The sequence below is a fragment of the Gymnodraco acuticeps genome, unplaced genomic scaffold (assembly GCF_902827175.1).
Source record: "Gymnodraco acuticeps unplaced genomic scaffold, fGymAcu1.1, whole genome shotgun sequence".
NCBI lineage: Eukaryota > Metazoa > Chordata > Actinopteri > Perciformes > Bathydraconidae > Gymnodraco > Gymnodraco acuticeps.
This window is the reverse complement of record NW_022991285.1, coordinates 281,375-353,463: the sequence shown is the minus strand read 5'-3', so window position 1 is coordinate 353,463 and position 72,089 is coordinate 281,375. Positions and strand designations below refer to the sequence as shown.

Sequence of the window (72,089 nt, the reverse complement as noted above, 5' to 3'; positions counted from 1 at the left end):
TCCTGGTGAATTTGTTATGTAAATGTGTATACGTTGTGTGTGTATGCAAATGAGCTGTGCCTTCCGATGCTGTGAGTGGCCGTCCCGACCTCGCAACATTCGCGGGGATTGGACAGACGTCACTCAAGCCCTGCCCGCTGCTGCCACGTCATCCGGGGGAGGAGGATAAAGGCTGGGCACGAACATCCGTCTGGAGGCCCTGTATTTTGTGACAGATGCCTCAACCCTCTACTTGTGACAAAGCCCTCATCCTGTGATTCTGTTAGACTGCGTAGCAGTGTATTTTCCGTGCCTCGTTAGACTGCTTAGCAGTATATTCTGTAGGGTTCTGTGCGATCTCACTGGTTAGCAGTGTGTCGTGGTATTCTGTGTTTAGTGTAGGGTTTGTGTGTGTGTGTTGCGTAGATCCAGGTTGCTTAGCCTGTAGACCCGCATTTAGATTAGTGACATTGTGAAACAGCTTAGACCCAGGTTAGCTTAGCGCCTGTAGATCAGCATTTGTGAAACTACTGCTTAGACCGGTGATTGACGCTCTTACCCGGTTTAAAACCAGCAACAGCTGTGTATCCACACAGTCTCCTTTTGTTTAGTGTTTTGTTCCACTTTAGAAGTGAGGTACGTTCTTTCTTTGTAGCCTACTGTGCAACTCTCTTTTGGAGTCCTGTGTTGTTAACCCGTAACAGTTTGGTCCGTTGTTGGTCCAGGCTGTTTGTGTGTTTATCATTGTTTTGTTCAGTTGCCGTCATAAATAAACCCACCGGTAACCAAATACCAATTACAAACTGGTCGTGTCGTTTCCCTTTTTTACCCATAGCAAAGAGGGAACGTAACAGTGGATGTCATTAAAGACCTTTACAAGAGCAGTCTCAGTGCTGTGGTTTGGACGAAAGCCTGACTGGAACACATCGAAACAGTTATTTAAATGCAAGAAATTACTCAACTGTTGAAAAACAACTTTTTCAATGATTTTACCTAGAAATGGGAGGTTTGATATGGGCCTGTAATTGTTCATTACTGAAGCATCTAGATTATTCTTTTTTAAGAGCGGTTTAATGACTGCAGTTTTCAGGGCCTGTGGAAAAATACCTGAGTGAAGAGATTTGTTTACTATATGAAGTAGATCTGAGGCCATGCAAGGCAAAACATCTTTAAAAAATCCTGTTGGAATAATATCAAGGCAGCAAGAGGAGGATTTCAGAAGTTGAATAATGTCCTCTAGGTTTTTATCATTAATCTGATGGAATTGTGTCATGGTGTTTGAATTGATGTTAAGTGGACACAGAGACAACACATTTGCTGCTCCTGATGCAGAGGCACTGACTGCTTGTTGTGGACGGGTGGCGCAGTGGTCTGTGCATCCGATGATCAGATCAAGGGGGAGTGCTGGGGAACTCCAGTTCGAAACCCGCTCCTGCCGCCACTGCGTCAGGCCGTTGTGTCCTTGGGCAAGACACTTCACCCGGATTTGCTCCTGTGGGTATTGTCCACAGTACATGTATAATACCAATGTGTACTTGTAAAAGCGCCTCGATGACCTCGAGGCGTGAAGATGGATGGTGTGGCGCAGTGCGCTGTGCAATGATCATCAGATCAAGGGGTGAAACCCGCCGCTGCTGCGTCTGTAAAGCCGGTGTGTCCTTGGGCAAGACACTTCACCTGAACTTGCTCCTGTGGGTATTGTCCACAGTATCTGATGTATCATGTATCATATATGTGTAATGTGTGTATATGTAAAGCGCTTTGAGTCATTGATAAAGCGCTATAATAAATGTAAGGTATTATTATAGTCTGATTTTCTGAATTTTGTCAGTGAAAAAGGCAAAATCATTGCACGCCCTGGTGGATAGAAATTCAGAGGCTACTGACACTGGGGGGTTAGTTAGTCTGTCGACGGTAGCAAACAAGGCACGTGCGTTGTTTTTGGTAGTGATGTCAGAGAAGAACGATTGTCGTGCGTTTTTCAATTCCAAATTATAAAGGCCAAGTCTCTCTTTATAGATTTCAAAGTGAACCTGGAGATTTGTTTTTCGCCACCTGCGTTCAGCTTTTCGACATTCTCTTTTTTCTGTTTTCACGCTCATGGCCTTTCTCCATGGAGATATTTTCTTGCCAGACACTTCCTTTACCTTAGTTGGAGCAAAGGCATCTATAACATTTTTAATTTTTGAATTAAAATGATCTACTAGCTCATTTACTGAGATGTTGGCAGGGGCAAGTGTGGAAGAGAAATTCTGAGTAAACATTTCCCTAGTATTTTCAGTTAAATATCGCTTTGTGGTTATCTCTTTTTGAACATTTTTGTGAACAGAAATAGAGCTCTCAAAGAAAACACAGGAATGGTCAGAGAGTGCAACATCAGTCACCACAACCTTAGAGATATTCAGACCCTTTGAGATAATTAAGTCCAGAGTGTGCCCCTTATTGTGCGTGGGCTCCGTCACATGCTGAGTCAGTCCATAGCTATCAAGAACACAAAACAGTTCTTTAGCCCCTCTGTCCTGGGGGTTGTCAACATGGATGTTAAAATTACCAACAATGACTAGACGGTCAAAGTCAATACACACTATAGACAGCAGTTCAGTAAAGTCATCAAAAAAGCTTGCACAGTATTTGGGTGGTCTATAGATATTTAGGAACAGAGCTCGAGAGGAGCATTTCAGCTGAAGGGCCACATATTCAAAAGAATCAAAGTTTCCATACGATGTCTTCCTGCATTGAAGGGAATCATTGAACAGAATAGCAACTCCACCCCCTTTCTTATGCATTCTTTCCTGACTCATAAAACTAAAGTTGGGAGTGGTTGATTCGATAAGAACAGCTGCACTGTGATTTTGTTCAATCCAAGTTTCTGTTAAAAACATAAAATCGAGATTGTGCTCAGTGATAAAATCATTGATTAAAAATGTTTTTCCTGCCAAAGACCTGACATTTAATAAAGCTAGTTTAAGTTTGTTAAACACACTATCAGTCATGTTTTTTGTAACAAGCTGTGGCTGACATGGAATCACTGCTAAATTAGATAAACTTACACAAACGTTTGAGCGCTTCCTGTTTCTAAGATGATTCACCGCTCTTAATCTATTACCTATCAACACAGATATCGGCAAAGCTATAGGCAGGCAGGGCCCCGGCATGTCCTGGAAAGAGTTGAGAGTGCCATACGCCCTTGAGCCTGGACCCAGCAAATATCAGTTTGCAGCGTTTAGTACACACACATCCTTATCAGGCTTCGGAGACTGCAGATGCCCTCTCGAAGGGAGGGGAGGTGGCCGACGCAGGCACGGTGATGGAGACGTGGGAGATGGTGCGGGGGTAGAGGACATGCTGCCAGGGGGGGAGGTGGTTGACGTAGGCGCGGTGATGAAGACGGGGGAGATGGTGCGCGTCTCTGCTGTGATTTTGGTGAGCGTCGTTGAGGAGCGGGGGTAAAGGACATGGTGCCAGCCCTGCGTATCGCCTTAGTTTGGTCTTTGAACTCCAGGAAGGAATCGGTGCCAACCCTCTGTATCTCCTTCATGTGTTCAACGATCCCCAGGAGGGTGGGCGAGGGTGAAAGGGTGAACGGAGTATCCTCAAAGGCGTTGACAGGGGGGGGGTGACGGGCAGTGGAGACTCCTCCATGTGTCTCTAGGTCTCCCATAATCAGAACATTCCTCAGGCGGGTGCAGTGATAATTCTTCAGGGTTTTCTGCGCGATATGTTGTGTCTTTCTCCTGTTTTGATTCCTCTTGCCGCATGTCCTTGGCAGAGGGAACAGATTGATAACGCAGGCAGTTGAATGTGTTAAAGATAAACAATTTCACTCCTGACTTGTTCAGGCAAACTCCATTTGCCTTGAAAAGATGTCTGCGATCCCAGAAAAAGTTAAAATTGTCAATAAAATGGACAGAATGGTCAGTACAGACAGTTGAAAGCCAGGTATTCAGTGCAAACAATCTGCTGAATCTCTCCTCTCCTCTTCTGACTGGCGGTAGAGGGCCACTGATGAACACCTCTGCATTTAGAGAGCTGGCAGTTTCCAACAAACATTTTAAGTCTTCTTTCAGCACTTCTGACTGTTGTTTCACAACATCATTTGTTCCAATGTGCAGTACCACATTCTTCACAGTCGGATGTTCAGCCCCAATATGCAGGATCTTCTCAGCCAAGTCAGAGACCACATCCTTGGGAAAACAGAGTACTTTGGTGTTGTTCTTATTACACAGACCTTTTACATCTCTTACAGCAGAGTCACCCACAATCAGAGTTTCAGGCCCAGTCGTTAGTTTTCCCTCTAGCCTTTTACTTTTGGAGTAGCTATTGGTCCTTACCCTGCTGTGTGAAGAGGACAGGTTATCCAGGTCATCAGATCTCCGGTTCTCGGTCAGCGGAGCGTATCTGTTCTGGATTAGCACACTTGGTGGTTTAGGAGGATTGTTTGTAATTCTCCCTTTAGCAGCTGTCCACTGCTGTTTCCTAGTATGAATAGGGGTTGAAGAGGCGCTCTTCCTGGGTGATAACAATGCAGGCCAGCCGGTCGCATCACAGATTTCAGAGCGCCTGTTATCCGTCCTCCCAAATCCCATGGAAATGATTTACTCTTCGGCCTTGCACCCAGAGAGTTCCAGGGAGGACTACCACTTGTAGATTTATTACCCGGTACACAGCCCTCCTGTTCCTTGGAATCCTTGTAGCTGCTAACTAGCTGTGAGTTAGCATACCCTTCTCCATTATTTTGCAACACTGGTAAAGTGGTGTCATTCCCATGACATAGTCCATTCACTTCCACGTTAACTTCCAACCGTTGCATTTTCATTTCCAACACAGCTATCTTCTGTATAAGTTTGTGGAAGTCATCTGTAGAGAACGGAGGCATTTTGCTACCAACTAGCTTAAGCTAAATAGCATGCAGTAGCCTACCAGGCTTTAGCTGTTGCTAGGCCACGCTACTGTAAGACTGAGGTCGTCGTACATTTTTTGAAATATGGCTGAAACCCTCCGTCTATTTACGAAGATGAACTGTCCCAGTGATAAGTTAATGTCCAGGAGCCGCTGCTCGAAGTTTTCAGAGAATAAGAATAGGAAAATCAGCATAAAAAGTAAGCAGAGGCAAGAGCAAGCAGAAAAGCGTCTGCACTGTAAGAAAGAAAGATAAGAGATGTTTATTTAGTAAATATTTGAATTTCAAGCACCTGTATACTGCCCCATAATAAGAACATTTGAGAAAATAACAGATCATGAAAAGAAAATCTTTCTAATAAATTAAGGTCTGTTTTGTTTGTTTAGATCTACTGTTAAAGGTGGGGTTAAGTTTGAGAAACCGGCTCGAGATACTCTTTTTGTTATCATTCCATGGAATGATCTTAACATCCCGATAGCAATGAATATCTGAAGGGCTTTGACAATAAATACATTAAAATAAAGCATGGACCGTAGTTCTGTAAAAAGCTACGACCAATCATCTGAGCCGGCTAAGTAACTGGATGGCCTACCTGCCTGTCAGCCTTCCATCTGGGCACAAACTTATCTCGTGCCCTCATTGGTCATGTGCGCGTTTCGTGTGTGTTGGAGGAGGGGCTCTGTGAGGAAGTGGCAGATTGTTTCTAATTCTAGCGCACTCGAGCTGGTTTTCTTCCAAAATTACCTACCCCACCTTTAACACAGAGGGAAATCACGATACCAATACTTGTTACAAACAAACAGTTTAATCATCAAACAAGTGCAAATAACAAAGCAACTATAAACATAAATACAACCGTTCCTGCTGGGCCCGGTTTTCAGCTCCTGCTGGGCCAGATCTGCACTGTGCATCTCCCTCAGGACTGTGAGGTGCTCCTCTCCTTGTTTTCCTCTTGCCTGGAAGACAATAAGATAAGCTTTTTTTCTTTTTAAATCACCGTAGAGATATTCAGGTGTCATAGCAGCTGCAGCAATAAGAATGAACACACAGGACAGGTACAGGTCACGTAAGGACCATAAGAATAAAATATATAAGTATAAACAGAACAACGGTAAGGATGAACAAAAGACGGTTCTGGCTCTAGATGTTTACAATGATTGTGAAAGTGAATTACATTATGTCCAGCCTGTTGATAATGAATATAAATATATGTATGTACAAATATCCAGTCATGAAGTAAATGGATAATTACAAATGAATATAAGTATGAATAATTATGAGACCAGTTTAAAGTGCAAAAATACTTAACAATGAAGAATATACAAGAATATATTAGGATGTCACACAATTTTACTAGCTAAAACATTAATAGTGATTCTTACTACTTTTACTTTTGGTACGTTACTTTACTTGTAACAGAGCATTTCCACACATTGGTATTGCTTATTTTACTTACTGACGATGATCTAAAGTTTAAAAAAAGTCACAATTCCAGTCGTTTTGCCATTTCTTACTTAACTCTAGAAAACTGGACGTAAACAATGGTACATATGGTGTTAGCAAACAATAGCTCTTGCTAATGCTATCTGTGCTAACCGTAGCTCTTCGGGGCTCCATAAAAGCAGGGGTTGTCGAACATAAATGTAAGAATAAAATAGGCATGTTTGTTAGAAATGAGCTTTACAATATTATTTGAACCAGCTCATGGTTTGAAATGGCAAACATTGAAAAGCAAAAGTATTAAAACCATGTACTAAATCATCACCTTGGTCCCATCATATGCTCTGGGAAGAGAATATTTACTGTGCTTGAAAACTGGATCACATCATCATGTGAGGTTGACTTTGTGACCTGGAGAACATTTCAGCTGCAACATTTGCTCGTTGATAAGCTTGGGATATGAGATAGTTTTGTAGCCATTCGTGGCGAAGGCATCTGTGCTATTGTATGGATTATGTTTGACCCAACATTTCTACAGGCATGATCCCTGTTGCTGAAACTGTAATTTAAGATTAAATATGGCACTAAGTATTTTTACATGAATATTCTTGCCATTGTCTATTTTTATACCACAAGCTGCAAAATGACCGCCTAACCCCACTGTACAGGCGGGTACTTGTTTAGATATTCCTGGGCAGGCTCTGTTTTGCCGTGGTATCCTGGCACCCGCGGGCCGCAGAAGGGCGGCGTAGTTTCGGGCGACGAAGACTGCTGCTCCGGGGGCGAGGGCGGAGAGTCAGGCGGGAGTAAGCTAGTGTCCACAACGGAGGGTAACGTGATGTCCCCATCTGACCCGTTGCTACTGTCTGCAGTAGATGTAGTGTTGCTGGCGTTTAGTGATGGTTGCTTTAACCATTTTCGTATAAATGATTATCCACAGATGTGCGTCACTGCTGTGGAAGCACTTTGGAAATGATGCACGCGCAGCGGAGCAGGTCACGCGCACCTGACACAATTTGTTGTTTGTATTTTTCGCTCCGTTCTCTTTTTTGAATAGAGGGTGCATAACATTCAACTGGGGGTGCAATGCATGCCTATGCACCCCTGAAGATCCCGACGCGAAGCCTGAAGGGTAAACACCAGGTTTACTAATCTACCCGCACAATTTGTCTCTGGTGTCGGAATGTCTCACTATGTTAGTACATTCTTAAAAAAAAACAAAACACCATTTAATTGTCGGGTTAAAATGTGTTGGTAACTGCGTTACTAAGCATTGTAACAGGTAATATATTACCCAAAATGCATTAGTAATGCGTACAATTACTACTTCGTTACAGCAAAAAGTAATATATTACTGTAACTCCGTTACTTTTGTAACGCGTTACACCCAACACTGATCGTAAAGACACAGAATCTAACGGTGCCCCACCTCAACACTGAAAGATACAAACTCGCGACGTTATCAACAAAAACGTACATCAAAACATGTGGCGCTAGGTAGCCTACAAACGCTAACATGGCTTACCTTGGTTTGTGTCTGGTCAAAACTGGTCTTCAATGGCATTAAAACGATAACAACGATGCTGTAGTTAATCCATAGGTTAATATCCAATGTGGCTGTGTCCCCTTTGAAATGTTCTGATAATCTATAAGCAATAAAACTGCAATTTCCGTTTTCAAATAGTTGAGCAGGCCATTATACGCTCTGTAGAAAGATTGAATGCGGGAAGACGCATTCCTTTTTTTTTAAAAACATGAGTGTGGTGCGGGACGATTTCCCTTCAATTTCATTGGCTCTAACGGTCAGAAAGGATGATGTCACATGTCAAAATCGAAGAAGGGGGGCCAGAGATAAGGAAAATCCACCCAAATGGCCCAGAAGAGGTGTTTTGCTAAATCTGTCTAAAAAGGTCAAATATCACTTGTTTTGCATCAATCTCGATACAGGGTACTTATTATATGTTGTACTTTGGATTCCTAAAAGCTTTTAGTCCACTAACCCATCATCCAAGGTAGTTTTCACTATAAGTGCAAATATCTTTTGGACAGACATAATAATTTACAGTTTTTTTACCATGTTCAATCTGAATTTCTTTAAAAATAAAAAACATCTATAATGATTCTGACTTTCTTCTACATCCAACTCACAGGTTTATCATTACTTTGAGAAAAAAGATTATTAATGTAACCCTTTTAGAAGGGAAGATATGGACATCTGTTCTGGGAATGTCATTTTCGAGCCTGAAACCTGAAAAACAGGCTGAGGACACTCCCTGAGTTACATGAGAGGAGACAGCGTTCAGCAGAGGAGGCGTGACAGAGCTCCTCCCTCACCTGACTCACCTGAGATAAACCAGTTAACAGTTTGTTATTCTCCCTCACTGCAGAGAGACAGACCGACTGAAAAACAGACGATCAGATTCACCTTCAGACCAAACTCACAACTTCCTCTGAGTTCAGCTACAGGAGAGAAAAGTGGAAACTACAACACTGCTGCTTCAACCTGCGGACCCTCCACCCCCTGAAGGTGAGTCTGACTCCAAACAATACTCAAATGGCGCTTTTCCACTGCAGGACCTAGCACGGCTTAGCAGGGTTTAGTTTGGCCTTGGTAGGCCATGCTCACTTTAAAGGTCCCGTGTCATGGCCATTTCTACTGATCATGATTCCATTGTTGAGGTCTACTAGAACAGATTTACATTGTTCAATGTTCCAAACTCACATTGGTTTCTCATTCAGCATCTCTGTATAGTATGTGTATTCACTCTCTGTCCTAAACGGCTTGTTGGAGCTCCTGCCCCCCCCCCCCCTCCCTATGAGCCCAGTGTGCTCTGATTGGTCAGCTCGCCCACTCTGTTCTGATGAGTCCACCACCGTTACAGCGGAACATCAGTGATTATGTGTTACAATGGCGTTAGCAGACAGGAAATGACACCAGTAATGACAAATAGATGAGAATGCTGCGTTGGGTCTGGGTGCCGTGTTGGCGGGACGTTGCGGGGCTCGCTGCTCCGCCCTTTGAGGCTCGAGGAGCGGACAGTGTGAGTTGGATTACTGGTCTCGTTTCCTGGTTGCTGCTTGGGGTCTGCGAGACAGCGAGACACTGTAAAACTCACAGCCTGGCTGTTCGTCAAACACTCACAGCCTGAGAAAAGATAAGGCAGTCAGTGTATGTGCCGGCGAAACTCCGCGCAGTAGTGCGGCTGAGAAAAGACAAGGCTGAGTGAGTGTTTCTCTGCGATCCCAACTCGTCTATGACCAACGTTCAGGTAGCTCTATGCTCGACGCTAAAGGTCCCCCCACTGCGTTTGATAGTGTTGCAAGGGATCCTGGTGTGTGAGGAGCTCCACGGATTGGTCCATTTGGATATGGTGACGTCACTGTGTGTGTGTACTCGCTACAGGGTGTACTTGGAGGGTTTGTGACTTTGCAGACCGTTTACATGCAGAAAAAGCTACATCACACCCAAGGGGATGGGTAATAACCAGAAAAGCATGACATGGGACCTTTAAGCTGCGTTTCCATTACAGTTAGTAACATTCCGGGTATTCACAACTCCGGACCAAAGAGTATGTCACAACATTCCAGGAGGCAAACTTTGTTTCGGAAAAGGCTGCGTATAGCAAGACAAAATACAGAAGAAACTAACAGGAGAGTTTGGGCAATCATACAACATGTATATACATGTGTTTGTCAAATGATTTTTTTTTAAAAAGTTATCAGAATTGACTATTAAGTAAATATTTGAATTTCAAGCACCTGTATACTGCCCCATAATAAGAACATTTGAGAAAATAACAGATCATGAAAAGAAACTCTTTCTAATAAATTAAGGTCTGTTTTGTTTGTTTAGATCTACTGTTAAAGATGGGGTAAGTTTGAGAAACCGGCTCGAGATACACTTTTTGTTATATTCCATGGAATGATCTTAACATCCCGAAAGCAATGAATATCTGAAGTGCTTTGACAATAAATACATAAAAGAAGCCGTAGTTCTGTAAAAAGCACGACCAATCATCTGAGCCGGCTAAAGTAACTGGATGGCCTACCTGCCTGTCAGCCTTCCATCTGGGCACAAACTTATCTCGTGCCCTCATTGGTCATGTGCGCGTTCGTGTGTGTTGGAGGAGGGGCTCTGTGAGGAAGTGGCAGATTGTTTCTAATTCTAGCGCACTCGAGCTGGTTTCTCCAAAATGACCTACCCCACCTTTAACACAGAGGAAATCACGATAACAATACTTGTTACAAACAAACAGTTTAATCATCAAACAAGTGCAAATAACAAAGCAAACTATAAACATAAATACAACCGTTCCTGCTGGGCCCGGTTCAGCTCCTGCTGGGCCAGATCTGCACTGTGCATCTCCCTCAGGACTGTGAGGTGCTCCTCTCCTTGTTTCCTCTTGCCTGGAAGACAATAAGATAAAGCTTTTTTCTTTTTAAATCACCGTAGAGAGATTCAGGTGCCATAGCAGCTGCAGCAATAAGAATGAAACACACAGGACAGGTACAGGTCACGTAAGGACATAAGAATAAAATATATAAGTATAAACAGAACAACGGTAAGGATGAACAAAAGACGGTTCTGGCTCTAGATGTTTACAATGATTGTGAAAGTGAATTACATTATGTCCAGCCTGTTGATAATGAATATAAATATATGTATGTACAAATATACAGTCATGAAGTAAATGGATAATTACAAATGAATATAAGTATGAATAATTATGAGACCAGTTTAAAGTGCAAAAATACTTAACAATGAAGAATATACAAGAATATATTAGGATGTCACACAATTTTACTAGCTAAAACATTAATAGTGATTCTTACTACTTTTACTTTTGGTACGTTACTTTACTTGTAACAGAGCATTTCCACACATTGGTATTGCTTATTTTACTTACTGACGATGATCTAAAGTTTAAAAAAAGTCACAATTCCAGTCGTTTTGCCATTTCTTACTTAACTCTAGAAAACTGGACGTAAACAATGGTACATATGGTGTTAGCAAACAATAGCTCTTGCTAATGCTATCTGTGCTAACCGTAGCTCTTCGGGGCTCCATAAAAGCAGGGGTTGTCGAACATAAATGTAAGAATAAAATAGGCATGTTTGTTAGAAATTAGCTTTACAATATTATTTGAACCAGCTCATGGTTTGAAATGGCAAACATTGAAAAGCAAAAGTATTAAAACCATGTACTAAATCATCACCTTGGTCCCATCATATGCTCTGGGAAGAGAATATTTACTGTGCTTGAAAACTGGATCACATCATCATGTGAGGTTGACGTTGTGACCTGGAGAACATTTCAGCTGCAACATTTGCTCGTTGATAAACTTGGGATATGAGATAGTTTTGTAGCCATTCGTGGCGAAGGCATCTGTGCTATTGTATGGATTATGTTTGACCCAACATTTCTACAGGCATGATCCCTGTTGCTGAAACTGTAATTTAAGATTAAATATGGCACTAAGTATTTTTACATGAATATTCTTGCCATTGTCTATTTTTATACCACAAGCTGCAAAATGACCGCCTAACCCCACTGTACAGGCAGGTACTTGTTTAGATATTCCTGGGCAGGCTCTGTTTTGCCGTGGTATCCTGGCACCCGCGGGCCGCAGAAGGGCGGCGTAGTTTCGGGCGACGAAGACTGCTGCTCCGGGGGCGAGGGCGGAGAGTCAGGCGGGAGTAAGCTAGTGTCCACAACGGAGGGTAACGTGATGTCCCCATCTGACCCGTTGCTACTGTCTGCAGTAGATGTTGCTGGCGTTTAGTGATGGTTGCTTTAACCATTTTCGTATAAATGATTATCCACAGATGTGCGTCACTGCTGTGGAAGCACTTTGGAAATGATGCACGCGCAGCGGAGCAGGTCACGCGCACCTGACACAATTTGTTGTTTGTATTTTTCGCTCCGTTCTCTTTTTTGAATAGAGGGTGCATAACATTCAACTGGGGGTGCAATGCATGCCTATGCACCCCTGAAGATCCCGACGCGAAGCCTGAAGGGTAAACACCAGGTTTACTAATCTACCCGCACAATTTGTCTCTGGTGTCGGAATGTCTCACTATGTTAGTACATTCTTAAAAAACAAAACACCATTTAATGTCGGGTTAAAATGTGTTGTAACTGCGTTACTAAGCATTGTAACAGGTAATATATTACCCAAAATGCATTAGTAATGCGTTACATTACTTCGTTACAGCAAAAAGTAATATATTACTGTAACTCCGTTACTTTTGTAACGCGTTACACCCAACACTGATCGTAAAGACACAGAATCTAACGGTGCCCACCACCTCAACACTGAAAGATACAAACTCGCGACGTTATCAACAAAAACGTACATCAAAACATGTGGCGCTAGGTAGCCTACAACGCTAACATGGTTTACCTTGGTTTTGTCTGGTCAAAACTGGTCTTCAATGGCATTAAAACGATAACAACGATGCTGTAGTTAATCCATAGGTTAATATCCAATGTGGCTGTGTCCCCTTTGAAATGTTCTGATAATCTATAAGCAATAAAACTGCAATTCCGTTTTCAAATAGTTGAGCAGGCCAGTATACGCTCTGTAGAAAGATTGAATGCGGGAAGACGCATTCCTTTTTTTTTAAAACATGAGTGTGTGCGGGACGATTTCCCTTCAATTTCATTGGCTCTAAAGGTGTGTCCACACAGCAGCTTTGACCAAATCTTGAAAATCCTGGAGCTGGGCGTGTCTGACAGCTTGGGGATTTCGCGACCAACAACCAATCACATGAATATCCCGCCCCCGACATACAAAGCAAAAAAACCCGGTTCTTCTACACTATTGTCAAATAGGAAGGGCTATGATGAACATTTATTTTTTTAACATTTTGAACATTTATGAGATTAATGTCTATGGTGCTATTTTATGCTACATTCCATGCTGGCTAATGATACTGTCTATGCTTGCTAGCAACGAAGTAAACTAGCAACGAAGTAAACTGGATATAAAATCCCCAAACGAGCGAAAACCTACCAGTTTCCCCCACAGCCTCTGCCACCTCCCCCCATGCCTGGTTCCTCCGGTTTGTATCCCGGTAAGTAAATAGGGACTGGTCATAAAGAACCGGGTGATTTGCTACCGCAATAACTAAGTTCTCCTCCATTTTTGTGGAATATAGAAATGAACTGCGGGTCTCGTTCTCCCAGCTTGCACGCGGTTTGATTGGCTAGCGCTTGAACTGTCAGATTTGCATAAACGGATCTGATTGGCTGTCGCTTCCAGCTCAGCCTCAAAGTTGAACAATGTTCAACTTTGGAATCCTGAACATCCTGGAAATCCTGGAAATCTTCGCCTCGCCCCCCCACAATGCAGTTCGGCGACAAGCGAGGGAAAGTGACGTCATCCCCATTCAAAGTCAATGGGCGGAGACGCGCTGGAAGCGGTGGACAAATCGCCAAAAGCTGCTGTGTGGACGGGCCGTAACGGTCAGAAAGAGATGTCACATGTCAAAATCGAAGAAGGGGGGCCAGAGATAAGGAAAATCCACCCAAATGGCCCCAGAAGAGGTGTTTTGCTAAATCTGTCTAAAAAGGTCAAATATCACTTGTTTTGCATCAATCTCGATACAGGGTACTTATTATATGTTGTACTTTGGATTCCTAAAGCTTTTAGTCCACTAACCCATCATCCAAGGTTAGTTTTCACTATAAGTGCAAAATATCTTTTGGACAGACATATAATTTACAGTTTTTTACCATGTTCAATCTGAATTTTCTTTAAAATAAAAAACATCTATAATGATTCTGACTTTTCTACATCCAACTCACAGGTTTATCATTACTTTGAGAAAAAAGATTATTAATGTAACCTTTTTAGAAGGGAAGATATGGACATCTGTTCTGGGAATGTCATTTTCGAGCCTGAAACCTGAAAAACAGGCTGAGACACTCCCTGAGTTACATGAGAGGAGACAGCGTTCAGCAGAGGAGGCGTGACAGAGCTCCTCCCTCACCTGACTCACCTGAGATAAACCAGTTAACAGTTTGTTATTCTCCCTCACTGCAGAGAGACAGACCGACTGAAAAACAGACGATCAGATTCACCTTCAGACCAAACTCACAACTTCCTCTGAGTTCAGCTACAGGAGAGAAAAGTGGAAACTACAACACTGCTGCTTCAACCTGCGGACCCTCCACCCCCTGAAGGTGAGTCTGACTCCAAACAATACTCAAATGGCGCTTTTCCACTGCAGGACCTAGCACGGCTTAGCAGGGTTTAGTTTGGCCTTGGTAGGCCATGCTCACTTTAAAGGTCCCGTGTCATGGCCATTTCTACTGATCATGATTCCATTGTTGAGATCTACTAGAACAGATTTACATTGTTCAATGTTCCAAACTCACATTGGTTTCTCATTCAGCATCTCTGTATAGTATGTGTATTCACTCTCTGTCCTAAACGGCTTCTTGGAGCTCCTGCCCCCCCCCCCCTCCCTATGAGCCCAGTGTGCTCTGATTGGTCAGCTCGCCCACTCTGTTCTGATGAGTCCACCACCGTTACAGCGGAACATCAGTGATTATGTGTGACAATGGCGTTAGCAGACAGGAAATGACACCAGTAATGGCAAACAGATGAGAATGCTGCGTGGGGTCTGGGTGCCGTGTTGGCGGGACGTTGCGGGGCTCGCTGCTCCGCCCTTTGAGGCTCGAGGAGTGGACAGTGTGAGTTGGATTACTGGTCTCGTTTCCTGGTTGCTGCTTGGGGTCTGCGAGACAGCGAGACACCGTAAAACTCACAGCCTGGCTGTTCGCCAAACACTCACAGCCTGAGAAAAGATAAGGCAGTCAGTGTATGTGCCGGCGAAACTCCGCGCAGTAGTGCGGCTGAGAAAAGACAAGGCTGAGTGAGTGTTTCTCCGCGATCCCAACTCGTCTATGACCAACGTTCAGGTAGCTCTATGCTCGACGCTAAAGGTCCCCCCCACTGCGTTTGATAGTGTTGCAAGGGATCCTGGTGTGTGAGGAGCTCCACGGATTGGTCCATTTGGATATGGTGACGTCACTGTGTGTGTGTACTCGCTACAGGGTGTACTTGGAGGGTTTGTGACTTTGCAGACCGTTTACATGCAGAAAAAGCTACATCACACCCAAGGGGATGGGTAATAACCAGAAAAGCATGACATGGGACCTTTAAGCTGCGTTTCCATTACAGTTAGTAACATTCCGGGTATTCACAACTCCGGACCAAAGAGTATGTCACAACATTCCAGGAGGCAAACTTTGTTTCGGAAAAGGCTGCGTATAGCAAGACGAAATACAGAAGAAACTAACAGGAGAGTTTGGGCAATCATACAACATGTATATACATGTGTTTGTCAAATGATTTAAAAAAAAAAAGTTATCAGAATTGACTATTTAGTAAATATTTGAATTTCAAGCACCTGTATACTGCCCCATAATAAGAACATTTGAGAAAATAACAGATCATGAAAAGAAACTCTTTCTAATAAATTAAGGTCTGTTTTGTTTGTTTAGATCTACTGTTAAAGGTGGGGTAAGTTTGAGAAACCGGCTCGAGATACACTTTTTATTATATTCCATGGAATGATCTTAACATCCCGATAGCAATGAATATCTGAAGTGCTTTGACAATAAATACATAAAAGAAGCCGTAGTTCTGTAAAAAGCACGACCAATCATCTGAGCCGGCTAAAGTAACTGGATGGCCTACCTGCCTGTCAGCCTTCCATCTGGGCACAAACTTATCTCGTGCCCTCATTGGTCATGTGCGCGTTCGTGTGTGTTGGAGGAGGGGCTCTGTGAGGAAGTGGCAGATTGTTTCTAATTCTAGCGCACTCGAGCTGGTTTCTCCAAAATGACCTACCCCACCTTTAACACAGAGGAAATCACGATAACAATACTTGTTACAAACAAACAGTTTAATCATCAAACAAGTGTAAATAACAAAGCAAACTATAATCATAAATACAACCGTTCCTGCTGGGCCCGGTTCAGCTCCTGCTGGGCCAGATCTGCACTGTGCATCTCCCTCAGGACTGTGAGTGCTCCTCTCCTTGTTTCCTCTTGCCTGGAAGACAATAAGATCAAGCTTTTTTCTTTTTAAATCACCATAGGGAAATGCAGGTGTCATAGCAGCTGCAGCAATAAGAATGAAACACACAGGACAGGTACAGGTCACGTAAGGACATAAGAATAAAAATATATAAGTATAAACAGAACAACGGTAAGGATGAACTAAAGACGGTTCTGGCTCTAGATGTTTACAATGATTGTGAAAGTGAATTACATTATGTCCAGCCTGTTGATAATGAATATAAATATATGTATGAGTATGTACAAATATCAGGGTTCGTACGGGTGCTTGAAATCCTTGAAAATGCTTGAAATTTGACGTGGTGTTTTCAAGGTTGGGAAAGTGCTTGAATTTTGGGAATGGTGCTTGAAATTGAGATAAAGTGCTTGAAAATGTAAATGCTTTACTTTTACAATAAATTGCTGTCTGACTGAATAGTTCGCTTTTTAGATTAAAAGAAAAATTGCTTCACTTCTACATAAAACATCCCCGCTCCGGCCTTCCCGCGCTATGCGCGCGACCTGCAAGTGTTTGTGTGACCTGGGCATTCTGATGAGAGATATAGAGATGACAGTATGCCAGGAGGTTGCTGTTTTAATGAGCGTTGACTATCCGAAGAAAAATACAAGCCATGACTAAAACCATGCAAAGGTTGCCAAAAAGAAATGCAGTTGTTCTCGATGGGAGAGTTTGCGCTGACGAGCCACATGAAAGGTAAGCCGTAGTAGAGCATTTTGGCTTAGGCTAACGTTGCATGTTACGTTTGTTTAAGCTAGTAACGTTAGCGAACTCAATGTGGGATAATTGCTTATGCAGGTGACAATAATTTCAGAGGAGCGTACCTATGTCAGTCGCCATTCTGAGGTGTTTCATGTCACACAGAATGATTTTAAAAGCAATATATTTCTACTGGTAGTTCGTGCCTAAACTTGCTCCATCGAAATCAGTCGCATTAACCCGGAAACACATTTTGAGTTATATACACTGTTGGAAAGAGGATATTCCTAGCTTTCTAACGGAGGAAACACATTTTCGTTTGAACTGGTCTGGGGGAAGCTCGCGAGAATGTGTGTGTTTGTGTATTTTTGCGTTTGTGTGTATTGTGTTTGTTTCCCGGGGAAAACACTCACGAGAAACACCGGCTGTAGTTATGCCTGCTGTGACGTCATGTTACTCCGTTCTCCGCTTGTAATTATGCCGAAGCTTCAAAGCTGTATTTATCATCTGAATTTGCCGAAACAAGTTTAATATTCTGAAAGCTAAGACTTTGTTTATTTGAAATCAGATGAAAACAAACTGTAACGGACCCTGCCGTGTTATCTGATTACTATACGCCATATATTCATAATGTCAGCCGGAGGGAGGGGGAGCAGCGCTACGGAACAGCAGAGTGGCGAACTTTAGTGGAGTAGAAGTGTACACAGTTGCATAACATGAAAGTACAAGTATTTTAAAATTGTATTTAACCCTCTATCTATGGCATAGTGTTGCCCTCAGGCAACAAACCACTTTTTTCGATCTCACACTGGCCCTCTACATATATATATATATATATATATATATATATTTAAATATACAAAATGTCACCTGACATGCTGGTGTCCAATACAATTAGGGAATTATATGGGTGTGGTATTTTGTCTGGGGGTGGAGCAGTCCTTTCTGCAAGCAAAGCTGCAGGGGACTCAGGGCCACCACTTGGTAAGATATATTTCACTTTTTAACATATTAGAAATGTACACAACTTAAAATAAACACACACAGACACACACACACACACCACACACATACACAAAGACATACACACACACACACACACACAGACACACACAGACACACACACACACACACACACACCACACACACACACACACACAGAGACACACACACATACACAAAGACATACACACACACATACACACACACACACACACACAGACAGACACACACACAGAGACACATACACAAAGACAGACACACTCACACACACACGACAGACACATACACAAAGACAGACACACACACAGAGACAGACACACACACTCACACAGACACACACAAACAATGAGCCTCATTTTCTGATTTAAAAAGTGGTTGTACATTTGATCTTATGATAAATCAATATTTTAAAAACCAAAACTCTTACACAGAAACTGACCTCATGCTGTTACTTAGATTAAAGTTCTATTTTTATTAGATAGAGAAATACCGTGCGTTTTATGGGGAGTTTGTCTATAATTTATATACATATATCTTTGTATGATGTAGAAAGTGTGTGCTCTGTGGCCTCGCTCTCTTCACACTGTGCTCGGTTGGTCACATTGTATCAAAAGAAAACGTTTGTCCTAACCTTGGAGAGCCGTATGTTTACTGCCAACCTAAAAGGACCTCAAAAATGTTAATAAAGAATGTATTGAAAAGTTATTTGGCTGATTGCTTTATATTGGCTCAGCCAGGTTATATGGGATGCCCAGTCTACTTACATATGGGTCACTCGTTTTAAAATATTAAACTTTTATTTTTCTTTAATTTGTCATCCTCGTGTAGAAGGCTATTACGAAACACACATTTGGTTGTTTATAGCATAAAGAACATCTGATTTAATGTGAGGTAGGGAAATAATCATTTGAGTATAAGTATGTGCATATAAATATGTAATTTACAAGTGCCGCTGTAAGCTGCTTGAAAAGCTTGAAAATGCTTGAAAAGTGCTTGAATCTGACTTTGGAAAAGGTGTAAGAACCCTGAAATATGTTTACGTCACTAGTTTAGCATATTCCGCTCGGTTGTTGGCTCGGTAGGAACCTCGATTTTCGAGGACCAGAAAAAAAGTTTAAAAGTACCCGTGAGCCGGAACTACCCCTCGTGGAAAAGCAAAAAACAGCGGGCCGGGCCAAACTAAGCCGTGCTAAGCTGTGCTAGGTCCTGCAGTGGAAAAGTGCCAAAAGTGAATTTCAGTGAAGTCATTAGAGGAGGGGGAGGGGAGCCATGACTGACTGTATACTCCTGTCTGCTGTGTTTCAGCTTCACTCAGAGACAACATGGCTTCCAGGTTAGAGGAAGATCTCTGCTGTCCGGTCTGTCAGGAAGTCTTTAGAGATCCTGTCATCCTGTCCTGCTGCCACAGCTTCTGTAAAGCCTGTCTGCAGACCTGGTGGGATGGGAAAGAAGTAAAGGAGTGTCCAGTCTGTAAGGGAAAACATTCAAAGGACTTCGTTCCTCCCAACTTTGCTTTAAAGAACCTGTGTGAGACCTTCTTACTGGAGAGAGATCAGAGATCTCCAGAGGCTCTCTGCAGTCTGCACTCTGAGAAACTCAAACTCTTCTGTCTGGACCATCAGCAGCCAGTGTGTCTCGTCTGCAGAGATTCAAAAACACACAAAAACCACAGAATCACACCCATGGATGAAGCTGCTCAGGATCTCAGAGAGGAGCTCCAGAAATCTCTGCAGCCCTTTCAGGAGAAACTGAAGCTCTTTGAAGAAGTTAAAGTGAAGTTTGATCAAACAGCAGAACACATGAAGGTCCAGGCTCAACACACAGAGACGCAGATTAAGGAGCAGTTTAAGAAGCTTCACCAGTTTCTAGAAGAGGAAGAGGAGGCCAGGATGGCTGCACTGAGGGAGGAAGAGGAGCAGAAGAGGAGGGTGATGGAGGAGAAGATGGAGGCTGTGAGCAGAGAGATAGCAGCTCTTTCACACACAGTCAGAGCCACAGAGGAGGAGCTGAGAGCTGAAGACGTCTCCTTCCTGCACAGCTACAAGGCTGCAGTGGAGAGGATGCAGCGCCCCCTGCTGGAGGCTCCACAGCTGCCCTCAGGAGCTCTGATAGACCAGGCCAAACACCTGGGCAACCTCAGCTTCAACATCTGGAGCAAGATGAAGGACATGGTGTCCTACTCTCCTCTCATCCTGGACCCAAACACTGCTCATCCATTCCTCTTCCTGTCTGAAGATCTGACCAGTGTGAGACTAGGAGGAGAGAGACAGAAACTTCCTGATAATCCAGAGAGGTTTGATAAATACCCCTCTGTCCTGGGCTCTGAGGGCTTTAACTCAGGGACTCACAGCTGGGATGTCCAGGTTACAGACAGTACATACTGGGTACTTGGTGTGTTAGCAGAGTCTCTCCAGAGGAAGGGAGACATAAAGTCTGGATTCTGGAGAATATATTTCCATAAAGGTAAATACTCAGCACGGTCACCATCAGTTCCAGACACTCCTCTCAGCCTGAAGAAGGAGCTCCAGAGGGTCAGAGTGGATCTGGACTGGAACAGAGGAAAGCTGTCGTTCTCTGATCCTGACACTAACACACACATACACACCTTCACACACACTTTCACTGAGAAGATGTTTCCATACATCATCACTCTGGAGGACGTGAAGATATTACCGCTGAAGGTGTGTGTGACAGTGGATCAGAGCAGGTAGAGATAAACATCTCTTAAAGGGATCGTTCACTGACCTCTGAACCTGTCCTCCTGCTGGCTCTTTATTCTAAACATGTTTTTATTCTTGTTGTTATTGAGTTTGATAATCTGCTTTTTGATCATACTGTCAACCTTTATTAAATTGAAACACGTGCATTTAGCTGACACTTTTATCCAAGTAACATCATGTTCATCAAATATGCTGATCTGCTTCCTTTAGAGGAAATAAGAGATATATATTCTTTCCATTTGAAATGATCTCACCCAGATTCAGATCTTTATGTCAGGTTATAGTTCAACCTTCTCTGTTTTATTGATTCTATGTCGTTATAAATTGTTAATCTGTTATTTGTGCATGATGGGAAAATAAATAATATGTTTAATCCAACTGTGAGTTTGAGCAGCGAATCATTTATCAGATCCAAAATCAAATGCATTTTTTATTACATGCAATTTTAAACTTGTATAATCAGATAAAACATACAGAGTTACTGGGTTTAAATGAACTCCCTGACAGACCTCTTCGTCAGGGAAGAAAATAAATGTTTTAAAGAGATTTCTAAGTATTTAAATACAGAGTAAATGTTAAACCCAGTTTTCCCAGGAGAAGCCTAAACAGAGAGGACGACCCATTGCTGTTCAGCGTGGATTATCAAATGCACACGTTTATTAACTCTAAAGGATTTCATCTCAATCTAAAATACTGATTTCTTGGCAGCGGTGTGTTATCGAGAATTAACAACCTCTTAAACTTCTAATTTGACCAATCAGAGTTGAGTATTCAGCGAAGACGTTTAATACAATATAATAATATATAGTAAAGTCAAATATATAATGGAGAAGATAAAGTAATGTGTGCACTACTTCAATATATAAAAACATGTATGTTACAATAGAGTTATTCATTAATATTAATAATGATGTCACTCAGATTATTAAAGCAGCAACAATCACATTTAATGAGAAAAGAGCACAGATGTTACAATGCTGTCAAATAATAAACAAACTAACATTTCTGATTAAATCAGTTTCACAAGAACAGAGGTTTCTTCAGACTGAAAACAAGTAGCTTCTTGTCCTCATTGTATTCATGTTTATTTCCTCACTGACATGACGCGTCTCAGAATAACAAGTAGGAATAGTAGAGTCTGTAGAAACTTGGCTTGGTCGTGATTGGTCTAAAACACAGAGAGTTGTCAAACACCATCAGAATGCTACAGCTCATTCAGAATGCTGCAGCCAGACTGGTCTTCAACCTCCTCCTGTTCTCCCACTACTCCTCTCCTCCTCTCCTCCTCTCCTCCTCTCCCTCCTCTCCTCCTCTCCTCCTCTCCTCCTCTGTACTTAACTTGTTTTTTCTGGAATCAGTACTTTACTCCACTTTACTCAGGTTATAGTTCAACCTTCTCTGTTTTATTGATTCTATGTTGTTCTAAATTGTTAATTTGTTATTTGTGCATGATGGGAAAATAAATAATATGTTTAATTCAACTGCGAATTTGAGCAGCGAATCATTTATCAGATCCAAAATTAATTGCATTTTTTTTTTTGGGGCTGTCAAGTTAATGCGTTAACGCAAAAAACGCGATTAATGTTACGCTCTCCGAGAGCTTACCGGTGTGAACCCACAATTCTGAACACTATTGAGAGGAGACTGAAGTTTAAGAAACAAAAGGCTTTATTTCCAAAACCGGTGATGCTGAACAGCTGAGGGAATTGATATTCACAATGTCCAGGGTCAGGGAGTATCTCCGGAGTTGGAGCGGAGGTCCGAAGCCGGGGATCCAGTTTGCAAGTGCGAGCAGGCTGGAGCAGGTGTGCGGAGATGCACGGAGGAACACAGACGAGGGGTTGGTGGCTGGACGTGGCAGGCAGAGGAGTAGGCAGACAGATACTGAACAGAGAGAGCACAAGGTGAGGATTTACTTATTCTTCTGACAACTTTTTACTTTGACTTCTTACATGTTGAACCCAAATACCTGTACTTTCTACTTCTTACATGTTGAACTCAAATACCTGTACTTTCTACTTCTTACATGTTGAACCCAAATACCTGTACTTTCTACTTCTTACATGTTGAACCCAAATACCTGTACTTTCTACTTCTCACATGTTGAACCCAAATACCTGTACTTTCTACTTCTTACATGTTGAACACAAATACCTGTACTTTCTACTTCTTACATGTTGAACCCAAATACCTGTACTTTCTACTTCTTACATGTTGAACACAAATACCTGTACTTTCTACTTCTTACATGTTGAACCCAAATACCTGTACTTTCTACTTCTCACATGTTGAACACAAATACCTGTACTTTCTACTTCTTACATGTTGAACACAAATAAGTGTACTTTCTACTTCTTACATGTTGAACACAAATACCTGTACTTTCTACTTCTTACATGTTGAACTCAAATACCTGTACTTTCTACTTCTCACATGTTGAACACAAATACCTGTACTTTCTACTTCTTACATGTTGAACTCAAATACCTGTACTTTCTACTTCTTACATGTTGAACACAAATACCTGTACTTTCTACTTCTTACATGTTGAACCCAAATACCTGTACTTTCTACTTCTTACATGTTGAACACAAATACCTGTACTTTCTACTTCTTACATGTTGAACACAAATACCTGTACTTTCTACTTCTTACATGTTGAACCCAAATACCTGTACTTTCTACTTCTCACATGTTGAACACAAATACCTGTACTTTCTACTTCTTACATGTTGAACTCAAATACCTGTACTTTCTACTTCTTACATGTTGAACCCAAATACCTGTACTTTCTACTTCTTACATGTTGAACTCAAATACCTGTACTTTCTACTTCTTACATGTTGAACTCAAATACCTGTACTTTCTACTTCTTATGTTGAACCCAAATACCTGTACTTTCTACTTCTTACATGTTGAACACAAATACCTGTACTTTCTACTTCTCACATGTTGAACCCAAATACCTGTACTTTCTACTTCTTACATGTTGAACTCAAATACCTGTACTTTCTACTTCTTACATGTTGAACCCAAATACCTGTACTTTCTACTTCTTACATGTTGAACTCAAATACCTGTACTTTCTACTTCTTACATGTTGAACACAAATACCTGTACTTTCTACTTCTTACATGTTGAACTCAAATACCTGTACTTTCTACTTCTTACATGTTGAACCCAAATACCTGTACTTTCTACTTCTTACATGTTGAACTCAAATACCTGTACTTTCTACTTCTTACATGTTGACCCAAATACCTGTACTTTCTACTTCTTACATGTTGAACTCAAATACCTGTACTTTCTACTTCTTACATGTTGAACTCAAATACCTGTACTTTCTACTTCTTACATGTTGAACCCAAATACCTGTACTTTCTACTTCTTACATGTTGAACACAAATACCTGTACTTTCTACTTCTTACATGTTGAACTCAAATACCTGTACTTTCTACTTCTTACATGTTGAACTCAAATACCTGTACTTTCTACTTCTTACATGTTGAACTCAAATACCTGTACTTTCTACTTCTTACATGTTGAACACAAATACCTGTACTTTCTACTTCTCACATGTTGAACTCAAATACCTGTACTTTCTACTTCTTACATGTTGAACTCAAATACCTGTACTTTCTACTTCTTACATGTTGAACACAAATACCTGTACTTTCTACTTCTCACATGTTGAACACAAATACCTGTACTTTCTACTTCTCACATGTTGAACTCAAATACCTGTACTTTCTACTTCTTACATGTTGAACTCAAATACCTGTACTTTCTACTTCTTACATGTTGAACACAAATACCTGTACTTTCTACTTCTCACATGTTGAACACAAATACCTGTACTTTCTACTTCTCACATGTTGAACTCAAATACCTGAACTTTCTACTTCTTACATGTTGAACACAAATACCTGTACTTTCTACTTCTCACATTTTCCAAACAGCTGGTTCCTTTAGTCTGAATGTGTGTTTGGTGCGTGATCATTATTCTTTAGAGTCATTGCGTGCCTATTGATTTGAACACGATCCGTGTATCCATCATTTCCTGGTCTTCTCTAAAGAAGAGGGACCAATGAAAACGTTGTCATGTTGCCGTTGTTCAGCATGGAAACATTCATTAGCTAACAATGACATTATTGTTCTATTAATATAAAGGGAGGTCAGGTACTCTTTAAAACAGCTGCTAGTTATGGGTACTTTTTACTGAAGTACTTTTCAAAGCCTCTTTACTTTTACTTGAGTAAAGAAGTTTAGTCAGTACTTCTACTTCTACCAGAGTATTTTTAAACACGAGTATCTGTACTTCTGCTTGAGTAAAGGATGTGTTTACTTTTGCCATCTCTGCTGCCAGTTAATGCAATAATCCAATTCAAGACACTGGTGCTGGCCTTGGTTAAACTCCAGCTCGTGCACTTCACTCGGCATCAGCCAATCAGATTGCTGCTCCCACTGTGAGTGGGACCCAGGTAACTCCCAAAAACACACTATCCTGGCTCCGAAATCAGAATCAGTTTTATTACCAGGTAGGTTGATACGTACGAGGAATTTGACTTGGTGTCGTGGTGCATACATAAAAACCAAAAATAAAAAAACACAACTATTTTATGAAAAATATAATAACATTAAAAATAACACAAAAATATAGTAAAATAAAAAAAACAGTATTTACATTGAAATAGAATGGAATAAAAAATGTGCAGTAATAATAAAAGACCAGATATTGTGTACATTGTGTGCATTAATGTGATGCAGAGAGTCTGCGTTGTGGCTGAGGGAAAGTGTCAGTGCATGAATGGTGGAACGAGCTCCTCATTGACATCAGGAAAGCAGAAACTCTTCATTTCTTCCCTCACAAACTGAAAACGGTTTCCATTGTATCTTGGCAATTCAATTCTTGCATAAAAAAAGCACTTAAAAAAGTTATTTTAGGCCTGGGGTGTCAAACTCAATTTCTGAACCTGATTCTGAGTCTGATTGACAATGTCATCATCCTAACATTTAGATAACAGGATTGTTTTCTTTACATCTAAAGTAAATGACATTCAATCATAGATCAATAAGAGATGAAAATAAAGCAATGTTTCAGAAACTTAACATAATATGCTAATTATCTTGTTGTCTCATAAACAATGGGATCTTTAGAAAACTAATGAAACAAAAACGCCTTCACTGGAAAATGGAAAAACGAACAAACTGATCTCTTTCATGATTAAAAGAACAATAAGTAAAATAAGCAAACACTTAGCTAATGTAAAAAGGTGTAGCGCTGCGGCTAAAATCTCATTAAAGAACTATTTAATAAAATAAATGTTAAATATCTTCATTTACCTCTGTTGTTCCTGCTGTGCTGAGCTGCTTCTCACGAAGGAAAAGAGAAGTGGATCAGATCAGATGATCAGATATACACACACACACACACACACACACACACACACACACACACACACACACACACACACACACACACACACACACACACACACACACACACACACACACACACACACACACACACACACACACACCGGGGAGACAACTTCTTAGACCGGTAAGGAGGGGCATATTTTTGGGAGACAACCAAACAGATTCTCCAGGGGCGTAAGGGGGAGCGACATGTCTATGGCGGTTGGCAGATTGTTGTTTTTTGGCGGAAGTCCGGAGGAGAGCTGAGCGAGTGTCCCTCCAGATCTTACGGCACCGGAGAACATGTTGCTGGACGGATGGAACAGCCAACTCATTTTCTTCTTCGGGAAACAGGGGTGGCTGGTACCCTAAAGAGGCATCGAATGGAGAGTGACCAGTAGCAGATGAGGTGAGGGAATTGTGGGAATATTCTACCCAGGGTAGATGGGAGCTCCAGGTAGATTGATTCCGGTTGGCTATGCAGCGGAGAGTTGATTCCAGGTCTTGATTGGCCCTCTCAGTTTGGCCGTTAGACTGGGGATGATAACCAGAGGTTAGACTGACCGATGCACCAAGTGAATGACAACAATTCTTCCAAACCAGAGAGGTGAACTGAGGGCCACGGTCGGAGACGATGTCAGCCGGAATACCATGCAGACGGAAGACATGCTGGGTGAGTAATTGGGAGGTCTGCAGGGCAGAGGGTAGCAAGGGCAGGGCTACAAAATGGGCACATTTCGAGAAACGGTCAACAACAGTGAGAACAGCTGTGTTACCTTGTGAGGGGGTAGGCCGGTGACAAAGTCCAGAGCAATATGAGACCAGGGTCGACTTTGAATAGGAAGGGGTTGGAGCAATCCCGCAGGTCTCTGATGGGAGGCCTTGCTCCTAGCACATGTAGTGCAGGCTGAAACAAACTCCTTGGTGTCGTGATCAACAGTTGGCCGCCAGAAATGTCTCCTGAGAAGGGAGAGTGTGCGGTTGGCCCCAGGATGATTGGCGAAACGAGAGCTGTGGACCCACTGCAGGACTTGGGAACGGACAGAGTTGGGGACAAACTGAAGGTTAGGCGGACCGTTACCTGGGTTAAGGCATAAGCAGTCATAGGATCCTGTAATGTTTCCAAGGTGAGACCCAGCTGCTTGGCTAGTTCCAGGTCCACAAAACTGTCCTCTGCTCCAGAGTCAATGAGGGCCGAGAGGGGCAAAGACTGAGAGTTAGCACAAAGTCTGGCAGGAAGGTTGGGGCTACAATTGGAGTAGGATGAGGACTCGTCAGGACCCCCAAATTCAACGACGAGCTCCTGCGTTTGGGCGGACAGGACAGTTTGCAAGGAAATGCCCCAATTTGCCACAGTACAGGCACTCTCCAGACCTCATACGTCGAAGACGTTCCTCAGGAGATAGTCCGGTATACGTCCCAACTGCATCGCTTCCTCATTAGCAAAGGTGGGCACGCGGGGTGGCAAGGTGAAGCCAGACGGTCTGGATTCAGAGGGAGCAAACTTGGGTGAGTAGTTTGACTTACTTGGTAAAGTAAAAGTCATGACCGAAAGAACGAGATCGCGGATACAAGCGGCCGAGATGGGTTTTCTCCGCAGGGTGGCTGGTGTCTCCCTTAGGGATAAGGTGAGAAGTTCGGTCATCAGGGAGGGACTCGGAGTTGAGCCGCTCCTCCTTCGCGTCGAAAGGAGCCAGTTGAGGTGGTTCGGGCACCTAGTTAGGATGCCACCTGGGCGCCTCCCTAGGGAGGTGTTCCAGGCACGTCCAGCTGGGAAGAGACCAAGGGGTAGACCTAGGACCAGGTGGAGGGATTATATCTCTTCGCTGGCCTGGGAGCGCCTTGGGATCCCCCAGTCAGAGCTGGTTGATGTCGCCAGGGAAAAGAAAGTTTGGGGCTCTCTGCTGGAACTGCTACCCCCGCGACCCGACCACGGATAAGCGGGAGAAGATGGATGGATGGATGGATGGTAAAGTAAAAGGAGAACGCTGCGTTCGCTCCGCACAGCGCTCCGCACAGAGCTCCCGCAGCCGGCTGTCGAGACGAGATACCAAGGTGATTAATGACTGAAGGTCGGCAGGCTCATCTCGTGCAGCTAGCTCATCCTTCAGTTGATCCTTCAACCCCCTAACAAACACTGCCCTCTTCCGCCAGTGTGCGAAACTTGATAGAGTAGTCTGCCACTGTTCGAGTCCCTTGTTGAAAATAGTAGTAGTCGTAGAGTAGAGTAGTCGGGGTGATCAAAACAGTGGACAAATGTTCAGAAAAAACTCCAAAAGGAAAGAGAGTCATAGTCCACTGAAGAACTCAATGCTTCGGCCCAGGTTAGTGCTTTGCCACGAAGCAAACTCAACACATAGTTAATCTTAGTCACATCAGAAGAAAAAGACAAGGGGCGCTGGCGAAAAACCTTGTTGCATTGAAAAATAAATCCTCTGCATTTCTCCACCTCTCCATGGAAAGGTTCCGGGTCGGCGATGGGGGAATCCCGACATGGAGTGAAATCCTGAAGGAGATTGGAGAGGGCACAGGAATTGCAGCTGAAGATGTCAGGGTTGAGATCTGGGCTGCAAGATTTGTGATGTGATCTGCCATGGACTGATTGCTGTCAACTAAAGCTCGGATTAGCTGCTCATGTTGAACCAGAAGGTTTCCCTGATGAGACAGGGCGTGCTGAACAGCGGAGTGATCAAAAACCGTTTTCAAGAGACGGAAGAGGGATTGGATAATCCACGAAGTCCAGGGCCAGGGTTTGTCACCAGAGGAGGAGCGGAGGTCCGAAGCCGGGGATCCCGAGTTAGCGAGAGCGAGCAGGCTGGAGCAGATGTGCGGGGAAGCACGGCGGAACACAGACGAGGGGTAGGTGGCTGGACGTGGCAGGCAGAGGAGTAGGCAGTGGCGGCCGGCCCATAGGGGCGCCGCCCCACCTCTTCCCACATTAAAAAAAAAATATTAAAAAAAATATTAAATTAAAAAAATATATATTAAAAAAGAAAATATTTAAAAAATATATATATTTTATATTTTTATTTTTAATGAACAAGGTAAATATCATACAATTGGTATCAGTAAAATGTATAATCTACAATAAAATCTCGTTTAAAATTGTGTTACGATGTCTAAAGTTACTGATAAGTCACATGTTTCCTGCCTGGCCTTGCCCATGGCATTAGTTTATCATTACCGGGCGGAGCCCCCGAGCCAAACAGCAGCAACCAGCACGTTGCAAGAGTCTCAATAGTAAACTGTGCCGCCGAAACATAATTTCAGCCAATCAGCGGCGTCAAATATTTTGGTCACGAGGGCGCTCACGTTGGCGCGCACGTTGCTTACGTGACGTGAGTTGTTTTTTAGACTGGTGAGTGACCAAGGTGACGCAGTATTTAGAATGGTGTGCAGGTGGAGTCGCCGGACCTCGGTCCGCACCAAGCGGCAAACTGTGGGGTAGAGCCGGGAAGCCAATACGGAAGTGCCACACACTGCAGTTCATATATTGGCCGATAGGCGATGGCTGCAGAAAGGAGCCATTTCCATAGACCCCCATGTTAAAATGCCCGATTTTACAGCAGAAAAAAACATGTTTCTACCCCTGGCTCCATACATTTTATTATCGATATAGTTAGATTCCACCTTCATGATTATGGATCTGTGAGTGAATTGAATTCTAACGCGACCCTTTATATTTATATTAGGTCTTAAAGTTTGTGCATACATTAGTGCGTGGTCACTTTGATTGACAGATACGTGCCTCACTGTCAGCTAACAGCAACTTGTCCAATCTGCTAGGCTACAACCATAGAGGCTACAACGTTAGTTAGTTGTAGTTACTGTACTTGATCCTTTAGCTGTGTTCGTGGTGATCGTGCATGTTAGGGAATATTGTTACAAATACCAGATAATTAAAATGTCGTGCTGTGCGCTTGAATGTACTAACAGATCTTCCAAGAAGTCCTCTTTCAGCTTTTTTCGGTGAGTAAAATGATAATATTATACATGTTAACCCCGTTAGCAGGTGTTTGTGTGCTTGTTAGCTTAGCCTGTTATGTAGCTTATTAGCCAGCTAAGGACGTAACCCTTTATACATATATACAGTTTAGTTTATGATTCAGCCTTGGGTAAGACTTTTATACTATATGGCTATGACGCCCATAATGCTAAACGGGAGCAAATGTTAAAAGGGGTGGGCCGCCGGAGTCCACGCCGCTGAAGCTAACGGGGCTGCAGGGTGCTAGCTCGCTAGCGCGTCCCGGCGGCCGTAGCTAGCACCCTGGGGCTCCGTTAGCTTCGGCCAGCGGCGGAGTCCGGCGTTATAACTGGAGATCAAGGAATGCATCGTAACGCGGACTTGGTTCGCCTGCAGCCCGCTGTAGTATTAGCTAAATAAATGATGTTGAGCAAGGCTTATTAAGCTGAACACCGCCACAATTATTCTGCTATGTATCGGTACTTATTTTATTAACGTGTGAATGACAAGCATTAAGAATAATACCAAATAGCTAATTATCTTGCAGATTGTCTCGTTTGATTATGAATGTAACGTTTATATAGTGGAACTAAACTGTTTTATCAAAACCAAAGTGCCACGCAGTGACTTGGTATGCATGTATTTCAGCAGGAAATGTGCAACCTAGATGACATTTACCAACACAGACTATATAGAAATATTTGTAAAAGTTGTTCATGCGTTACTAAGTGAATATGGCATTAACCCTCCTGTTGTCTTCGGGTCAAATCTGACCGATTTACTACTTTCATCAATCATGTTTTACATTCGATTGATACTGAGAGCATGTTAGCTTAGCTTCTTAGCCTGAGCTAGGACTCGAACGTCACGCTCGTTGGCAGCAGGTCCCGCCCTGTCCCGCCTCGGCTCCGCCTCTTTGCCCTTATTTGGAGAAGGCGGGAGTTAGACTCTGACGACACCGTCGAGCCGTTAGTGGCCGACTCCGCCTACTAAGGGCTTCACGGCAACTCTGCAGAATCCTATGGGTGACGTCACGGACCCTACGTCCATTTATATATACAGTCTATGGTCCGCACCCAATTCCGTGCAAGAGCTACTCTCCAATCCTTTCCAAAGGAGAAGTTTGGGAGATAAATTCATACTTAAAGACCTTGGACCGGACCAACCCGATTTGTATATATCACAGCAAGCTCGTGAAAAAGACAAAACGTATCAACGAGGCTAGCTGGATGCAAACAGGTAAATGCTATATTTTGTTTCCCATGCTTGCTCTTCAAACAGCCGGGGACAGATACGATCTGTTCAGAAACTAGACAAAAGTTAAACAAGTACAAACCACAGACTGTCTGTGTCATGGAGAATACAGTCGCTGGTTTATTTATGTCTGTATAGGCCGTTGTTGTGAGTGTGGACGGTCGGAACATATATAACGTTAGCTTAGCCAAGCTCCATTCAGAAAACAAGCATTCTAAAAGGTTTTTCGCCTGCCGTCTGTCTGCAGACTTGTCAAAGCATTAATTCATGGTTTTTACTAACCGGTATCAGTCGCAAAATAAACTGGTCAGACTACTGCTTGACCTTTCATCTAGAACCCACCTCACCTCTGCCCACTTTGACAACCTAGGATGGCTTAGAGTAGACGACAGAGTACAGCTACTTGCAATGGGCCTGGTCTACAAGATCCACTACACCTCTATGGTACCCATGTACATGTCAACATTCTTCCCAAAGGTCAAGGAATACCATGATCATAACACCAGAGGGAGCTCCACAAATCATGTGAAACCCAGATTTGGCACAAAAAAAGGGGGAATACACGTTTCGCAATTATGCCACATCAAGGTGGAACGCTCTTCCCACAACTGTAAAGGAAAGTAAAACTATACTTACCTTCAAAACCTCTCTTAAAGAGCACCTTCGGGGGAGAACATTGCAAAACTGGCCCCGGTAATGGTACAAATCTCAACCTGTCGTTCAATGGACAGCTTCCCCCCCCCATCTATGTATATACTCGCATTTTAGACTCGGTTACTAACTGTATATCTGTAGACTTGGTATGTCTTAAATGTCCGGTTAGGATGTATTAGAACTAAATCTAAAATGAAAATTGTAAATAAGCCATCTGTATGTCAAATATGTCTTATATGTCTTAAATGACATGATGAATTGGAAATGGGGGACCCTGATGTAAACAAGACGAAAGTCTTTCTCTGGTCTGCATCCCCTTAACAATTGTATGTTTTGAGCTGTACTGTACTGTACCCAATATACAAGCTGTTAATACATTTTTCAATCAATCAATCAATATGTTGTTACGTCGGCATCATTTAGAAACGTGTATGACGATGATGGGATTTTACCTGGATAAATAAAGGTTTTGAATTGAATTGAATGACAATTTAATCACGGTAAAATATGTTCATTTTGTTGTAGTTGTAGCTCCCGAGCCAGCACGTCTTGTTTGAATGATGCGAGTAAACACAGCTGGCAGCCGCGGTGAAACTCGAGCGACTAGAGCGATAGGAGCGTTTAGAGCGAAGCGAATATTCGCATCGCGTCCGGTCTGAACGCAGCATTAAAGCGAGCTCCGCGCTGCACTGGAAACTCGCCATTACATCACCAGAAGTCCTAATTTAAGGGGTAATTTCCCCTAAAAAAAATTTTTTTACTCACTATATCAAAAGCCCCACCAAAAATATTTTCCACCAGCCGCCACTGGGAGTAGGCAAAAAGATACTGAACAGAGAGAACACAAGGTAAGAATTACAGGAACACAGAGGGTTTAGGGTTTGCTACAAGCTAGAAATACTGAGTCGAATTACCAGCGTGGTGAAACGACGAACTGGTGAATACTGGATGAAGGAGCCGGGTATATATGCAGGTGAAGGTGAGTAGTTGTAATCAGGATGACGAGCAGCAGCTGAGGTGAGTTGGCGGGAATCAGAAGTGGGTCAGCCACGCCAGGAAGACAGACACACAGACAATAACAAACACAAAGGGGAACAGAAGGAGGGAGAACTGCAAATCCTCACACTTTGATTCTCTCTGAACTACCTGGTCTTTTTAATGTTTAATGTCATCCATTTGTGCAGATAGCATGAAGTAGAAAAGATCGGCGATCACCGATGCTAGCGTTAGCATTTCTCCCCTAGGCTTAAATTGTGTATTATAGAATGATCACACCGGTAACAGTACTCTTCAAAGGGTTCACAAAATATGACTACTACTCTTACTGTTTAACATTTTGGGTTACTTAATGATACTTCATTAGGCTAATAAAAATGACAAGGCTGTAATGCTAATGTTAACTGTGATGGTTATTCTCGCATCCAGGAAAGAGAAGCTTAAAAAGGAGACTAAATGGAGTCTGAGATGTTTTCAAATTGGTACTTTAATTAATAAAAAGCGTGGTAAAGTCACAAACAGGATATTGTCCGACAGAAAAGCAGCTGTCTCTGGCCCTCGCTAGCAGAGAAAAGAGGCCGAACCGCTCAGGTGCTGCTGTTATATAGCTTCTGCAGGCTCCTCCCTGGGGGCCGGCTCTCCGACTATTTAATGTCCGTTGTTACACATATCACAGTAGCCTATATAGACATTGTACATTCAATATATATCTAAACACTCCTTTTCTCCTCCTTAACTCTTTCATGACTTTCCATTCAACACATTCCAAACGCTGTAATCAACACTCCAAAAAATACAGGAAATCCTTCACAGCAATTCGATTTCCGGTCGCTCCGAATGTTGTGACATGCTACCCACATCTGTAAACGATAACGTACTCAAATAAACTGTACCTTCATTTAATATCCAACAATAATAATATCTCGACGTCTGTAGTTGTAGTGTTGAAATCAGTAGGTTTCGGTGTGCAACATCATATCATATCGCTGCTAAATTCACCTCTATAGGAAATGGTATATTAGCCTCATGCTAAATGCTAACCGGAGGTGAAGGATTTTCAGAATAAAAGTCTAACTGGTTGTGCACAAGAACTTCTGGTTTTTCAGTATAAAACAGCATTTAAACTAAAGGTACATTTAAGGTACATTATGCCATCAAAACATTGATTTTAATTTCTAACACTAACTAACGTGCTAGCTACTAGCTAGGTAGCTAACTTGATCCAGCCACTCCTGGTCCTTTCAGCAGACGGGAAGCGAAAGAACGAGCAAGACCAATTGCTGGTATGATAACAACCTGGTACTAAGCACACAGGCATCTTGGTAAATTTATCTTATCTTGGCCAGCGCCATATAGATAGATAAGATGGACTTTTATTAATCCCTTGTGGGGAAATTGTTTCTCTGCATTTGACCCATCCTAGTGTTAGGAGCAGTGTGTTGCCATTTTGAACGGCACCCGGGGAGCAGTGTGGGGAACGGTGCCTTGCTCAGGGACACCTCGGTAGCACTTGGTCTTGAACTGGTGACCTTCCAGTTGTCAAGCCAAGTCCCTATTGACTTCGCCACCACCGCCCCAGATTATATCTATATGGCGCTTATTTTAGCTATTTCTTAGTGGAGGAAAACAATTGTGACATCACTTACGCAACTCTGGGATTTGTAGTCTTTCTAGTTGCGTATTTTTCATAGACTTATATTTCAACAGTTTTACAACAAACTGACTTTTTTGACATGGAAATTATTTTTTAAGATTGACAAACATCATATGTGTAATTTGTGGCACAATTCAAACGGGATCGAAAGATACGTTTTCTCTCATTGACTTCAATACATTCTTTTTCCGAAATAAGGTCCCATGGACCGGAAGTAGATAAATAGATAACTACGGCAGATATGTAATATTTAATGCAGCCGAACCGTGTATTACAATGCCGTTATGTGATGACTTTCAAAGAGAAAAGCAAGCACACTCGGAATAAAGTATTATTTAAAAAAAAATGTTTTCGGGTTTCACATCGCATAAACACCAAATCCCAGCGTGCATTGCGGCTAAACCATCCAATCATCGAGCTGAGGATCTTACCTACGTCTGTTTCCGGTTTTGTTTATGACGGATGTATTTTGTTATACACACACACATTCCTTCACATTTAAATTTAAATTTACATTAAAGTATTTCGTGAGGCCTTCTAACATGTTTTTAAATATAACTACGGTTGTAGTTGAAGAGTTTGTAAATTAACATGAACCGAAGCTGTTGCCTGGCAACGCAATCGCACAACGTCACGTCCGTTAATTCCACATCCACACGCATGGATTAACATCGATTTAATACATTAATGTAGCCTTTGTTTCTGCTAAAAGAGGTGTCGACCAGCTGGGGCAACAATAAAATCGGCGAAATCGAGTGTGTATTAAAAAATAAATCATTATTATATTAATATTGACAATAAATGGTAAATGGTAAATGGACTGTACTTATATAGCGCTTTATCCAGTCTTTACGACTCCTCAAAGCGCTTTACATACTACATGTCATTCACCCATTCACACCCATTCATACAGAGCAGTACCACTTGCTCTAGGAACTAACATTCACACACATTCACACACCGTTGGCCATGCCATCGGGAGCAATTTAGGGTTAAGTATCTTGCCCAAGGATACATCGACATGTTGGCTGCACGGGCTGGGATCAAACCCACAACCTTCTGGTTGAAAGACGAACGCACTCCCTCGCAGCCACAGTCGCCAACAATAACAACCGACCGTCGGGGTAGAGGATTTGCTTGGCATTTCCGGGTATTTCTCCACTGGCTGGGCCATGTTAACAATACCGTGTAACTGTCACGTTTGAAGGGACGAAAAAGTGACATCTTCACGTCTTCCAGCATGGTAAATCGTCACATGTTCACGTCTTGCTGTGATACCGGGTTGTATGTTTCATGTGGAATCTACTTGAGCAGGTCTCCCTTGAAAAAGAGAACAATGATCTCAATGGGATACACCTGAATAAATAAAGGTTTGAAATGAAATGCATAGATGCATTTTAACGAAAGTTTTTATACTTCATTTGTGAGCATTTTACGACTTTATTAAATAAGTGTTGGTAGAGAGATGACAGGAAACTTAAGAGAGGTGAAACACACATCTGTAAACAGGTTGTTTAACAGCTGCTGCGTAATAAATAATAATACAGTGTATTTATATAGCACTTAAGATACAAGAGACTAAGCTCAAAGTGCTCACAAAAACACACTTAACCCTTGTATGGTGTTCGGGTCTGTGGGACCCGTTTTCATTATTTATCTAAAGAAAAATGATATCCTCAATAATTTTTTCAAACATATATCAGAACACATTTTCAATTACCACCAACTGTACACCCCCCCTACACATTTACATTACATGAGGGTGTTCGGGTAAATAAAGCTCCTCCAGTTTGGGTCCTTATCACAACTGATCAAGATGGCCAAAAGATTCTCTGCTCAGAGGGCCTTGCAAATGATTTTGAAAGAGAGAGAACCATTTGATGATGATGTAGAGCAGGGGTATCAAACTCAAATACACAGTGGGCCAAATTAAAAAAATGGGTACTAGTTGAGGGCCGGACTGGTTCAGTGTTTATTGCAAAACTTGAAATGAACTTATTACACATATTAAACCTGGAACTAACAAAGCGTAAATTATTGCCTATAAAAACAACATTAAATAATCAGTTGCATTCATTTCTTATGGCTCTATCTGCAGCTTTTCCAGAGTCATTTCTTATGATTACATTTTCCCACAGGCTTCAACAGCTTCAACAAAACTATTCCCCTCAAAGAACAAACCAAACATGCCCTGGTGTCGCAAGAAAAAAGTGCAGAAGGAAACATAAGCCCCGAGCCTGTTTTTCAGGTCTCAGGCTCGAAAATGACATTCCCAGAACAAATGACCATATCTTCCCTTCTAAAAGGGTTACATTAATAATCTTATTTCTCAAAGCAAGGTTACACTTTTGAGTTGGATGTAGAAGTGTCAGAATCAATATAGATGTTTTTACTTTAAAGTAAATTCAGATTGAACACAGTAAAAAAATGTAAATTATTGTGTCCGTCCAAAAAAAAAAATTACTTATATTGAAAACAACCCTTGGATGATGGGATGGTAGACTAAAAGCTTTAGGAATCCAAACTACAACATATAATAAGTACCCTGTATCCAGATTGATGCAAAACAAGTGAAATGTGACCTTTTTAGAGAGATTTAGCACAAAAAAAAAACTTCTGGGGTCATTTGCGTGGATTTCACCTATCTCTGGACCCCCCCCGGTCGATTTTGCTGATTGACATCTCTTTCTAACCGTCAGAGCCAATAGAATCGAGGGGAACTCCCACATACTCCTTATTTGGTAATGTATGTGTGTGAGACTGCATAGCCAAAACCGGAAACTGCAATAACCAGGAAACAGTTTGTTATTCTCCCTCAATGCAGAGAGACAGACCGACTGAAAAACAGACGATCAGATTCACCTTCAGACCAAACTAACAACTTCCTCTGAGTTCAGCTACAGGAGAGAAAAGTGGAAACTACAACACTGCTGCTTCAACCTGCGGACCCTCCACCCCCTGAAGGTGAGTCTGACTCCAAACAATACTCAAATGGCGCTTTTCCACTGCAGGACCTAGCACGGCTTAGCAGGGTTTAGTTTGGCCTTGGTAGGCCATGCTCGCTTTAAAGGTCCCATGTCATGGCCATTTCTACTGATCATAATTCCATTGTTGAGGTCTACTAGAACAGATTTACATTGTTCAATGTTCCAAACTCACATTGGTTTCTCATTCAGCATCTCTGTATAGTATGTGTATTCACTCTCTGTCCTAAACGGCTTGTTGGAGCTCCTGCCCCCCCCCTCCTCCCTATGAGCCGTGACGTTATCTTCAATGCGACACAACTCACAAAACACCATAACAATGGAGGATATGGAAGCGATCGTTTACTTGGTTCTTGGTATGTGGCTTTTTATCACAGCAAGGAGGTATAGTGTTGTCCTTTTGTATCTTGCTTTATTATAGACAACTCAGGAGACAGCGAGTATGGTTAACTGTGCTTTATTCGCGCTCTGTGCTACATCATATAACATACTGATATAACATTCCGGGTATTCACAACTCCGGACCAAAGAGTATGTCACAACATTACAGGAGGCAAACTTTGTTTCGGAAAAGGCTGCGTATAGCAAGACGAAATACAGAAGAAACTAACAGGAGAGTTTGGGCAATCATACAACATGTATATATGTGTTTGTCGAATGATTTAAAAAACAATGTTATCAGAATTAACTATTTAGTAAATATTTGAATTTCAAGCACCTGTATACTGCCCCATAATAAGAACATTTGAGAAAATAACAGATCATGAAAAGAAAATATTTCTAATAAATTAAGGTCTGTTTTGTTTGTTTAGATCTACTGTTAAAGGTGGGGTAAGTTTGAGAAACCGGCTCGAGATACTCTTTTTGTTATATTCCATGGAATGCTCTTAACATCCAGAAAGCAATGAATATCTGAAGTGCTTTGACAATAAATACATTAAAAAAATCATGTCATCTATGGAAGCCTGTGGAAGCCGTGGCGCTGTAAAAAGCACGACCAATCATCTGAGCCGGCTAAAGTAACTGGATGGCCTACCTGCCTGTCAGCCTTCCATCTGGGCACAAACTCATCTCGTGCCCTCATTGGTCATGTGCGCGTTCGTGTGTGTTGGAGGAGGGGCTCTGTGAGGAAGTGGCAGATTGTTTCTAATTCTAGCGCACTCGAGCTGGTTTCTCCAAAATGACCTACCCCACCTTTAACACAGAGGAAATCACGATAACAATACTTGTTACAAACAAACAGTTTAATCATCAAACAAGTGCAAATAACAAAGCAAACTATAAACATAAATACAACCGTTCCTGCTGGGCCCGGTTCAGCTCCTGCTGGGCCAGATCTGCACTGTGCATCTCCCTCAGGACTGTGAGGTGCTCCTCTCCTTGTTTCCTCTTGCCTGGAAGACTATAAGATAAATTCAGGTGTCATAGCAGCTGCAGCAATAAGAATGAAACACACAGGACAGGTACAGGTCACGTAAGGACATAAGAATAAAATATATAAGTATAAACAGAACAACGGTAAGGATGAACAAAAGACGGTTCTGGCTCTAGATGTTTACAATGATTGTGAAAGTGAATTACATTATGTCCAGCCTGTTGATAATGAATATAAATATATGTATGTACAAATATACAGTCATGAAGTAAATGGATAATTACAAATGAATATAAGTATGAATAATTATGAGACCAGTTTAAAGTGCAAAAATACTTAACAATGTCGATGTCACACAATTTTACTAGCTAAAACATTAATAGTGATTCTTACTACTTTTACTTTTGGTACGTTACTTTACTTGTAACAGAGCATTTCCACACATTGGTATTGCTTATTTTACTTACTGACGATGATCTAAAGTTTAAAAAAAGTCACAATTCCAGTCGTTTTGCCATTTCTTACTTAACTCTAGAAAACTGGACGTAAACAATGGTACATGTGGTGTTAGCAAACAATAGCTCTTGCTAACGCTATCTGTGCTAACCGTAGCTCTTCGGGGCTCCATAAAAGCAGGGGTTGTCGAACATAAATGTAAGGATAAAATGGGCATGTTTGTTAGAAATGAGCTTTACAATAGATAGGGACACAACGCTTTCAAGCAAAGAACAGAGTTAGCAAAAACGTACCATCCTGCAGCCGTTGCCGAGTCCAGGCGTCGTTTCGCGTTGCGACGTCGAGCTCCCGCTGTATTTTTTCATCCGCAACGAGATGGAGTAACGTCTGTACCTCGTCAAATGACCACGCCGTGGTTTTTTTGTTGCTGCCATTTCTTTATGGATTTGTTTAACGGTAGCTTGTCTGTTTTAAAAATGGTGCTTAAGCGACGCTTGGGGACTATCTCGCGCAACAATTTTGACGATTCTGTCTGACCAATCAGCAGTCGGGAGTGTTTACGTCACTAGTTTAGGATATTCAGCTCGTTGTTGGCTCGGTAGGAACCTCGATTTTCGAGGACCAGAAAAAAAGTTAAAAAGTACCCGTGAGCCGGAACTACCCCGAGTGGAAAAGCAAAAAAAGCTAAACTAAACCGTGCTAAGTCGTGCTAGGTCCTGCAGTGGAAAAGCGCCAAAAGTGAATTTCAGTGAAGTCATTAGAGGAGGGGGAGGGGAGCCATGACTGACTGTATACTCCTGTCTGCTGTGTTTCAGCTTCACTCAGAGACAACATGGCTTCCAGGTTAGAGGAAGATCTCTGCTGTCCGGTCTGTCAGGAAGTCTTTAGAGATCCTGTTCTCCTGTCCTGCTGCCACAGCTTCTGTAAAGCCTGTCTGCAGACCTGGTGGGATGGGAAAGAAGTAAAGGAGTGTCCAGTTTGTAAGAGAAAATCTTCAAAGGACTTCGTTCCTTACTTTGCTTTAAAGAACCTGTGTGAGACCTTCTTACTGGAGAGAGATCAGAGATCTCCAGAGGCTCTCTGCAGTCTGCACTCTGAGAAACTCAAACTCTTCTGTCTGGACCATCAGCAGCCAGTGTGTCTCATCTGCAGAGATTCAAAAACACACACCGACCACAGAATCAGACCCATGGATGAAGCTGCTCAGGATCTCAGAGAGGAGCTCCAGAAATCTCTGCAGCCCTTTCAGGAGAAACTGAAGCTCTTTGAAGAAGTTAAAGTGAAGTTTGATCAAACAGCAGAACACATGAAGGTCCAAGCTCAACACACAGAGACGCAGATTAAGGAGCAGTTTAAGAAGCTTCACCAGTTTCTAGAAGAGGAAGAGGAGGCCAGGATGGCTGCACTGAGGGAGGAAGAGGAGCAGAAGAGGAGGATGATGGAGGAGAAGATGGAGGCTGTGAGCAGAGAGATAGCAGCTCTTTCACACACAGTCAGAGCCACAGAGGAGGAGCTGAGAGCTGAAGACGTCTCCTTCCTGCACAGCTACAAGGCTGCAGTGGAGAGGCTGCAGCGCCCCCTGCTGGAGGATCCACAGCTGCCCTCAGGAGCTCTGATAGACCAGGCCAAACACCTGGGCAACCTCAGCTTCAACATCTGGAGCAAGATGAAGGACATGGTGTCCTACTCTCCTCTCATCCTGGACCCAAACACTGCTCATCCATTCCTCTTCCTGTCTGAAGATCTGACCAGTGTGAGACTAGCAGAGGAGGAAGAAGAGGAACTTCCTGATAATCCAGAGAGGTTTGATGAATACCTCTTTGTCCTGGGCTCTGAGGGCTTTAACTCAGGGACTCACAGCTGGGATGTCCAGGTTACAGACAGTACATACTGGTTACTTGGTGTGTCAGCAGAGTCTCTCCAGAGGAAGGGAAGCATAAAGTCTGGATTATGGAGAATAGCTTTCTCTAAAGGTGAATACTCAGCACGGTCACTACCAGTTCCAGAAACTCCTCTCAGTCTGAAGAAGGAGCTCCAGAGGGTCAGAGTGAATCTGGACTGGAACAGAGGAAAGTTGTCGTTCTCTGATCCTGACACAAACACACACATACACACCTTCACACACACTTTCACTGAGAAGATGTTTCCATACATCATCACTGTGGAGGAAGTGAAGATATTACCGCTGAAGGTGTGTGTGACAGTGGATCAGAGCAGGTAGAGATAAACATCTCTTAAAGGGATCGTTCACTGACCTCTGAACCTGTCCTCCTGCTGGCTCTTTATTCTAAACATGTTTTTATTCTTGTTGTTATTGAGTTTGATAATCTGCTTTTTGATCATACTGTCAACCTTTATTAAATTGAAACACGTGCATTTAGCTGACACTTTAATCCAAGTAACATCATGTTCATCAAATATGCTGATCTGCTTCCTTTAGAGGAAATAAGAGATATATATTCTTTCCATTTGAAATGATCTCACCCAGATTCAGATCTTTATGTCAGGTTATAGTTCAACCTTCTCTGTTTTATTGATTCTATGTCGTTATAAATTGTTAATCTGTTATTTGTGCATGATGGGAAAATAAATAATATGTTTAATCCAACTGTGAGTTTGAGCAGCGAATCATTTATCAGATCCAAAATCAAATGCATTTTTATTACATGCAATTTTAAACTTGTATAATCAGATAAAACATAGAGAGTTACTGGGTTTAAATGAACTCCCTGACAGACCTCTTCGTCAGGGAAGAAAATAAATGTTTTAAAGAGATTTCCAAGTATTTAAATACAGAGTAAATGTTAAACCCAGTTTTCCCAGGAGAAGCCTAAACAGAGAGGACGACCCATTGCTGTTCAGCGTGGATTATCAAATGCACACGTTTATTAACTCTAAAGGATTTAATCTCAATCTAAAATACTGATTTCTTGGCAGCGGTGTGTTATCGAGAATTAACAACCTCTTAAACTTCTAATTTGACCAATCAGAGTTGAGTATTCAGCTAAGACGTTTAATACAATATAATAATATATAGTAAAGTAAAATATATAATGGAGAAGATAAAGTAATGTGTGCACTACTTCAATATATAAAAACATGTATGTTACAATAGAGTTATTCATTAATATTAATAATGATGTCACTCAGATTATTAAAGCAGCAACAATCACATTTAATGAGAAAAGAGCAAACAGATGTTACAATGCTGTCAAATAATAAACAAACTAACATTTCTGATTAAATCAGTTTCACAAGAACAGAGGTTTCTTCAGACTGAAAACAAGTTGCTTCTTTTCCTCATTGTATTCATGTTTATTTCCTCACTGACATGACGCGTCTCAGAATAACAAGTAGGAATAGTAGAGTCTGTAGAAACTTGGCTTGGTCGTGATTGGTCTAAAACACAGAGAGTTGTCAAACACCATCAGAATGCTACAGCTCATTCAGAATGCTGCAGCCAGACTGGTCTTCAACCTCCTGCTGTCCTCCCACTACTCCTCTCCTCCTCTCCTCCTCTCCTCCACTCCTCCTCTCCTCCACTCCTCCTCTCCTCCACTCCTCCTCTCCTCCTCTCCTCATCTCCTCCTCTCCTCCTCTCCTCCACTGCTGACAGCCAGAGGTGGGAAGTAGTGGAGTACAAATACTTCGATTCTGTACTTAACTTGTTTTTTCTGGTATCAGTACTTTACTCCACTTTACTCAGGTTATAGTTCAACCTTCTCTGTTTTATTGATTCTATGTTGTTATAAATTGTTAATTTGTTATTTGTGCATGATGGGAAAATAAATAATATGTTTAATTCAACTGCGAGTTTGAGCAGCGAATCATTTATCAGATCCAAAATTAAATGCATTTTTTTTTTGGGGCTGTCAAGTTAATGCGTTAACGCAAAAAACGCGATTAATGTTACGCTCTCCGAGAGCTTACCGGTGTGAACCCACAATTCTGAACACTATTGAGAGGAGACTGAAGTTTAAGAAACAAAAGGCTTTATTTCCAAAACCGGTGATGCTGAACAGCTGAGGGAATTGATATTCACAATGTCCAGGGTCAGGGAGTATCTCCGGAGTTGGAGCGGAGGTCCGAAGCCGGGGATCCAGTTTGCAAGTGCGAGCAGGCTGGAGCAGGTGTGCGGAGATGCACGGAGGAACACAGACGAGGGGTTGGTGGCTGGACGTGGCAGGCAGAGGAGTAGGCAGACAGATACTGAACAGAGAGAACACAAGGTGAGGATTTACTTATTCTTCTGACAACTTTTTACTTTGACTTCTTACATGTTGAACCCAAATACCTGTACTTTCTACTTCTTACATGTTGAACCCAAATACCTGTACTTTCTACTTCTTACATGTTGAACCCAAATACCTGTACTTTCTACTTCTTACATGTTGAACTCAAATACCTGTACTTTCTACTTCTTACATGTTGAACTCAAATACCTGTACTTTCTACTTCTTACATGTTGAACCCAAATACCTGTACTTTCTACTTCTTACAGGTTGAACCCAAATACCTGTACTTTCTACTTCTTACATGTTGAACCCAAATACCTGTACTTTCTACTTCTTACATGTTGAACCCAAATACCTGTACTTTCTACTTCTTACATGTTGAACCCAAATACCTGTACTTTCTACTTCTTACATGTTGAACACAAATACCTGTTGTTACGTGCCAGGCAGGCTGTACTGGTGTGGTTTTCCTTCCCTCCTGTGTTTCTCTCTTCTCCCTGTCTTCTGCACAGCTAATCAGCAGCTGATCGGTATCTGCCTGTGCACCTGAGTCTGATGGCTGATTGGATCCTCTCACCCTCAGCTGGCCTATCAGCAGCCAGGGCCGACCATAAAGGAGGCACCCAGGAAGTCTTCTCGCTCTCTCACTCTGGGCCTGTTGCTGATGAAGGAGCCTGCAGTGTTTAGCCACTAAATTTCTTTGTATTGTCTGACCTTATTGAAAGTGTGTTGAGAGGTGGAGGAGTTAGGTAAGTCTGGGGTACCCTGTACATTTCTCACCACGTAGCTAACTAATGTTTAGACACACTAGGTTAGCGGATTGTTGCCACCCCTGTATATTGTTTTGTCAAAGTCTTTGTAGTTTAGTTAGTGAGGGTTTTTGTTTGAGTTTTGGTTTCAAAGGATAGATGTAGAGATAGGCCTGGTTTTGTTATGCTTGTTTCTTTTGTTTGGCGCAATCCTTTGACTCCTCCTCCTCCTCACCAACTAAGGTTTCAGTTACATGTCTGTTCGGTTCTGGGTTAAGAAAATAAACCTTTTGTAAACTGTTACGCTGACTCCCTCATTAATTATTGGTTGTATGTTATTGTCTCCAGGTCCCCTAGACCTTAGTGGGGACGTAACAAGTGGGGGATCGTCCGGGATCTCTATTTTCCTGAGCTAAAAACAACCAATAATTGAGAAGTCATTGTAGGTGTTGTACATAGGCTGAAAAATGGGGTTTGACTTACAGGACTTTATTGAAAGTCCAAGTGTTGATACGTTGTATTCCTGTCGCAAAGATGACATGTTATGTATTGCAGCTCACTTTAACATTTCAGTAGACAAGTATAAAGTAAAAAAAGAGATAAGAGAGAAAATCCTGCAAAAACTAGAGGAGTTAAAGATTCTTGTAATCCCAAGCATGTCAACTCAGCCTAGGGCTGAAGATGATAGGGAAGGTGTATTAGCTACACCTAGAGTTGACAAGTTTAGTCCTGAAGCTCCTCCTGCAACGCTTCCTAGGTTAGAGGCTTTCTCTCCGGGTAGTTTAGGTGCAAGTAGTAATGCCAAACTAAAAGTTCGTCTTGCCCGTCTTCAGCTGGAGGTCCAGGAGAAGGAAATGGTGCGTAGAGCAGACTATGATTACAAACTGCAGATTCGCAAGTTAGAGATAGAAGCTGAGAAAGAAATCACGTTAAAGCGGCTTGAAGTTGATGCCCTGAGAATCTCTTCAGAGCAGACATTTGAGAGGTCAATACCTATACAAAAAGTTTTGATGTTAGTAAAAATATTGCTTTAGTGCCAACTTTTAGAGAGTCAGAGGTTGACTCATATTTTTGTGCTTTTGAGAGAATTGCTACCGCACTAGTCTGGCCTAAAGACATGTGGCCAATCCTACTTCAGTGCAAATTAGTAGGTAAGGCTCAGGAAGTGGTATCTTCACTTTCTTTGGAAGAAAGCTTGCAGTACGAAGTGCTTAAGGAGTCGATCTTGCGTGCTTATGAGCTTGTGCCGGAGGCCTACAGACAAAAGTTCAGACACCATAAAAAGTCTGCTACGCAGACATTTGTTGAGTTTGCGCGAGAGAAGGGCATTCTCTTTGATAAATGGTGTGCGGCTAATGAAGTGAAGGATCATTTTGAGAGTCTTCGTCAGTTACTTCTCTTGGAAGATTTTAAGAATTCTTTGCCTGAAAGAATGGTGATATTCTTAAATGAACAAAAGGTCACTTCACTGGCTAAAGCAGCTGTTTTAGCAGATGAATTTATGCTCACTCACAAGACTGTGTTTTCTTCACCCTTGCGCCCAGATAGAGCTTCAATATCACAAACCGGAAGACCTGATCTTGGCCCAACAACTTTTGAAAGGTCAAGAGGACCACCATCACCTCCACGGGGGCCCCGTGAGTGTAGCTACTGCCATAAAACAGGACACCTTATTTCAGGGTGTCATTTCTTAAAGCGTAAGCAACAAGTTTCGCAACGCTTTCGGACGCCAAAAGGAATGGGACTCATTAAAGGAGTTTCCCTATCAGACATAGAAATGTCCCAGGAAGATGATGTACCTGATCCCTGTTTCAAACCCTTTATTTCCAAGGGCTTTGTTTCTTTAACAGGGGATCCTAAAGACCAGCTGCCAGTACAGGTACTTAGGGACACAGGAGGTTCTCAGTCCATAATTAGAGAAGGCATCTTACCTTTAACCTCCAAATCATCATGTGGATCAAGTGCTGTTGTTCAAGGGGTAGGCATGACACTAAGTGCGGCTCCTTTGCACAATGTTTATATTCACTCATCTCTTGTCAAAGGATTCTTTAAAGTTGCTGTCCTCCCTGCCTTACCCATCAAAGGTGTTGATTTCATCCTCAGTAATGACTTGGCTGGGGGCAAAGTTAAGCCAGTACCTGAGGTCATTGATTCTCTGGATCTAAGTTTAGACGCTGAGAAATCAGCTGAAGTATCTCCCGAAATCTTTCCTGCTTGTGTTGTTACAAGGGCCCAGTCAAAGAAATATGGAGAGGATTTGTCTGATTCTTTTCTTGCTACAGGGCAGTTTCTTGAGGACGTGACTGAGTCGGACCGACTGCCAGAGGAGGCCCGGTCTGCTGGTGCTGGATCACCCAGTAACAGCTCAGAGCTTGTACAACTGCCTGCCACTCGGGAAGAATTCATGGCAGCCCAATTAAGTGATGAAACACTTTCTAAATGTCTCTCTTCTGTTATCAGTCAGGAAGAGGCCAAGTCAAAGAAGATGGCATACATTATGGAAGATGACCTATTAATGCGTCGCTGGATTAGTGATGCCTGTGAGGAGTTGGACTCCTTGGCAATTTATCAGGTTGTTGTGCCAACAGCCTATCGTTCTCAGGTGATGTCCTTGGCTCATGATCATCCGTGGTCGGGTCACATGGGGGTAACAAAAACGTATGAAAGAGTTTTAAAACACTTCTTTTGGCCAGGACTTAAGTCTGATGTAGTTCTTTATTGTCGAACATGTCATGTGTGCCAAGTTGTTGGTAAACCGAATCAGGTGATTCACCCTGCTCCTCTCATTCCTATTCCAGTAATGGGAGAGCCATTTGAAAGGGTGATTGTGGATTGTGTGGGACCCTTGCCTAAAACTAAAACTGGAAACCAGTTTCTCTTAACTGTCATGTGTGCTTCCACTAGGTTCCCAGAAGCCATCCCACTACGGAAAATCACTGCTCCGGTCATCACCAAGGCACTTCTGAAGTTTTTCTCCATGTTTGGTCTACCGAAGGTAGTTCAAACAGACCAAGGTACCAACTTCATGTCTAAAGTGTTTGCCCGGGTACTTGACACCTTAGGTATCAAGCATGTGACATCCAGCCCATATCATCCTGAAAGTCAGGGGGCATTAGAGAGGTTTCACCAGACTATGAAAAGCATGTTAAGAAAACATTGCCACGAGTCTCATAAAGATTGGGATGACGGTGTTCCTTTGGTGTTATTTGCTGCCCGTGAAGCTGTTCAGGAGTCTCTAGGTTTTAGTCCTGCTGAGCTAGTGTTTGGACATGAGGTCAGAGGTCCTTTAAGAGTTCTTAAAGAGCATTTGATCATGCCAACGAAAAAAGTTTGTAGTATCCCGGAGTATGTCGCCAAACTTAAGGATCGTCTACATCGTGCTTGCTCCTTGGCTAGGGAAGCTCTGACTTCTACCCAGGGGAACATGAAAAAACGCTACGACCAAAAGGCGGTAGCGCGCTTGTTTCAGCCAGGTGACAAGGTGTTGGTTCTATTGCCTGTACCTGGGTCTGCTCTGTCTACTAAATTTGCTGGTCCTTATGTTGTAGATAAGAAGCTCGGTGAAACAAACTACGTCATTCAAACACCTGACCGCAGACGTCCTACCAGAGTGTGTCATATCAACATGCTAAAGAAGTACTGCACCAGGGAAGACCAAAGTGAGTCTCCAAAAGCTCACCAGGTGGAGACAACAGTCTCTCCTATGGCTTCAGTTTCAAAAGTGAGCTCGGATGAGGATGAGTTGGTGATGCGCAGTGCAACCTCCACAGGGGGGCCAGACTAAGCAATACTGAGGTATTGGCTGATTTGCCCAATTACTTGTCTCACCTTCCTTATATCCAAGGAAGTGAGATACGGAAACTGATATTTGACTTTGCATGTCTTTTTAATGACACTCCCTCACAAACTTCTGTCCTAGCTCATGATGTGGTTTTGACCAACCCCTCGCCCCTCAAACAGCGTGCGTACAGGGTTAACCCAGTTAAGAGAGAGGTTATGAAAAGGGAAGTTGAGTATCTACTTAAAAACGGATTTGCAAGGCCTAGTTCCAGTCCCTGGAGTTCCCCTTGTGTGCTAGAGACAAAGTCAGATGGAAGTCCCAGATTCTGCACTGACTTTCGCAAAGTTAATGCTGTCACTGTCCCCGATGCACACCCATTACCGCTCATTGATGACTGTATCGATGAAATTGGTCCTGCACAATTTGTCAGTAAGCTGGACATGTTAAAGGGATACTGGCAAGTTCCTTTAACACAGCGTGCTTCTGACATCTCGGCCTTTGTGACACCTGACAGTTTCCTTCAGTATACTGTGATGCCTTTCGGTATGTGTAATAGACCTGCCACTTTTCAGAGGCTTGTAAATCTTGTATTAGGACATGTTCCAAACTGTAAGGCATATCTGGACGACATTGTTGTCTATTCTAATGACTGGTCTAGCCACATGTCTACCTTAAGAGAAGTTTTTAAATGCTTGTCGGCCGCTTCCCTAACGCTTAACCTTGCCAAATGTGAGTTTGGAAAAGGTACCGTTCTCTACCATGGTCAGCAGGTTGGTCGAGGGCAGGTGTGCCCTGCTGATGCAAAAATCAGGGCAATTGCCTCCCTCCCGGTGCCAACCACCAGGAGGGAACTTCGCCGCTTCCTAGGAATGGCAGGGTACTATCGCCGTTTCTGCAGAAACTTCTCATCGGTGGCGGACCCACTCACTACGTTGACCAGTCCCTCAAAGCCTTTCGTTTGGTCCGGTGAGTGTCAACAGTCATTTGAGAGCCTAAAAGGTATTCTGTGTTGTACTCCTGTTCTTTCTGCACCAGACTTTTCGAAGCCATTCAAGCTCGAGGTCGATGCCAGTGGAGTTGGGACAGGGGCTGTTCTTCTACAAGAAGATGCACAGGCTATCGATCACCCCGTGAGCTACTTCTCCCGAAAGTTCAACAAACATCAGTTGAAGTACTCTACTATTGAAAAAGAAGCTTTAGCTCTATTGTTTGCCTTGCAGCACTTTGAGGTGTATCTTGGCTCCAGTGTAAAACCTATTAAGGTATACACTGATCACAATCCGCTGGTTTTTCTTTCAAGGATGTACAACCACAATCAACGCCTTATGCGTTGGTCATTGATTGTCCAGAACTACAACCTTGACATAAGCCATAAAAAGGGCTCCGATAATGTTCTTGCCGATGCACTATCTCGTGCTATGTAAATAGAAAATGTTCATTGTAAGGTCCAAACATACTGTTTGGATTTATATGTGTGGGGGTGTTACGTGCCAGGCAGGCTGTACTGGTGTGGTTTTCCTTCCCTCCTGTGTTTCTCTCTTCTCCCTGTCTTCTGCACAGCTAATCAGCAGCTGATCGGTATCTGCCTGTGCACCTGAGTCTGATGGCTGATTGGATCCTCTCACCCTCAGCTGGCCTATCAGCAGCCAGGGCCGACCATAAAGGAGGCACCCAGGAAGTCTTCTCGCTCTCTCACTCTGGGCCTGTTGCTGATGAAGGAGCCTGCAGTGTTTAGCCACTAAATTTCTTTGTATTGTCTGACCTTATTGAAAGTGTGTTGAGAGGTGGAGGAGTTAGGTAAGTCTGGGGTACCCTGTACATTTCTCACCACGTAGCTAACTAATGTTTAGACACACTAGGTTAGCGGATTGTTGCCACCCCTGTATATTGTTTTGTCAAAGTCTTTGTAGTTTAGTTAGTGAGGGTTTTTGTTTGAGTTTTGGTTTCAAAGGATAGATGTAGAGATAGGCCTGGTTTTGTTATGCTTGTTTCTTTTGTTTGGCGCAATCCTTTGACTCCTCCTCCTCCTCACCAACTAAGGTTTCAGTTACATGTCTGTTCGGTTCTGGGTTAAGAAAATAAACCTTTTGTAAACTGTTACGCTGACTCCCTCATTAATTATTGGTTGTATGTTATTGTCTCCAGGTCCCCTAGACCTTAGTGGGGACGTAACACCTGTACTTTCTACTTCTTACATGTTGAACCCAAATACCTGTACTTTCTACTTCTTACATGTTGAACACAAATACCTGTACTTTCTACTTCTCACATGTTGAACACAAATACCTGTACTTTCTACTTCTCTCATTTTCCAAACAGCTGGTTCCTTTAGTCTGAATGTGTGTTTGGTGGCGTGATCATTATTCTTTAGAGTCATTGCGTGCCTATTGATTTGAACACGATCCGTGTATCCATCATTTCCTGGTCTTCTCTAAAGAAGAGGGACCAATGGAAACGTTGTCATGTTGCCGTTGTTCAGCATGGAAACATTCATTAGCTAACAATGACATTATTGTTCTATTAATATAAAGGGAGGTCAGGTACTCTTTAAAGCAGCTGCTAGTTATGGGTACTTTTTACTGAAGTACATTTCAAAGCCTCTTTACTTTTACTTGAGTAAAGAAGTTTAGTCAGTACTTCTACGAGAGTATTTTTAAACACAAGTATCTGTACTTCTGCTTGAGTAAAGGCTGTGTTTCCTTTTGCCATCTCTGCTGCCAGTTAATGCAATAATCCAATTCAAGACACTGGTGCTGGCCTTGGTTAAACTCCAGCTCGTGCACTTCACTCGGCATCAGCCAATCAGATTGCTGCTCCCACAGTGAGTGGGACCCAGGTAACTCCCAAAAACACACTATCCTGGCTCCGAAATCAGAATCAGAATCAGTTTTATTACCAGGTAGGTTGATACGTACGAGGAATTTGACTTGGTGTCGTGGTGCATACATAAAAACCAAAAATAAAAAAACACAACTATTTTATGAAAAATATAATAACATTAAAAATAACACAAAAATATAGTAAAATTAAAAAAACAGTATTTACATTGAAATAAAAAATGTGCAGTAACAATAAAAGACCAGATATTGTGTCCATTGTGTGCATTAATGTGATGCAGAGAGTCTGCGTTGTGGCTGAGGGAAAGTGTCAGTGCATGAATGTTGGAACGAGCTCCTCATTGACATCAGGAAAGCAGAAACTCTTCATTTCTTCCCTCACAAACTAAAAACGGTTTCCATTGTATCTTGGCAATTCAATTATTGCATAAAAAAAGCACTTAAAAAAGTTATTTTAGGCCTGGGGTGTCAAACTCAATTTCTGAACCTGATTCTGAGTCTGATTGACAATGTCATCATCCTAACATTTAGATAACAGGATTGTTTTCTTTACATCTAAAGTAAATGACATTCAATCATAGATCAATAAGAGATGAAAATAAAGCAATGTTTCAGAAACTTAACATAATATGCGAATTATCTTGTTGTCTCATAAACAATGGGATCTTTAGAAAACGAATTAAACAAAAACGCCTTCACTGGATAAACGAACAAACTGATCTCTTACATTATTAAAAGAACAATACGTAAAATAAGCAAACACTTAACTAATGTAAAAAGGTGTAGCGCTGCGGCTAAAATCTCATTAAAGAACTATTTAATAAAATAAGTGTTAAATATCTTCATTTACCTCTGTTGTTCCTGCTGTGCTGAGCTGCTTCTCACGAAGGAAAAGAGAAGTGGATCAGATAACACACTAACGTAAGGACACACACGTACACACATACCATGTATACATCACTTCAGGGGACATTACATTGACTTACATGCATTTCCTGGAGACTTATCCTAACCATAACCAACACATGCCTAACCCTTAACCTTAACCTTACCCTAAACCTAACCAAGTCTTCACCCTAAAATTAATGATTCCCCTTATGGGGACCTCCAATTTGTCCACATAAGGGCGGCGAGTCCCCACACGTGACTGTGTAAACAGATTTAGGTCCCCACAAGTATAGTAATGCTAGGCCACAGTTTACAGTACACACACAAACAAACACACACACACACACGGAGGGGTCTCTGTGCTCCCACGGACGCAGAGAAATCATACACCTCGTCGCTAATACATTTCCAACAACCATTATTTTAATCACAAATAATGCATGTGTCAATGCAATGAGTATTATTTACGCTAACCAGGTAAATCGGCTAAAAGAAAAACATGTTTTCCAAAATAACTACGCATCGTATTCTCTCTTGAATGACAATATGCCTGCACTTCACCTCCAAGGTGCGCAATATATTATTGCCTGTGAGCGCCCTGCGCGAGCCAAGATGATGAGTTGATGAGATGTGGTGTGCGCAGGGCCGGCCCTGACCAATTTGCCGCCCTAGGCGAGATTTTAGATGGCGCCCCCCCCCCCCCAAAAAAAATTAAAAATTCCAATGTTAATAAAATCACACAGAAGCTGTATACGTTTTTGGGGATATTTTTTTATTTTAACACAAATACAACATTAAAACCTATAATTGCAGTCAGCAGCCTTGCCAACACACCAGTGCTTTCTAAAGGCCTATTCACACATGGCCCCTCCACTTGCTCCCTGCTGAGGTCAGACAGGGCAACAAGTTGCTCCTCTGCTGACAGGCACACAATCCACCTGTACTGATATACAGTCCGTGAGAGACTAATTGCCTCACCTTAAGAGCTGGATGTGTAAGAAGTACAACCCAGAAACATTTACTAATTTAAAACAAAAGCTGCTTTGCTGAACACTTAAACATACTACTTCTGGGTACCGAAATATTTGCTATCAATCACTTCAGTCTTGGTTAAAAGCTAGATTTAGCCAAAATCCAACCATTAAAATACTACAGGCCTCAATCTCACACCTCAACACCTTACCTTAGCCTGACTCTCCTTGCCTTTCTTGAAGCAAAATGATCTATGACATCATCATAAGACAGCTGTTTTGAGACCACATGGTTGATGCTTATGATGGATAGTCCACTGAGACGTTCTTGTCCCATAGAAGCTCTTAGGTAAGTTTTGACCAGTTTGAGCTTTGAGAAGCTTCTTTCAGCAGCAGCCACTGTAACAGGAAGAGTGGCAGAGATTCTCAGAGCAACCTACAAATTGGGGTACATTTCTGTCAGCTTCTTCTCATGAAGGAAGGTCAATAGTTCCATGTTTGTCATCTTCTTTGATGGCAAATGTGGAACATTTTTGCATTTCTGCAGCAAGTTCCCTGCCATCAATATCTGGTTGTCCATCATGGGTCAGAGCAGAGCTCAGGGTTTGACAGTGCTTTGGCAGTTCTTCGTTTGATGTGGTGGGAAAGTTGATGAGCACTCCAAACTTGTCATTTACCTCTTCAAGGTGCTGAAATCTCTCATCAAGTGAAGAGAGGGCTGTATCCACAACCACATTAAAAAATGTGATTTCCATTTTTTTAAGTGCATCATCAATAGGCTCATCTGGAGACTCATAACCAAACTGCCGTTTTGTGGATCTCAACCGCTTTTGCTTGAGAACAGACTCCACGTTCATCTCCTCACACATCTCCTTTGCAGTTGTCTGTGCATCAGAAAATCCAGTCCTTCTGTAGCAGGTGAGGGAATCTCCTGTTTTCTTCAGCAGGTCGACAGCCACATCTAACTACATGGAGGGTGACTGCATCAGTTTGCTCACATGCTGGATCTTGTAGAGGATGTCATACCATATGGTTGTGCAAATGATAAAACGGTAAGATCCAATCTCCTCAGCCAAAGACTGGGCTTCAACTCTCACCACAGGGTCTGCAGTTGTTTCCCTCACCTCCAGAAGAGCCTCTCTGATTTGCCCAGCCTGGTACATTACTGCCTCAACGCTTTTTATCCTGCTTTCCCATCTGGTCTCTGACCACGATTTCAGGGTTGTTTTGACATGTTTCAGCAGGATGTCCCATCTATGCGTGGAGGCAGAGAAGAGTTTGTACAACTTTGTTAAATAGCCAAAGTAGCCTATAGCATCTGGTGAGCTCTTTGCAGCATCAGCTACCACCAGATTTAAGGTGTGAGCACCACAAGGGACAAAAAAAGCTCTTGGGTTCTGCTGAAGCAACCTAGCCTGAACACCTTTATTCTTACCCTTCATGTTGGCACCGTTGTCATACGACTGTCCTCTGCAGTCCTCAAAGGGGATGTTAAGTTCCTCCAGCCTTTTGAGAATGAGCAATGTCAAACTTTCCCCTGTTGACTGCTCTGCCACAAGAAAGCCCAGGAAATGTTCTTTAACCTGTGGTTTGTCTTCTAGCGATACTATCCTGACAATAACAGAGAGTTGTTCTTTATGACTCAGATCAGGAGTGCAATCCAAAATGATGGAGAAATACTTACACGTTTTTATCTCTTCCACAATTGTGTCCAGTATTTTAGAGCTGATTGAGTCAATCAGTTCATTTTGAATTCTTTTGCCCATATAATGTGTGTGACTGCCAGCTCCACTTGCCACCCTACCAACATGCTACTTTATGACTGGATCGAATTTGGCCATAAGCTCCACTTCTTTTAAAAAGTTGCCATTGTCTGGTTGGTTTAATGTGTCTGTGGACCCCCTCAGAGCCAGGTTTCTCTCTGCTAAGGACTGAATTATTGCCACGAATCGGGTGAGAACGTCGTGCCACCTATTTCTCTCAGCCTGAGCAAGGGCCATCTCTTGCATATCTATTGTAAGCCCCCTGGCAAGACGGACGTCTAACTCCTTCCATGTTGCCATGTTTGTGTTGTGCTCCTTGCTTTCTTCATGTACCTTGAGCAAGTGACTTGCATTTTTCCAGTCCTTTAGTCCTTCCCTATTGAGTATGTAATTTCTCTGTGAAAACATTGTGCAGCAGAAGCAGTGCAAGCTATCATTCTTTTTTGAATACATCAACCAGCTTCTTTTGATTTTTTCTCCGTTGATTAAGACTCTGTTAAAATAGTCTTGCTGACACCTTCTCCCGTCTTTTTGTTTGGGAAAGATAAAACTAGATTTCATTTGATATGGTCCACTCTGAACAAACTCTGTCCTGTCATTATCAGTAAGAACAGATGGCCAGTCGGCAGGGTCTATTGGTGAAGCCTTTATCCCTGATGCTGTATAACTTGGCTCTGCTGAGGTGGAGGGGACAGGAGCGCTTGATGCTGTATCACTGGGCTCTGCTGAGGTGGAGGAGACAGGAGCGCTTGATGCTGTATCACTGGGCTCTGCTGAGGTGGAGGGGACAGGAGCGCTTGATGCTGTATCACTGGGCTCTGCTGAGGTGGAAGGGACAGGAGCGCTTGATGCTGTATCACTGGGCTCTGCTGAGGTGGAGGAGACAGGAGCGCTTGATGCTGTATCACTGGGCTCTGCTGAGGTGGAGGAGACAGGAGCGCTTGATGCTGTATCACTGGGCTCTGCTGAGGTGGAGGGGACAGGAGCGCTTGATGCTGTATCACTGGGCTCTGCTGAGGTGGAAGGGACAGGAGCGCTTGATGCTGTATCACTGGGCTCTGCTGAGGTGGAGGGGACAGGAGCGCTTGATGCTGCAGGGCTGGGCTCTGCTGAGGTGGTATGAGGCCCAACACATTTCAATAGTGCATCTGGAGAGAGAAGAGAAGTATATGTGACCATCAAGAGATGTATTATATTTGCTAGACCAAATTATATTATAGAAATCAGAAAACAGGAGCAGCTCACAAAATAATTAGAATATCATGGAATATATTGCCTCCATGTAGAATTGATGCATTTATCTCTGCAAAAGGAGCCCCGACCAAGTACTGAGTACATATTTGAATACACTTTTCAGAAGATCGAAATATCTGTATTATAAATCCTTATCTAATATTATACTAGATACAGGATTATTGATTTTCATGATCTGTAAGCTGTAATAATCACAATTAAAACAAAAAAGGTTTGAAATATTTCACTTCATGCATAATGAATCTAGAATATATGATTAATTTGTTTTATTAAATTAAAGAAAAACAGTTCTATGATATAGTTATTCTTTTAGATGCACCTGCATATTCTGCGACTTACCAGATGGCAAAGAAGCAGCTACATTAGGGCTGGGCGATATGGCCAAAAAAAGAAATCCCCGATTTGTTCACAAAAAATCCGATTTACGATTTAAATCGATTTTCTCCCCCCCCCCATATGCAGATGACAAAGTAATTGTTCCAATTTTAACCAATGACATATCACTGGAAAGACCAGGATGTCTTCTGTACAGCACATCAGGGATTGATAGAGTAGCTCAAAAGAGTAAAAGGAGATGCATGTTAACAAAATGTCCACTACAGTGGACATTTTCAATGGGCTGGGTCCCAGGAGGATATATTGGCACCATATCCTTTGCTATATACATACCGACCGCATCTGTAATGGCTTTCCAGCGGGCCGAATTCTTGTCATATGGGATTAGTGCTGCGTACCTGGACAGGACTCACATTCAGGTTCAGGTCCGGACTCAAGTCCAGAGGTTCAGGTTCAGGTCCGGACTTATAAGTCCGGACCTGAACCCATGGCTTGTGTCAAGTTGTGTGAGTAACTAAAATGAACTTATTGTGAGCTAATTATCAATTAAAAATGAACTCATAATTAACTCAAATTCAAACTCATCAGGTTTATTGTGCTCCCTTCCAACTTGTGTCTACATTTCTCTACAAAGTACAAATGTAAAAAAAACACTTTTTGCCACTTAGTCTACAAATGACTTATGACAGCAACTACAGTGAACTACTACAAAGTTCAAACATTTATTTCATTTACCAAACTAAAGTAACCAAACAGTCCCTGAGCTGACTGAGCCTAAATCCCTAAAACGTTGCTGAAAGGTAGAGTGTAGAGTAGACTATACGCATTACACTGTTACACACCTACTATACAGTATAGGCTACACTGTAGTGACTGACTGTACAGTCAGAGTGTACTGTACTGTCTGTACACCATGTATTTTCTACAACTCTACATGTGTACATTATACAGTGTATACTACATACATAGTGATGTACATACTTTTAGAAATTAAAATCAATGTTGATATGGCTTAATTTTGAATTAAATACACTATTTAATTTAAATCAGTTTTATTCTGAAAAAAACCGGAAGTTGACACTAACTTAATACTTTTATTCTGAAAATTATTCACTTCCGGTTAGCATTAGCATGTGGTGAAATGCTACGTTTTCAAACCGTGAATCGAAGGTGAAATGACATGTGATGTTGTACACTGAGCACACTGGGATTAGCACTCATTTATTGACGCTGAATAACGTTTATCAGGGAATGTTTAAATAACCACAGACACCAGAATATACGTAAGTGCTAGTTTTTTTTGCGAGTCCAAGTACCGGTTCCCGACGTTCCGGTTTTAACCGGACTTGAACCGAAACTTTTTACAAGTCCAGTACCGGTTCGGCGTACCGGTACGCAGCACTATATGGGATGCAGTTTGAAAATGTCTGTGTTACGGTAGACTGTATTTTGGCGGCTGTGCGCGAGGTGCTTGTAGTGCCGCGGTCTTTTTCATTCCGCTGCGCGGAACATTTCTCCCATTCAGCAGGATGCTTTTGTTTGAGGTGCTGCAGTACATTTGTCGTACTGCTGCCTTTGCTAGCAACAGACTTCAAACATACTTTGCAGCGGGGTGTTGTCTGGTCTGAATCTGACCTCGCGAACGCAAACCAATTCCAAATAACGGATGACACCGTGCCTTTCTTTGGAACAAGTTCTTACCTGCTCGTTGTCATGTTGTTTGTGTAATGTGTATCACTCTATTTGGTAAATGCGCGCACTGTGCGGGGGGAGGGCTGAGGCGAACTACGGGAGCCCAGAGGGAAAAGTTGGCGGATGTTGAAGAGAAAACCGATTTTCATTTTAACAAGTCGACGTGAACTACACACTCGAGTTAATCGATAAAATCGATTTATCGCCCAGCCCTAAGCTACATACATTGTAATATAGCATATTAAAGATAAAGGCTAAGGTATGCAGTATTTACAGTAGTGACAAACATTTTAACACTGATGTAAACGTTACACTATTGATTATTGAACATACTTTAGACAGCATAAACTGTAAGGCAATACAATTAAAGGCCTACAACTATCAATTATTGAGGGGATGTAAAAGGAATAGCATTTTAATGACTATCATTATTAGCCTATTACTACAAGCAGGGCAAACATTGGCTCACCTCAACAGATATAGTAGATCAGGCATCCTCAAACTACGGACTCCGGTCCGGATCCGGACCGAACCACCACTGTCTCCGGACTCTGAGCAAATTATAGTTTTCATATGTATTATCTCTCTGTATTATATGTGAGACATCGCCACAACGCATTCGCAACGAGTCAAAATTCTCCGCTATGTCCACTGCAAACAGCGCTCTGCATGTCTGACTGTTCCACTGTGTTCCACCTGTGTGTGTCAACGCTTTGGTCCAATCACATTCAGCATCCAGTCAGCGTTTTTTCCCCCCAAACAATCTGCGAATCAGAGGCACAGTAGGGCGGGTCTTCGCGGACTGCGGGTGGGAAAAATGTGTGTGTCTCTTTCAACCTGTCTAAGTCAGAGCGAGAATTAAAAAAAAAAAATCAGAGCGAGAGTTAACAGCTCATCTAGTTCCATCTGTACTGTAGCTAGTAGCCTAGTTTCACCTACTGGGGTGGCAACTGACACCCTAAAAATAGGCATTACCACTCCAGTTGGCAGCTTTGTTTTGAAAGAAAAGTTGTGGCTCATCGGACATTTATGAGAGAAAGTCTCTAATGTCCGAGTGCAAGTGAATGCAGCACAAGATGCACGTCATGTAACCCCTCCCCCGGTCCTGGCGCAAGCGTGGACATACGATTGGCGGCCATTTCATTTTGAACTGGACGGCGCAAAACGAGAAGCATTCGGACCCAAGCGCTGAAGGAATGAGGTATTTGCTGTCTACACTGACAGAGAAGAGACTGTCAGTTTGGCTATACTCAGCATTGAATCAAAACGCACTGAAGCTGTTGATCTTAATACGTTTGTGAGGCGTTTTGCTGAACAAAATGGTAATCGCCGCATTCAGCTGTAATAGACATGTCAACTTGATGCTCTGCTCACGGATGAGCATACACAACTATTAAGATGATGACCTTACGAGTGTAAATATATTTTTTTCTTTGAGGGGGTCTGCCCCCAAAAAACTGTTTTAAGTCCTGAGAAAGTCAAATCAGACGGTGTGTAAAACTACACTGCCCAGCCAAAAAAAAAGTAACCACTTTGATTTAACTAGGCCAGTAGGTAAGGACTTTCCACTGGATAATAACTGAAGTATAAAAGAATGCATGACTGAAGTGATGGAGACCATGTTTGAAGGCAAACAAAAAGAGGAAATAACAGGTCAAATCAAGCAAATCCCCTCTCAGATTCCACAGCAACCAGAAGAACATACATACAGGCTGGTGATTTGATTCATCAGCTTTGTGATGGAATAAAAAATGCACAGTGCATTTCCTTAGCTGTGGGTGAGTCCACTGACACCACTGACAATGCTCAGTTGCTGGTGTTTGTGAGTTGTTATGATGAGGCAAAGGGGGAGTTTGTTGAAGATGTGTTGGGCCTGACGAACCTCAGTGGACGCACAAGGGGGAATACATTTATAAAGCAATAATGGGAATGCTGAATGAAAGAGGGTGCAGCTGCCTTTATTCATAACTGTGCAGCTCTTACACTGCAACTCTGAGGGGTCAAGCACAGACACAATAACAATGAAAACTGCTGCATACAGATTATTTTTGTTTTTGCAACCTTGTGTTAAGAATCTTGTTGCAATTGTTTAAAAGTTTGAATGACCGTAATAAACGGACCTTTGTCTTATTGAAACATTTATTTTGGACCTTTAAGATTTGTATTTGAGTACCCCTGTAGTAGATGATATATAGCAGGTGATGTAACTCTTTCCAAATGTCCCTGAATTTAAGGTGGGAGTAACGGTAATAATTGACGTTAACTCTAAATGTAACTATTGACTAGCAAACAAACGACCTTGCTATCGTCTAAAAGTAAGCTAGCAAGTTTAAACTGTTCCATCAACGGTAACTACAATCAATTTTTTGACTTTGTTTAATCATCATCACATTAACGTTACTGTACCTTTGTATTTCTCCCGTTTGTCCTCCTCCTCTTTTCTTTTCTTTCTTCCCTGGGCACCAGATAACTTTGTTCTTTTCGACATGCTAATTACCGTCTTTGTTTTCTTCTCCCGAGTCAAAGCAGGTCAAAGGGGGCGGGTCAAGTGTCAGTCAGTGACACTTGACCCGCCCCCCTCGCTCCTTGAGGACATAAACAGCCTGCGGGGCTGGGGCAGTTCAACTTACCTGAATTAGGGGGGGGGGGGGGGCGCCATAGTGTATGGGCTCTGTGCGCAATATAGACGTAGTTCTGTTAAGATAATAAGATGTACTTTGTTGATCCAAAATCGGGAAATTGTTTTATTTAAAAAAAATTAAAAAATCACAATTACATTTTTTTTTTTTTATAAAATATATATTTCCCCCAATTTTCGGCGCCCCCCTGGCTTGATGCACCCTTAGCATTCGCCTATACTGCCTATGCCAAGGGCCGGCCCTGGGTGTGCGTAGTTGAACCTTTTCATATTTAAGTTTGTAGCAAGTGGAGGGCTGCTGCTGCTGCTGTGTGTGCTTGCACACGTGCGCGCGCACGCGTTAGTTTGAAAGACTCCCATAAAGCTCACATTATAACTCGAACCTTGCCTGTAACCTTAACCCTAACTCTTTGTCTGGGTTAGGGTTAGGGGAGGGACTTCGCCACTCCCACCAGGAAGCCGGGCTCCTCCAGACTGTATGTGTACGTTGGCATGGCAAGGACTTGTGTGAGTGAGGCGTTTTGAAAACCATCATTATAATCTTTAACCACTGTTTCCTATACTTTTCCCCTTTAACCCTTTGTGTGGAATGGTGGAATGCATACTATAGTATATGAGTACTTTATTTGGGGTATTTTAAGTATAATTTTCGTACTAGTTTTACTTGAGTACAATAGGAATGCAGGATTTCTTCAACCTTTGTATATATATTTTTTTAAATGGCCTTTAGTTGAACATTTTCTTTAACTCTGCTGCCACCTGCTGGTATAAGTAGTTCGTGCACCTTACACACAGACAGACACGTGACCAGAAGTCTGCTTTTCATGTGAGCAAGAAAATACCCTTCAAAATAAAGGCACCAACGTCCAGCTGTGAGATTTATTATAAATTAGAACAATTCTTTATTGCTTTTGATCGTGTACAGACTTTTCCCTTGCATTCTTAATGTACTGGTTCTGCTCAAAAAAAGGTTTTAGTTCGTCATTTCTGTAGATCTATATTAACAAGGCTTTTAGTCTGAAGAAGGAAAACTCCGAGTGGAAATGTTTGCTGTTCATGAACACAGCTCAGGTTACATATACCTGGCTGTCACTGACAGAAGGCATTACGCTTCTAAGAAGACGTCGATGGTAAACTAAAGGGGGAGTGTACAGAGGGGGGAGTGTTTGGTCCAGACCTACGGATATTTTTGGACTAGCCTAATGCTAGGACATCAAAGTGGAAACAACTATGGAGGATAACTGGGTTAGTGAGTAGTCGCTAACGGTTCGGAATGGAACTGTGCAGTTTTCAAATGGGACGCGCGAGCCTTCAGGCACGGGGCTATTCTGAATGTCAGTTTGTTTATTTACGCTAAAAGAGGTGGAAAGTGTATTTTTCCATATCAGGTAGGACAGTAATGCTCCACAGAGAGATGCTGGATACACGTCAGCACCTCCTCACACAACGGTACCATTGATACACAGAGCAAGTCAGCAGCAATGGCTGTGAAACCTAGGAGACCGTTGGTGACCGTTATTTTAGGCGTGTTTCTCGGATTCACCGCTTCTACGTGGCTCTTTGTACCTCAAGTTCTGGAGAGTAAAGGAAAGAAATCTCCCGTGTGTTTGTACCATAGTCACAGTGATTCCTCAGCCGGGAAAGGTCCCTTCATCCCTGGGGAAAGCCCACAGCTCAGCCCGGAGGAGGACAGGACATCCAGTCCGGGCAACAGCACCGGGGGGAGAACCACAGGCAGGCCGAAACGGTTCCTTTATGTCGGCGTCATGACAGCCAAGAAGTATCTGGATACCCGAACCGTGGCTGCCTACCAGACCTGGGTGAGCTCCATCCCAGGGAAAGTTGAGTTTTTCTCCAGCGAGGGATCCGGGTCCATCCACTTACCTGTCCCAGTGCCCGTGGTCTCGCTGGCAGGTGTGGACGACTCGTACCCTCCACAGAAGAAGTCATTCATGATGCTGAAATACATCCACGACCACTACCTGGATAAATATGAGTGGTTCATGCGGGCAGATGATGACGTTTACATAAGAGGTGAATATTCTGGGAGTGAATACGTGTGTGTGTGTGTTTTTAAATGCAGGTCTTTAGTCAGAATCAGTCAGACGAAGCCCAGATTCTAATGTTAAGGGCCTCTCAATGTCTGTTTTGCATTATTGTCAGTGTTGTTTATGGCCCTGTGTCAAAAACCTACCACTGTGTCAAAAACCTACTTGATGCTTATTCCAAATGTGTTGCACGCAGTACGCAGGAGCAGTGAGACAGAGACTATGGGTTTGAAACAAACCAACAGGTTAGGCAAACACAGAGCTGTGTTTTAGGAAAGGAAGCTTTTGTGTGGATGATTTATTTACTAAGCCTGGCACAGTTTTGTTCATGATTTGTTCAAAATTCTCTTAGTTTCGTATTTCCTTTTATTAAAGGTCACCTATTATGCAAAATCCACTTCTTCATGTCTCTTCTACATCAACATGTGTCCCCTCTTCTTCATGTCTCTTCTACATCAACATGTGTCCCCTCTTCTTCATGTCTCTTCTACATCACATGTGTCCCCTCTTCTCCATGTCTCTTCTACATCAACATGTGTCCCCTCTTCTTCATGTCTCTTCTACATCAACATGTGTCCCCTCTTCTTCATGTCTCTTCTACATCAACATGTGTCCCCTCTTCTTCATGTCTCTTCTACATCAACATGTGTCCCCTCTTCTTCATGTCTCTTCTACATCAACATGTGTCCCCTCTTCTTCATGTTTCTTCCACATCAACATGTGTCCCCTCTTCTTCATGTCTCTTCTACATCAACATGTGTCCCCTCTTCTCCATGTCTCTTCTACATCAACATGTGTCCCCTCTTCTTCATGTTTCTTCCACATCAACATGTGTCCCCTCTTCTTCATGTCTCTTCTACATCAACATGTGTCCCCTCTTCTCCGTGTCTCTTCTACATCAACATGTGTCCCCTCTTCTTCATGTCTCTTCTACATCAACATGTGTCCCCCTCTTCTTCATGTCTCTTCTACATCAACATGTGTCCCCTCTTCTTCATGTCTCTTCTACATCAACATGTGTCCCCTCTTCTTCATGTCTCTTCTACATCAACATGTGTCCCCTCTTCTTCATGTCTCTTCTACATCAACATGTGTCCCCTCTTATTCATGTCTCTTCTACATCAACATGTGTCCCCTCTTCTTCATGTCTCTTCTACATCAACATGTGTCCCCTCTTCTCCATGTCTCTTCTACATCAACATGTGTCCCCTCTTCTTCATGTCTCTTCTACATCAACATGTGTCCCCTCTTCTTCATGTCTCTTCTACATCAACATGTGTCCCCTCTTCTTCATGTCTCTTCTACATCAACATGTGTCCCCTCTTCTTCATGTCTCTTCTACATCAACATGTGTCCCCTCTGTGGAAAGAGACTCTGAAAGTTTCAGGAACAAAGATTCTCTCTCTTTTTGATCCATTTCTATAAAAACCTGTCTGAAAATGAGCTGATCAGATTTTGGCCACTTTATGATGTCATAACGATTTTTTTGGCTTGTGTAACCATTAGCCAATCAGCAACCAAGGTAACCCCCCCCCCCCCCCCTTATCACCTGAATCTCCTCCTAGAGCACCATTGAGTTCTTTGTAACCAAATCTCTCTCAGAGGGGCGTGGGGAGGGGCTCCTTATTTTCATCTAAAGTAACAGACAGAGAATCAGCACTTTGGAAACAGGGCTGAAACAGAGGGGATTATGGGTAATGCTGCAATGATCTGTTTGGTGTTTGGAGCCAAACACTTCAGAGACATGTTTTGTATATATCTGAGACCTATGATATATTGATGAAAAACAGTATAATAGGGGACCTTTAAGATTACACATTTATTGAGTTGATACGTTTGGCATAACTTATAAATGTATCTTATCTATACGTTTTAAACCAACTCATCTGTTCCACTTTGACCCTGCTGCAGGTGAGAAGCTGGAGGCGTTCCTGCGCTCCCTGAACAGCAGCAAGCCTCAGTACCTGGGCCAGACGGGCCTGGGCATGGCCGAGGAGCTGGGCCGCCTGGCTCTGGAGCCCGGAGAGAACTTCTGCATGGGGGGCCCCGGGATGATATTCAGTCGAGAGGTTCTCCGCAGGATGGTCCCTCACATCAGCACCTGTCTGAGGGAGATGTACACCACCCACGAGGATGTGGAGATTGGCCGCTGTGTGCGACGCTTTGGAGGAACACAGTGTGTGTGGTCGTATGAGGTAAGAACTGAGGCGGTTCTTTCAGGGAAATTCATTGTCATCAAGTCAATATTCAGTGACAGGAAGTATGGTTAGTATTGCTGGATTCAGTTATCAGAAATCCTTTATTTATTTGTCCCGTATTGGGGACATTTACGTTATTAACTTTGGTAAACTTTACAGGTTTATAATATCCTTCTTATAAACAGTTTTCAGTCCCAGTTTAATTAGATATCTCATTCAATCAAAAAGCATGACAACTTATTTTGTTTTGCTTATTTGGGGATGTCAAATCATAGCATGCCATTCCACAACAAAGCTCAGTTTTATTGCCTGTGCAGAGGTTTATATGGACTTTACATTAGGCCTTATGACAGTTAGAGAGTTATTGTGGTACTAGGACATGACCCATGCTCTTACCCTCTCTTTCCACAGATGCAGCAGCTCTTCTACGAGAACTATGAACACAACAAGAGAGGTTTCATCGAAGAACTTCACAGCAGCAAGATCCACAACGCCATTACACTCCACCCCAACAAGAAGCCGGCCTACCAGTACCGTCTGCACAGCTTCATGATGAGCCGGGAGATCTCCAGACTCTGTTACCAAAGCATCCTGCTGCACCGGGAGGGCCTGCTGATGAGTCACCTGAGTGATAGTGAAGTGCTGTGGGAGGACCAACAGCTGGGCTCCTCTCCTTCCTACATGCGCTTTAAAACCAGGCGATAGGAATGATGTCATTGAGTGGGATTTCCTGACTAGTCGCCACATTTATTCTGCTGCAGAGAACAAAGTGGCCCGGCAGAGCCTTGGCAACTTGCTTCGTACTGCAATGGAAGACGTTATACGCCAGGTCATGGAAATGATTAACGAGAATTCCAAAACACGCGGCCGTGTAATCGACTTTAAGGAGATCCAGTACGGCTATTACAGGGTGGATCCCATGCATGGCGCAGAATACATCATAGACTTACTGCTTCTCTACAAGAAACACAAGGGACGTAAGATAACAGTTCCTGTGAGACGACACGCTTACCTTCAGCAGTCGTTCAGTCGTCCCTTCTTCACTGAAACTGAAGAGTTAGACGTGTCTGAACTCGTCGCCGCCATCAACTCTGAGTCACAATCCCTGTCTTTCCTGTCCAACTCTCTGAAGTTTTTGTCACCTTTCCAGGTCTACGAATCAAACAGGGAGATGTGGGAGCAGAGCCAAAGAAAAGTCAACATCCTCGTCCCATTATCAGGTCGCTACGAGAACTTTGTCCGCTTTATGGAGAACTTTGAGAAAGTGTGTTTGATACCCAAACAAAATGTTAAGCTCTCCATCATTCTGGTAGACAATGAGAACATGGAAAAACACGCTCCGTTAATCAAAGACTACAGCAGGAAGTATCCCAAAGCTGACCTGTCAATCATCCCCATGACAGGCAACTTCTCACGAGGCCTTGCTCTTGAGCTGGGCTCCTCACAGCTGGATAACGACTCCTTACTCTTCTTCTGCGATGTTGATCTCATCTTTAGTGGGGATGCCTTGCAGCGCTGCAGAGAAAATGCTGTCCAAGGGAAACAAGTCTACTTCCCTGTTGTCTTTAGCCAGTACAACCCCAAGATAGTGTACTCTGAGAAAGCCCCGAGAGAAAACAAATTTGTGCTGACCAAGAAAAGTGGTTTCTGGCGAGATTACGGATTTGGAATCACCTGTGTTTTCAAGAGTGATTTAATAAAAGCTGGAGGTTTCGACACCTCGATACTAGGCTGGGGATTGGAAGACGTAGACTTGTACACGAAAGTGATTAATTCTGGGTTGAAAGTGTTACGCAGTCAAGAACCAGGAATTGTTCACCTTTATCATCCTGTCCACTGCAACACAAGTCTTGAGCAGAAGCAATACAAGATGTGCCTTGGGTCGAGAGCAAGTACGTTTGCATCGACAATGCAGTTAGCAGAGCTGTGGCTGGAGAAACACGTAGAGACGGGCTACAACAGAACCGCATCCTGACCCTTCAGCCCTCCTGGACTCGACACAGGTGTAGCTCAGGCTGCTGGGACGCATGTTGTGGTGTGACGGAGGATCACAGCTCTTTGTAGCCTGGACAAACTGATCCAGAAAGTGCAGAAAACTGAAATGGACCGATCCAGTAAGGCCACACAAATCCAAACTGACGACACAGCAGGGAAGAAACCAGAGGAAATACAACAGGACGTAACCAAGTATGGTATTGCTGTGTCAACGTGTTGGAAGCCTTCATAAGACAAGTGTCTGCTACCTTATCCAGTTCTAAACCAACTAAGGAAATCATGGACTAAATCCAAATGTGTTGTTAGTTTCAGAATTATTGATTTGTTAACTGCTGTGCCAATGATGCAAACATATAGCTTTGTAACCTTCCAGCTCTTAGGGATTGGTTTAGAGCAGTGTTTCTCAAACTTTTTCATACCAAGGACCACTAAACCAATACAAAAACACTCGCGGACCATCTAACTCCACAAATATCCCAAAACAATAGGCCTGCTTACCAATCCAACAGTATAACAAATTACTGCCTAATAATGACAGCTTAACCTTCTCGCCTCGTTCACACATGAAATCAACAATACAAATACAGATTATATAAGCATTTAGTTCAAATGCGATTTAAAATGCTCAGGTTTTACACCTCTTATGAAATGTAGACTACATTTATTACGGAGTTTATGTCCGAGCCAACAGACTCACAGATCGTTGGCTACTGAGAGATATGTAAAATACACCACATGTAGTACGACACAAACCTCCGCTGTGGATTTTCAAAACAAAATACAGTAAAACTATGGTCGCAGGCCCAAGTTTAACTTTCTGAGGTCGAACGGCCCGTCCACACTACAGCTTCAAAAAAAGCTTGGAGCTGGGCGTGTCTGAAGCTCGACCAACAACCATTCACATGAATCTCCCGCCCCTGACACACAAGCAGCGGTTTGATTGGCTAGAGCTTGTACTGGCATATGATTTGATTGGCTGACGCTTCCACCGAAAACTTCAGAAGCTTCAAAAGTTGAACATTGCTCAACTTTTGCAGCCTGAAACGCCAGGAAAGCTCCGCTCTGCTTCCCACAATGCAGTTCGGCGAAAAGTGACGTCACCCCATTCAAAGTGAATGGGCAGACGCGTTGGAAACCGTTTTTGAAGCTGTCGAAGCTGTAGTGTGGACGGGCCGTAAGCCCTTTTTGCTAATTTTAGGCTCGCCTGGGCTTTTTTTCTAAAAATGCTATTAAAACATGAACCTTGGTGACCATCGGGCTGGCCTGCATGGTCTGCCTACAAAACAAAAATAAAAAACATTTATGCAGCCCCAACAACAGCCTCTGATCATCAACAGATTTCATGCAATGCTTCATTGGATGCATATATTAGATAATAATCTCTATCTAACTCCTAACACATCTGAATCTACTTCCAGCATGGATAAATGTTCGTAAAAGACAACATGGCAACATGTGTGACGAAGGTGTTGCGCTGGGCTCTATCATGCAATCGAAAGTTAAGCTCGCTCCATTGCGGAGATATTCCCGCGAGAGTGCGGAAAACTTTCGAATGTGACATTTTACCAATATACTCACGGCCCACTAGGGGGCGCTCACGGACCACTTTTTAACATTTATATCAGCGGTTCCCAACCTGTGGGAACGCATTGCAAGTGGGCCGCCAAATAATTTGTAAAACATTATGATTTGTGTGGAAACAATTCATTATTAAGATTTTTTTTATTTTAACATCTTTTACTTTCTCTTTCTCGATTCTCCTTAGTCAGTACAGTCCTTGACAGCGCTCTGTACTACTGGACTAACACAGTGTCACATGTTCTGAATTGACCAATCAGAACTTTATTTAGCCTCCGTATTGTTTATGGTTGAATGTGGGCCGCGAAAAAAATTTAGATTCTTAAAGGGGACCTATCATGCAAAATGCACTTTGTGATGTCTTTCATACATCAATATGTGTCCCCGGTGCGTCGGGGAACTCGCGCAGCGTCAGAAAATAAAACCCTCTCTCTTTTCCTCCGTACCCAAATCTTTTAAAAACGGGTGTACAACGAGCGGATACAGATTTGCTGCCGATATTACGTCAAATCGGCGGTGGACCCACAGAAAGTTGCTATCAGAAACAATGCCTGACGTCTTTTGGACGTAATCTTGTCTTTGTTTACATTAGCAAGCCTCGCTAACACTCAGAGCTAACCTGTACTGAAGAGCACATGTGTTTTTAAAAAGCAGGAAATAAAAGAAGGAACTCACCTTGTGATAAACCCGCAAGAGAAAAAGCATTTGAGCTCCATACTGTTTCAGAAATAATCCTTGATGTGGTTTAGAACAGGATGGCATTTTATCACAGCAGAATTTAACTTTATCTCCGGTAGAATTCTGATCAGGCATTAGCTCCGCCTCCTCTTTTTTTTTTTTTCAAGCTAATGTCCCAAAATCCGCGTTTCTCTAACAGGGCTGCAAAATAGGGGTATGAGCAGTATGAGGCATGGCTACAATGGGTGAACTGTTTGGTATTTTATGCAAAAAGCTTCACAGACATGTTTTGTATAGGTATGGCCCTACAATATATTTTTCCAATATAGCATAATAGGTCCACTTTAAGTGGGCCCTGAGTTGAAAAAGGTTGGGAACCGCTGTTTTATATAACATGTGTAAATGACCTATTTTGAGAAGTCCCAAGCTTTGGTTTTTGAACAATGACCAAAGAACAAGCTGTATCACCCAAAATACCTGACGATGGTGATTGCAAGTATTGTAATTGATTGCTTGTTAGCAGTTAACCAGTGACATGAATGGGCTATAGAGTCTTGTGAATGTGGAATATGGTTGCTGTGCCATGAGAAGCAGCATGGACTGCAACGATACAATCTGTAAGTGTTTATCTGTGTGTGAAAAAGAGTCAATCTTCATTAGGCGCTTTCACACTTGAGTACTTTTCCCTTTTAGTTCCGATAGTTCCTGGGATTTTGCGTTCACACCAAAGAGAGAACTTAGTTCATGAGAACTTTCTCCCCTTTTTAGTGCCTGCTAGAGAGGTGGTACTTTCCTGGGAGAAAAAAGTTCCAATTTCTGATTGGCTGGGCGAATTGCAAACCACGCCCCGTAAAAAGTTTTTTGAAGCTGCCATTGTATTTACTGGCATTAGCATTATTAGCATAAGCCCCGCGCACCAACGGAGAGAGAATAACTTATGGCAACACAAATAAAAAAACATGGAAGCGGTGGAGATGAGGAGGTGTCCCAGCAGCTTCTACTGAAACCAGTCCCCAACTCCGGGGACTTCGGGTGGCAGTATACGCCGTGAAGTTGTTTGCGGCCTGCCAGTAAACCCAAAGTAGAAGAAGAAGAAGTGACGTCAGCGGCTTCATTTGCGTTATCTTCCCTCAGGGAACTTATTCCGGTGTGAACGCAATCTGCTCTTTAGTTCCATGGGGGAACTAAGTGCTAAGTACGGGAAAGTACTTGGTGTGAAAGCGGCTAATGAGAAGTTCCTTTCTACTCACCTGAAGCTACGGCTGCTTACTGTCCCTGCTCAAATGATTCCTGTTGTACTACTTTGCTAACATTATTTAGCATGTTCTCTATTTCTCTAATTTCAAGTAGTTGTTTTATATATGTTTTACTAATGCCAAACCCTTCAGCAGCTCAAGACTGTCCTGCATTTCTTCCATTCATCAAAATGTAACTCCAGTGGACAGCTGATAGAATGTTTCCTTTAATAGCAGCTATCATCACTATGCCATTGGCTGTAACCTTTGACCTTAAAATGTAATGCCTACCTGAATGCTCACTATTGTCTGATTGAATCAAACATGCCAGAACAATCGTCTTAGAAAGTGTTGAATGTTAAGAATCTTCTGTGTTGCACTCTTAAGATGCTTGACAACAACATTGTTTTTTTAAGGCACTCTAAAGGCCCTAACACGCCACGCCTCAAAGAACTGGTTTCAGCAGAGTCTGTGTTGCCTTACGTTACCTAGGTCATGGCCAAAAAGTTGCACTTGAACAATGGTTGTTAAAAGAGAACTGGATACAGCAATGGAGGCGAGTCCCTGTTTATTCCTATAAAAGTTGCCCAGTGGCGCATGAAGCCAAAATGGCCTGAGTCCTTAAAACTAAAACAGGCCCATAGAGCATGTGCACCCTCGTTTCCCTTAAGCCCCTCCTCCATTCAGCTCATCTATACAGCAGCCATTCTCTGCTTATTCAAATGAATGGAAGACAGAAAATAAAAAATCAGGATTCAGCTTTTAGGGCATTTTACAACGTTAAAGTGATTAAAGAAAGGCTATTAGAATGTCCTCTGAAGTTGAATCACGCAAAAAAAAAACGCTTATTTACAGTCGACCTAGTGTCCAATCGGTGTTACTACAACTTCCATTTCAGTCCAAGAGGTCATAGGGCCCAGAAGGCTCTACCCCATTGACTTAAATTGGGAAAAAGACGTCTGTAAATCAACTGATATATATTTTCTTTTTTAGCTTTGAGCTCAAGTAGGCAGAACAACACTTGAATAGCAGATATTGATTAGTCATTTTGTTCTCGAAAGTCACTGAACATCTTCCATAGAAATGAACAAGCCCCGCCTTCAACACCGGATCTAGTTAACTTATATCCATATTTTAAAGGTCCCCTATCATACTGTTTTTCATCACTATGTTATAGCTCTCAGATATATACAGAACCTGTCTCTGATTGGCTGAAACACCAAACAGATCATTGCAGCATTACCCATAATCCCCTCTGTTTCAGCCCTGTTTCCAAAGTGCTGATTCTCTGTCAGTTACTTTAGATGAAAATAAGGAGCCCCTCCCCACGCCCCTCTGAGAGACATTTGGTCACAAAGAACTCAATGGTGCTCTAGGAGGAGATTCATGTGATAGGCGGGGGGGGGGTTACCTTGGTTGCTGATTGGCTAATGGTTACACAAGCCAAAACACCATTATGACATCATAAAGTGGCCAAAATCTAATCAGCTCATTTTCAGACAGGTTTTTATAGAAATGGATCAAAAAGAGAGAGAATCTTTGTTCTTGAAACTTTCAGAATCTCTTTCCACAGAGGGGACACATGTTGATGTAGAAGAGACATGAAGAAGAGGGGACACATGTTGA

At 42.5% G+C, this 72,089-nt stretch overlaps 3 protein-coding genes and 3 long non-coding RNA genes across 7 annotated transcripts; 3 read left to right on the top strand and 3 right to left on the bottom strand.

The window, feature by feature from the left end:
* Positions 1-14,367: 14,367 nt before the first annotated feature.
* LOC117562103 (nuclear factor 7, brain-like) lies at positions 14,368-21,209 on the top strand. Its single transcript, XM_034239885.1, has 2 exons — positions 14,368-14,507; positions 19,417-21,209. Exon 2 carries the CDS (start codon positions 19,434-19,436, stop codon positions 20,820-20,822), a length of 1,389 nt encoding a protein of 462 aa, XP_034095776.1. The 5' UTR covers positions 14,368-14,507; positions 19,417-19,433; the 3' UTR covers positions 20,823-21,209.
* LOC117562101 (nuclear factor 7, brain-like) lies at positions 14,384-42,195 on the top strand. Of its 2 annotated transcripts, none has more exons than XM_034239884.1 (3): positions 14,384-14,507; positions 37,597-37,736; positions 40,403-42,195. In XM_034239884.1, exon 3 carries the CDS (start codon positions 40,420-40,422, stop codon positions 41,806-41,808), a length of 1,389 nt encoding a protein of 462 aa, XP_034095775.1. In that variant the 5' UTR covers positions 14,384-14,507; positions 37,597-37,736; positions 40,403-40,419; the 3' UTR covers positions 41,809-42,195. The 2 variants fall into 2 exon arrangements, with proteins under 2 accessions (XP_034095775.1, XP_034095774.1); XM_034239883.1 differs by having other exon boundaries at positions 14,436-14,507; positions 37,574-37,736.
* LOC117562105 lies at positions 22,482-26,235 on the bottom strand. Its single transcript, XR_004571489.1, has 2 exons — positions 26,176-26,235; positions 22,482-22,715 (listed from the first exon to the last, which is right to left on the bottom strand). It is a non-coding gene; the product is annotated as an uncharacterized LOC117562105 (long non-coding RNA).
* Positions 42,196-43,562: 1,367 nt separating the features above from the next.
* Positions 43,563-52,099, bottom strand: LOC117562104. The gene is made up of 2 exons (XR_004571488.1): positions 52,040-52,099; positions 43,563-43,796 (listed from the first exon to the last, which is right to left on the bottom strand). It is a non-coding gene; the product is annotated as an uncharacterized LOC117562104 (long non-coding RNA).
* Positions 52,100-52,828: 729 nt separating this feature from the next.
* On the bottom strand, positions 52,829-55,602 carry LOC117562096. Its single transcript, XR_004571487.1, has 2 exons — positions 54,484-55,602; positions 52,829-54,302 (listed from the first exon to the last, which is right to left on the bottom strand). It is a non-coding gene; the product is annotated as an uncharacterized LOC117562096 (long non-coding RNA).
* Positions 55,603-61,393: 5,791 nt separating this feature from the next.
* Positions 61,394-69,008, top strand: LOC117562093 (chondroitin sulfate synthase 3-like). Its single transcript, XM_034239875.1, is given in 4 exon segments — positions 61,394-62,765; positions 64,691-64,974; positions 65,389-65,667; positions 65,669-69,008. Coding segments are annotated over 4 exon segments (2,400 nt in total). The 5' UTR covers positions 61,394-62,212; the 3' UTR covers positions 66,953-69,008.
* The last annotated feature ends 3,081 nt before the right edge of the window (positions 69,009-72,089 follow it).

Coding starts and splice junctions, on each gene's coding strand:
- LOC117562103 (XM_034239885.1), top strand. CDS start 19,434: ATGGCTTCCAGGTTAGAGGAAGATCTCTGCTGTCCGGTCTGTCAGGAA.
- LOC117562101 (XM_034239884.1), top strand. CDS start 40,420: ATGGCTTCCAGGTTAGAGGAAGATCTCTGCTGTCCGGTCTGTCAGGAA.